This window comes from Numenius arquata, chromosome 3, assembly GCF_964106895.1.
Source record: "Numenius arquata chromosome 3, bNumArq3.hap1.1, whole genome shotgun sequence".
Lineage (NCBI taxonomy): Eukaryota > Metazoa > Chordata > Aves > Charadriiformes > Scolopacidae > Numenius > Numenius arquata.
Genome location: NC_133578.1, coordinates 75,786,391 through 75,855,547, shown reverse-complemented (window position 1 = coordinate 75,855,547; position 69,157 = coordinate 75,786,391). Strand labels below are relative to the sequence as shown.

Below are 69,157 nucleotides of genomic sequence, written 5' to 3'. Positions count from 1 at the left end.
AGTGGGGATGGGGTGAGAGGAGCTAAAGCCCAGCTGCAGTGTGCAGGGATGCTCTTGAGGTGGACCGATGCCTTTCCCTCCAGTGCAGACACCCCTCCCAGAAAAAGCATGCCCTGTTTTTCCAAAAATAATAATAATTAAAAAACAACAACAACAACAAAAAACCCCAAACCAAGCAAAAAACCAACCATCCAAAAAAAAACAAACACAGCCTTGAATTTTTGGCCAACCCTCCTGGGAAAATACCCTTCTGCTCTCCCTGAGAGGAATACGATTGTGTTCCCAGATATAGTCCTGTTTGTTTCTCTGCCCTGCTGAACACACCCGACGGGCTGGGATGGTTTCAGCCAGGATATTTCCTTGATCTGCAGCTCCTCCACCTCCTGTGGGCTCTCCTCCTCCAGAGACAGCCCTGGTCTCCTCACCCTCCTCGGCCGCAGTTGCGGAGGTTTCAGCATGGCTATTACCCGAGGTGTGACAAGTTTCTAGACGTAATGAGGGGTGGTCCAAGCTCTTCTTCTCATCATGCTACTGGAGTTTTGATACCGTACCTGGCTGGGTCAGCAGGAGTGTGTCAGGAGAGAAATCAGAGCATCCTGATCTTCCCACTCATGTGATGAGTTTTTCCACTCACAACTATCTTTCCTACTCCCAGTTGAGGTCCACCTGGAAAAAATCAGACCCAGAGCCCCTAAACCAAATTAAGAGTAGAGAGGTTGTCTATGGAACTTGTCACAACTTTCCCATAGACAGAGAGAAACGTGTTTTTCTCATTTCATTCTCAGCTTTCACTTCATTTTGGAAATTTCAGCTATTGGTTTTCAGAGCAGAGGATCACTTCCAGGCCTGAAATACCCATCACGCAAAAGATGAGTCAAGAACTTAAAGCATTTTTTTTTAAAAAACAAAGGAGCAATTTTGAAAATCGTGACTGTTTCCCTGCCTTCTGGAGTGGGGTGCGCCTGTCTACCCTTTATAACGGGTAGACATGGAAAAGTTTATTTCTTACAGAAGTAAAATAGACAACTAGACTAAGGTTTTCTTGGTGTCTCTGTGGGTGGCTGTGGAAGCTCTCACAAGGCCAGCTGCTACCACAGCTGTGTCCTAGATGAGTTTCTCTCACATATCACTGGTTTGGCAGGTTCAAATGACTGCTCTCTACGCCACCAGGTAACTCCAAGATCTTAAAGGTTCATTTAAAAAAACCCCACAAAACAAACACAACCCCCCCCCCCCCCCCGCAGTGATCACAAAGACAGTTGTGAAGACAAGCAAGAGAGCTGTCACCTACTTTTCTTCCTGAAGAGGCTTGCCAAAATCTTCTGTGGCCAAGCTTTTGATCGGCCTTTCATAAGCGTTTGCACTGGAATGGTTCAGATGCCTATCGCAGCCCAAGATTTCCAAAGAAAGACCAGAACCTCGCTTGTCAGGACCAGCATGAACATGTGGCAGAAGGGACAGTCTCATTTTAGTGCCTCTACGTTGACTGCTCATGTCATTAAAGTAGATCAGGAGGGCTGGGCCTTGGACGATGGGAAATTCCCAGTTGCGGTGAAAAAGCAATGACAGTTTTGGGAATTATCAACTGAGCTGTGTCACAAGTGCAAACTTAAATAAACCTATGAGGATAATTTCTCCCCAAACACAGCTGTGGCCAGTGGTGTCCTCCTTGGAGAAGACTGGCATTAACTCTTTTGGGAGAATCCCAAGAGGGTAATGGGTTTTTGCCTCTCTTTTTTGTCTCTTCTTCCTCCTCCCAACCATCCTTCACTGCCCTTTTTATTTCAGACCCTGCAGGTCTCCAGTAGCCACCCTCCTGGCTGCAGAGATGCCACCACAGAATAATAACCCTTGGCCCTGGATCCAAGAAAGATGATTCACATCCATAACTCTAATCCCTTTCCTCTACAAACAGGGTGGTTACAGCCCAATTGCTTGCGAGGAGCAGCCCCATGTCAGGGCACTGTTTGAGACAATGCTGGTTGGGGTGTGCCCAAGCCACGTTGATAGTCCAATGGCATGGATAGCGTTGGGGCTGGGCTTGTGCCCTGTTTGGTGAGCTAGTCTGGATTTGGCCCTTCAGCCAGGGCATTGGTGGAGGATGTGAATCATGGCAGTTGAATCCATACATGACGTGTTGTTTGATATCTCCCTGTGAGCCTCCAAGCTGATGGGGTTGAATGATCCTTGGAGGTTAAAGGATTGTGACAAAATGGCCTTGGTCCCTTGTTGGCTGGTAGCTGTGACCCCAAATGACTTGTGTTACTTAGCCATTGTAACCATGCAAGGATCTTCGTGACCATCACAGCTGTCATGCTGAGATGGAGTCTACCTGGATCACCTTGTATTTCAGCCAGACTCGGTGGATCTGGGATACCTCTCTCTTTCCTAGATGGAGGTTTGGTAGCTTCTGTCATCTGCCATGAGGCTGGCCTGAGGAGCTCTGTCCTGTTGTTTGGAGCCTACCAGGTAAGGTCCAGGTCCAGATGGGCTGCCTGCAACAGTCAGGCCTTAGGGTGAAAAGGCAAAATATCAAACACAGATCTTCCTTTTTTTCCTAGGGTTTCTGAATCTCATGATCTCCCCCCATCCAGTCTTTCACCTAACCCTGTTGCCATTGCACGGCCAGATGAAGCAACTTCACCTTCCCTGACCTCCCAAAGAAGGAGGAGAGGACACAACCAAACTATCCGGATGCTGTCTGGGACTGGGCTGGACCTCTTGCCCTGCATGCACCATCTGCGTGACTCAGACACACCAGGAGGACTACCCACAGCTGCCTTCTTCCCACCTTCTCCCATGCCATCTCCTTTATTCACTGAGGGTGCAATTTGCAACCCCGAGTTGAAGTGGAGATTTTCCTCCCTGCATCATGGAGGAGAACTGCACTTGGAGCCACCCACCAGAAAGAAACAGGGAGAAAGCGGGGGACAGTTGACATTAAAACACTCCTGGACCTGGCAGTTTGCTCCACCTTGCCACTCCATCATGGGTTGAAAACACGCTTTGTCTGCCTCCAGTTACACAAAAGGGACTGGCCTTGCACAACTCGCTCCCAAGGTCTGGCACAAACACGCGCTGCTGGCTGCCAAGTGCAAAGTGGGTTAAGGTTTCCTTCCTTAAAATTCCCAGGCTCTCTTAACTGTTTAATACCCTTCGTGACACCGTTGGGTTAACACCTACCAGTTTCTGCAGCAAGATTCAGCCTCCTGCCCTCCCCTCTTTTTTTTCTTTTTTTTTTTTTTATGTCCCTGGAAAAGCAATTTTAACACTTCCACGCTGTGTTCTCCTGACACCATCTGCACTTCTCACTACCCCGGTTGTCTTTGCCCTGGCTTTTCTTCCATTTCTTTTCTCCCCTTGCTTGGAAAAGTGGGCTGCTCTCTGCTTCAAAGGACACCCGTCCCCCACCCCACCGCTGTGGTGCTGGTTGGAGCCCAAAGCCCTTGCAGTGGCCCGGGGCGTGATTGCAATATCAATAGCACACAAGAACAGCATGGTTTTGGGACCTGGCCAGACCCTAGTCTGGGTCCCAAAGCTTTTGTATTCTTCTCCTTCAGGGACACAGGGACAGAGGCCAGGTGATGCCCCTGATGCTTTCTCCATCCAGGCCCCATAGGAGACCTCACATTTTAACTCCTCTGACTGGTTAAACTGGGATGTGGGGAGCTGTAGAAAATGCTCCTCAGACCCTGAAGGTCTATGGGTAATACCTGAACAGTGTCTGCACACAACAACATGTACATTTTACACAGTGCTAAGTAATGCCACCATAGGAGAAACAGTGAAGCATCAATACATCTCTCCCATCCCATCTTATTTCTTAACCTCACTTTGCCTGTCTTTAATTATTTCCCTCCAAGCTTTGTGTGTTTGCTTTGATTTATTTTGCTTTGCACTAATATTTCTCAGCTCCCCCCCTCTCTCTTTCCAGTTCTGGGTGAAATATTAATCTTGTTTATTATTATTAACCTTCCCTCTCTCTAATCTATTTAAATGCTTTCTCACATTTCCACTTCCTACAACCCATTTCTCACTTGCAGATTTTCTATTCAGCTGCAGTTCGCTTTAACAGTGTCATTTATTTACTGTTCATTTATTTGTTTTAATTTCAAGGCCTTTCTTCTTTCTTGTTGTGGGCTGCATTCACGCATTGCTCCCTTCCTCCTGCTGAGGCGCTGCATTTTTCTGCTCGGTTGACTCCAAGATGACCTGAATTCAGTGGGATAATTCAGTTTCGTTTCTTGATTTTTGGTGTGGATGGAAGGGAAGGAAGTTTTGTTTTCCATTTCTGCTGCTGGAGAGAAGCCTGGCTGTTATACATAAAACAAGCATGTAGACTAAAACCTACTATTTCCCTCCGTGCTCCAGCAGATCATGTTTCCTGCCTGACATTGTTCATGCATGGATTTATACAAAGTCTTGTTTGGAGAGTATGGCTTTTTCACAGTTTATTTCCAAAGCATAGTTCCTACATTAGCTGTCATGTGGGCCTTTTACATCCTTGCTCAAAGAGGAGACAATTAAAGATTTATGCTCAGGGTCAAGGCAAATGCAGAGAATGGAGTGGAAGACTTTGAAAGCCAGATGCTTATCCCCTCCATCCTGCTCTGGGCACAGGCAGAGACAGAAATTGTTTGGGGCTGAAGCTGCTGTAGAAAAGGAGGAACTGGGCAAAAGAAGAATAACTGGAAGCAAAAGACCTGTCACAGGGTTTGGGCATGGGGCCATCTGCCCAGGATCTCGCAGACAGGTGACCAAGATTACTCCTTGGGGAGTAATTCGGGAAAAACAAAGAGCAACTGTATGTTCTTTATTCTGTTTCCACACCATTTGTGACCTTATAAATCCTGACTCTGAGCTCCCCTTGGTCATTTCCTCTCTAAAGACGAAGGGTCCTGGTCAGCTGAGATGTCTTCTCGACCAGGACTTGTTTTATTTCTCAGTCATTTTCACTCCCATTCTCAGTTTAACTCCTGCAGCAATTTTCCATACACTTGGTGCCTCTACTGCATCCCGAGTCATTTGGCAAGAGGTGATGAGGTGGTTGCGGGGGCAGAAGGAGGGAGCTCAGAAAGATTGGAAAGGTCACGAGGGACTGGAAAAACCTGACAGAGTCCAAAGTTGGTCTACAGGTAGCAACAAACATTGTCACTTGGAAACCCTGGATGCTTCTGGAGGAGAGAGGAGCAGAGCAAAACAAAAGCATCGGACCCCATTCCTGCCTGGACCACAGGAGCCTCTGAGTGACAGTCTCCAGGCACAAATAGTGTCGTTGCATGAACGATACGCGCTGGTGTTCTGCTTTAAGCACTTTCCTTAGTACAAGCGAGATAATTGTGAATGACTGCGGACAACCCAGTGAAAAATCTTCCTTTTTTTGCCTCCTCTCCCACTTCCCACAGATATAAAGCTCTTATGGTTTGAGAAATCCACAATTTATTGTTGTTTAGACAACTGTTCTCTCAGCCAATGACCCCTCCCCACCTGGGAAAGGGAACAGGGAAAAACAAAGAAACATGAGGGTTGAAATATAAATAGATTTAATAGGATAAGACTAAATAATTAACATTAATAATACTAAAGAGCCAATATTGATCCTGATACCAATATAAAATACATGAGGATTATACTCAGCCCATTCCATCACAGGAAGCCGTGCACTCCTGGCATGGACAGCCAATGTGGGACCATGCGAGCGCTGCGGCTTCAGGAGGAAGGGAAGGGCTCAGGGCTCCTGCACCAGGGAAAGAAGTTCTCAGATCACAGGCATCAAGGGAGAGAGAGAACTTCTCAGCAAACTTTCTAATTTCTATTGAATGTGACGCTCATGGTATGAAATAACCCTGTTGGCATCTTGGGTCAGGTGCCCGGGTCTCTCTCCTCCTTGTCCCCGCACCTGGAGAGAGCAAAAACACTGAGCCTTGAAACCTGCACCCCAGAGCTGGCGATAAAGTAAATATTTTCACCAATTCAGATACTAGAGTCTTCTAAAACTGCAGTTCTCCCAAGCATTAGAAGAGAAATTAGTCCTGTGTTGCTCAAACCAGGACAGAAGCTCTCGTATCATGGCAGAGAGAAAGGATGGAGGATGCCAGGTGACGCCTACCATCCTGCAAACCATGAGCCACCCCAAACTGGTGCAGCTGCCTCTGCTTTGCTCCAGATTTCGTGGTTCAGCCCAATGGAGTAAGAAGGGACTCCCATGTTTGAATCAGATAAATTGCTCCCCAAATTAGCAATGCAGACATGGTCAGCAGGAGTAGACCTCGGAAAAAAAGATTGGATCTGGATGAGACGCAAAAAAAAAAAAAATGCTACCTGGAGCCTCATAATAGGTTCCTACGCACAAACACACCCACCCATCGCTGATCGCATCTTCTGTGCTGTCACTCCCCAAACGTCAAATTACTGTAATCAAAGGAAGTCAAAGTAAACGCGGTCCCAGTATAAAACCTTACCGTGGTGCACCATCCCACATTGTTCAGGCTCTGAGGGCACAGCGACCATGAAGGCTGTTCTGATTGCCCTGCTGGCAGCAGTCCTGTGTGCGAGGCAAGGTAAGGAGCTTCGGAGGCTGGGAGAGCCAGAAGGAGAGGATGAAAACACCAGAAGAGAAAATAGGGATAACGCAGGGACAAGAAGGTTTGACAGCTTTTATTGGAATTGGTGAGGTCTTGGAAGTGCAGTTTTTCTTTGCCATCAGCTGTGTCAAGCAATATTTAGTGTGGTTGAGTCTTAGCTTCTGCGTGAGTTCTGCTGAGGTACCCATAACCCAAAGAAGACGAGCTCACCACTCTGGTTTCTCACACCCTCAAGTATCAAGCTCTGACCACTCGCATCTGAAGATAGACATGTGAACTCAAAAATGCTAATAAGAATTAAGCTGGGTTCACAGCTTTGCCTCGGGTTTTATTTTGGTTCCTGAATGAAACTCGAGGAGCTGTCGATAAAGGCATTCCGGCCGGTACCGACACCGCATCTTCTGCCAAGATTTATTTCCCCCAAAGACATTGCAATTAAGAAAGTAGGTTGTTGGCAGATATTTGAAAGCCTAACAGCTCTTTGCTCATAGGTTTGAAGAGGTTTTTTTAAGTGTCTGTCTAGGAGTGAGTGTGTTTGTAATGGGATTCACAATGCTCTGTGCTTGTCCTCATTCAAAAGGAGGTGCAGATAGAACTAGATAATCGTGTAGAAATATCCAGTTGAGAAACATTGGCTCCGTGAGTGTATTTGCAGTCCCGAGGAGCACTGCAAGCCTTTTTGCACCGTTAAGGCTATTTCTGGCTGCATTTGCAACACTAGAGCTAATGGAGGGTGGAGGTCAGATGCAGGCAAGGCTTTATAACAGCCATAATGATTTAAGCGGTTATTGTTTCCTGACTGGGAGGGATTTTCCTTGCACCAGTCAGTCAACACGAGTGCATTTCAGTTGCTTTCACGCACATGCTGGGGTCTCGGCTCCATCTGCAGCAGGAAGCGGTTTGAACAACCCTGTGAGATTTGGCAGAAAAGCAGATCAGAGAGAGCTACAGGGACTGGAAAATGCAATAACACTTGGTAGGCAGCCTGTCTGGGATTGCTCTGGTGCGGTCTGCAAAAGGACAGTAGCCCACAGCTTGGGTTGGTGGGACCTCCAGGGGAGAGGTGAGAGGCTTAAATTATCCAAGTGATGGAGAAACAGCGAGTGCGGAAGAGTCAGTTAAAGAGAAGTTAAAACCAGCATGTAATAAGGATGATTTTATCTGCTGTTACGGAGAACACCTGCGCTTGCAACAACTGGCACTAGAAAAGAGCATCTGGGTGGGTTTCAGAGCAAGATGGTCGGTCATATGCTGACTTAAGCTGTACCCAAGGCACCTGAGCTCCCCACATCACAGATGGGAGGCCTTTTCTTCTCCTACTTGGGGTAGTTAAGGCCTGAAATGGCTTTTAATTCTCTTTTACAACTGCTTCTGGAATTGTCTAACCAAGAGTCATGGGTAGGTTCAACTTCAGAGATGAATTTGAATCAGCAGCAGCTGGGCTTTGGACAGTCCCTGGGAGGAGTTTCTTTGTTAAAAACAGGTTCAAATTCAATTGAAAGGAGCTCTTCTGTGCAGAAATAAGAGCCTTCCTGGGTTAAGAAAGCCAGGAGGAACTGAAACAGGGAAATTTCAGCCTAATGGAGGACCCTCCCCGGTTTGCAATTTGGTTGCCTTCAACCAAGAGCTCTCCACCACTGGTGACAATGGAGCAGGTTGTTCTGAGGGTGGCTGAACTGCCTCTGTCACCGCTCCTCAGAAATGAGGAGTGTTTCACGGGACTCTGAACAGGAAAGAAACAGATTCCACCAGCTGTGAATCCACCTCCAGGGAATGAGATGGCACGTGCCCGTGTTTTTAGCACGGCCAGCCTGGAAATTTTACTCAATTTGCTTGTTTTGTTCAGAAATAAGTATTCTACCTAATTCTGGCTTTGTAATGGACCTGGCTCAGCCACGCTAATAATATCACTGAGAACATGTTGTTCTAGGCGTTGGTAGAAATAATCTCTCTATTGTCCAGAGCAATCTCTCCCAGGGAACTCCCTCAATGTGGCTCCGTGCTCAGTAATTTAGCTCACAGGGGTGTCATAGGCCTTAATTAATTCATGTCTGTACAGTGTTTTGCAGCTGCAGCCTGAAAATACTAGCAACTCACCTGAGAGCAGTGCCAGTTCCTCCTCTCCTTGCCAGAGCCATACAAGACCCAGCTGGGCAGGTCGTGAGCTCGGCTTTTGCAGGTTGGCTGTCAACCAGGCCAACGCAGACCCAGGGGGAGAAAGAAAGGTCACCTGAGAACACTGCTCAGGCTGAGAAAAAAAACATGTGTTTTCAGGTTTAATCACGGAAAGTCTCAAGTAAAGAAAGAGAACTTGTTCTGTTCTGTTTGCTTTTTCATCTTCATTAATCAATACCAACATTCTTATTTCACTTGTCACGAAAACTTGTTCGTAACATACTTTTCACCTTGTGTTTTCCAAGAAGGACGTGGCTTTTGACACTTTCTTCCCAGGAGGGTATTGCTGGAAACTGCTAATTTGTGATATGTGCACTTTTTCCAGCTTCCTCGCTGTTTTGCTACACGTGTGACAATGAGCACTCCAACTGGAACTGTCTTAAAACCTACAAGTGTGAAGACCATGAGAAATACTGTACAACCACGTACAGCAGTTCTGGATTAGGTGAGTACCAGTGACACCTCAAGGCTTTATTTTTATTTTTTTTTCTTCCAGAGAAATTGATGGCAATAGTTGTTTTTTTTTAGGGGAGCAGTTGGTCTTGTTGGAAAGAATTGATCACGGAGGTTTACGGATCACAACACATAACCTGAGTGAATCCCTCAGGGGTGCTCTGTGATCCACCACCTGTGGTATGTTCCTCACCACCTTGTGGCAGGGCTGGTTGAAGCACACAGATTTTCATGAGCAGACCCTGTTGCTTGATCTGAGAGGTCACATACAGGCTTTGTGAGAGAGGATGGAAAGGGGTTGGACAGAAGTAATGCAGTTTTAGAAGCTGAAAATGCAGTTTTAGCAGTGATTGGCAGCCTGGAGAAAAGGAGGCTGAGGGGAGACCTTTTCAATCTCCACAACTATCTGAAAGTATATCTATCTATCTGTAGTGAAGTGGGGGTCAGTCTCTTCTCCCAAGTAACAGGCAAGAGGACAAGAAGAAACAGCCTCAAGTTGTGCCAGGGGAGATTTAGATTGGATGTTAGGAAAAATTTTTAAAATGAAAGGGTAAAAAATGGAAGAGGCTGCCCAGGCAAGTGGTGGAGTCACCATCCCTGGAGGTATTTAAAAGATGGGTAGACATAGGGCTTAGAGATATTGGTTTAGTGATGGTTTTGGTCAGTGTTAGGTTGATGGTTGGACTCGATGATCTGAAAAGTCCCTTCCAACCGAGACAATTCTATGATTCTGTGATTCTATGACTTTTTGCTGTCCTACGGGAAGCATGGTGTGGATTTCTATCAAGGACTTTCTAGTGTCATGCATTTGATCCAGGTTGTGGGGACACTCACCCAGCATTCATCATATATGCTGATAGCTGTTATTGCTGCATTGCAAATTAAGCATAGTGCAATATACCTCCTCCTATCGTCCTCTGGTCAGCTCTTGAAGAAGAATTTTAAATCACAGCTGTCCTTTCTTGTCTATTCTCCATCCAGGCAAGGACATGGGATACCGTATCACCAAGAAATGTTCTGCAGACTGTCCTGAGGCAAACCTGAACTTCGGTGTGGCGGCTTATTCCACCAAATGCTGCAAAACCTCCCTGTGCAATTTCAGTGGGGCCAACAGCATAAAAATCAGCTATGGCGTGATGCTCCTGGGAATTGTGGCCAGTATGATCTGTGTCATCAGGGCTGGATTGTGATGAGGGGTGGGCGAAGATATGACAACCCAAGAACCTACAAGGTATTCCCCAGCTGAGAAATGAATATCCTCTGTCAAATGTCCCCAACAGAGCCTATGCTACCCTGTTTTTTTCCAAGACGTTATTTCAGATCCCACCCACAAAATGGCACAGCAGCATAGCTCCTCTTTTTTTCCCCTGTATCATTTGTTGTTTTGTACTAATTTTCCCTGGGAAATCTCTTTTGATAGCATGTGTATGACAATTGCCAGGCAAAATAAAGATTTATGTTATTCTAGAGTGTGTTTGCTATATCCACACTAAGATCCAGCCTGAGAAAACAGCTCTGCCAGAAAGGGCTGTGGGCTGAATCTCTTACTTCACATTGAATTCCTCTTTTTAGCACCTGGGAGTCTTCTCCTGGCTGCCTTTCTCTGTTGACTCAGTTGCATCCAGCAACTCAAGACAGACAAAGCCAGATGCTCTGCCTGATCACTCAGCGCTAATGAATGAAGGTGTCAACCTGGAAAGGTCAAAGATGTTTGTGTTGTTCCCATCATAAGCAACAGCGAGAATTGGTTTGTAACAATTCTCAAGGGGGAATTAAGTGGGACTGGGGGGCTGCCAGGTATTGATTGTGATCCTGGTTGTGCTGCAAAGTTGTTGTGTGATCACCATAGGGTGGGTGGTTTCAGCTTTTAAAATAGGTAAAGGGACCACACCAAGATACTGGAGATGCCCAAGATGAGGACGGTGCTGCTGGAATCTGTCCTCATGGAAAGGTGACCTCCGTGCCTGCTTGGAGAAGATGCTGCTGAGTGATGGCTCATGATGACTTCTCCGCAGGGAAACAGGCAGAAAGAACCTGGCAGAGGCAATGGGTGTCTGATCTGGTGGGGAGGTCTCAGCTCCTTCCCTTTCCTCTGTTGCAGCTGTATTTCCAGGCTTGGAGATCGAGGAAATGGGGTGGAGATCCCCTGCAACTCTTGGAGAAGGGGAACTATAGCTAAGATGGCCAAAATACACGCACTCTTGGAGCTGGAAGGTGTGTAATTCCCAGCTGAGCAGTTTTAAGGGCAGTCCTGCTTTTTGAGAGGGCTTGTATAGAAGTGGCACCTGAAAAAAAGCCCTCACGTTTGCAGCCCAGCTGGATCTGAGGAGGGTACTGCTCCTCCAGCGTTGAAGGCAGGCTGCAAAGTGCACGGGTTTCTGTGCAACGGGGAGAAACCGCAGCACTGGCCGTAGGCTGTGAAGATGGGATTAGGTTTTGTCATCCTATAAAGATTTAATTTCTGGGCAAGGAGGGTGTCCTGGCATTTATTTAAATATGAGACTGGCTGACCGAAGAATGGTTAAGTGTTGCAGCGTTTCTGTGCTGAGGGACCAAGAGAAATTTGGGGGTTGCACTTCTTTTTAACCACTTTTCCCATTGCTTTTCCTATATATTAATGACAATAATTTCTGAAATGATTCTCAAAGCTTTTGGCCAACTTGAAAATCCAAACGTAGTAAAAACATCTGAATTTCACAGTTACTTTTCAATTTCAGCTTTTGTTTCATGAAAACTACATGTTTTTACCAAAATAAAGACATTGTTTGCCTTTCTCACATGTCAATTTCAACCAGGTTTAGAACAAGACGAGCAAAATACTCTCCTTCCGTCTCCACTCAGCGACTATGTCAAGGCAAATAAGTCTTTCCACCCCATCCTCCACCCCCAATTAAATCCCCTGTTACCCTTTCCAAAATCTTCTTGAGGTTCATAGCTTCCAAATACATGTAAACTGTGATATTATCTTCTTCTTTGCCTTGGCCTCTCTGGTGTCTTAATCATCTGTGTTCTTTCTACCCCTACCATGGGTTCTTCTCAATCTCTTTCACTTGGCACCGGTGAGGGATGAAGGTAACATTAGTATCAGGGAGCAGTTGGAAGAGTGCAGGACCATCTCATGGAAAATCTCGACTGTCAGAAATCCTGCAATAACTCCTTTAAGAAATACAGCCTTGCCATCTCAAAATCTCAGCAGCTTGCAGGAGACAAGAGATATTTTAGTTTTCGCTTGGATGAGATTACAAGGGAGGGGGGAGGAAAAAAAAAAAAGGTGCCTGGCTGAGATGCTATTTCTGTACCTGTTAATGGATGCTGTTGGCTGAAATAAATCTGAATGTGGGCTGCCTCTGCAGCACAACGCACAGGCTGTGGAATGGCATTGCCTTGTGCCTAGAGCCCCCTTTTCTGCTATTACCTCAAATAGTCAGCTATAAAAGTTGATTTACCAATAAAAGCTCATGAAATCCCTCCTGGACTGGGGAAAAGAAAGTATTGCACAAGGAAGAGAGGGTTGCAGTGCCTGGCATGGAGGGTGCCAGCTTCTGTTTTCCTCCTGCCTGATGCCTTACAAAGGCATTGGCCTTATGAAGCCAAACAACATGCCTCCTTTGAGCTTTCTTGGTTAATTGCCACCTCTGTTCCAACAGAGTTTCGTGCTCTACCTATTGAGAAAGCAGAAATTTCCTCACCTTAGTCACGCAGGTCTCCATACTAACAATATTTATACATCCAATTTAAAGGTGTTGGAAAGAGTTACATCACCTCCAGAACTGGGCATGCCTTTTCGGTGAGATAATGACTGTAGGTGGGTTATACTGGAAGCCCAAATATTTAATGGGAGGTGGAAATCTGAGCAAGTTTGAGACTAAGAAAAAAGGGGAAAAAAAACAAATGGAGAGCAGCAAGGGGCAGAGTCGCTGGCAGAGGCTTGGGGCAGGCAGGTTGCTCCTGCAGCTCTGAGTGTCATGTGAAAGGGATCCACCTGGACCATTTCTGGGACCGTGCCTCCGTCCCCAGGACTAGATGGCAAAAAGACAACGGTGGGAGGAAAAAGCAACATCAATAATAAGAAGACAGGAAAGATTGTGATTTTATACAGGGAGATAGGATGAAACACAATAAAAAAAGGGGGAATAAAGAGCACCGTATGGAAACTCAGTAGAGTAATCATATTTGGCATTTTACATAATTTTGGCTGGCTATTTTTTTTTTTTTCTGGAGACTTAATGAGTTGAGATACTTGTGCAGGCAATTCCTCATTCTCTGTGCTTTAACTGGTTTGGTTTTTTTCTCCCTGACATTTATTTTCTGTAAATTGTTAAAAAAAAAATCACAGATTGTTCAATGTGATGGGGGTGGATGTTATTTCTATTTTTTAATTTAAGTGGTCACTTTCATTGCCCGGTGGAATTTATTTTCTAATAAGAGAACATTTTCCCTCATATAAAATATTCAATTTTAGAAGAGAAACATTTATGATTTTGAACTGCAGTTTTAAAAACAGCCCACTGAAAATGATGTCTGGTCCCCCATGAAATGCAGCGGAAGGCTACTGCTCTTCTGATCTAGTTGCATTGACAATCCTGGGAGACATTCTGAAGGCGTTTCAATCCCAATTTCAATTTCAAATTCAATCAATTTCCATATTTTCACTAAAACACTAAAACAGTGTGTGAGGAAGATGGGATCCTCAAGGATGCAGCCTGCTCTGAGCAGCCAAGCTGGCCTGTAAAGGAAAACATCCCTCTTCTCACGTGAACACTGTTGTGGCTTTGTGTTTTGCTTTTCCTCCACTTACCCAGAATTAGAAACTGTTGCATACTCCACGTCAGATGAACAAGCTGCATTGTGAAACAACTGGGAAAAGAAGCAGCGGAGGGTGGGAGAATATAAGCCTGCTTAGATTTCCAACAAAGCATACTTTCACACGCAAGCACTGACTCGTTACTCCCAATTATCCATCATCTGACACAGCAACCCCATAGTTATTATCCTATCATCAAGCAAACACTGCAGAGGTATAAAACCTGCCCTGGGTGAGTCCTGCTTGTTTTGGAGGCTGCGAGAACCTATAAAGGATGAAGACTTCTCTTCTTGTCGTGCTTGTTATAGCCCTGTGCATGGAGAGTGGTGAGTCCCCAAAGGATTGCTTTGCGTTAGCAAGACCCCCCAGAGTTAGGGCATGTCTTTGATATTGCAGGATGCCAAGGGGATTTTGTAGCACGAATGGTAAATCTGAAGGGTCATTGGACTCTACAGAATATTCCACTCCTCGGGAGATGAAGCCAGGGGACGTATCCCCACCAGGAGATGGAAGGACATTGAGGAGCTGAAGTGGGGGATGAGATACCCACCTGTTCTGACTTGTGCAGTCCCAGCCAAACCCTTGGAGTGGCTCCATGTAGGCAGCTGAGAGCCCTTGTTGCAGCTCCGTAAGAAGAAGGGCTAGTTGAGGGATATACACAGATGGACAGGGAGAGGGCAATATTTGCAATAAAGCTGCAAATTTGGCATATAATTATCTACTGCCGGGTTATTATTTTTTTTTCACTTTCTTGTTTGTTGGTTGCAATTACAAACCATCATTACCTAAATTGCTAGAGATGGGCATGCCACAAGGAGATGCAGTTCTGGTTCCCAACTCTTTCTTGCAGCTTGTTGCTTTGAGGTGTAACTTTGCTGACGTTGATCCCAGGTCTGGGATGGAGACGCAGAGTCTCATTCTCATTCTGATAACTGGCTGGTTTGGGTTTTTTTGCGGGGGAAAGATGCACTGGGAACCTGCACTTTAACCCCATCTGGCTGGGCTCTGCCAAGGACCGCTGCCTGTGCCTCTGGAAGATGCCCTGTTTGCACTTGGGTGGGCTGTGGGTCAGGCAAGGAGCAGAGGGTGCAGCCCTGAATATCCCCCTGATTATTCCAGGGGAATAATTGATTTCCTCAGCTCGTGGGGGGGCTTTTGCCTTATTGCAAACTGAATTTTTCTCAGGCTCTGCTGTAGGGCTTTACTTGCAAATTACTGGCTATTCTGGTCCCAGTCTAGCAGAGCACTTAGGCTCACACTTAATTTGAGGCTGTAAATGTTCTTACTTCACTGACTTCACTGACTTTAAATTTGGCACGTGCTAAATCGTTGTGTTCAATGGGGTTGAGAAAGTTGAAGGCAATAAAAGGATTCTTTCTTGCAGCTTATCAGCTGTAATCACATTTTTTTTTAAAAAGATCACGTAGTGAGACAGCAAACTTACCAAAGAAGTCACTGAAAATTAGCACATACGCAGCACCCCTTTGCTGCGCAATCCAGCCAGAAGGCTGGTTGCTGTTCCAATTAATCCTGAACCTGACTGATTTTAATGGGATAAATCCTGCATCTGCCCACATTTGCACTTGCAAATTCTTTACACATGTAAGTTGTTTATCTAGGTGGCTTGAATTATTCACAGGAAAGTCTTCCTTGAGTAATATTCTTTTTCAGTTGGAGCAGAGGTTCTTGCTGGGTGCAGACAGGAGACCTGCAAAAGCAGCCTGGTTTAACCCCAGGTTTGCATCCTGAGCGGGGCAGGCTTCAAAAGAAATATTGTTCCCTTCCTTGTATCCCTGGCACAATAAAATCAGAAGTGTTTTTCAATAGTATGAGCAATTGTTGTACTTAGCAGGACAGAGGATCAAAATTGTCTTACCTGACTTCAGGGTCTTAACTGAGCTCCCAGGTTAGGAGCCCACATTCCTCCAGAGTCCTCTGATGTTGAGTGAGAGAGAAACCTCCTGAACACAGAGAGAGGTTGGCAAAAATCACCCCCTGAAGATGCCTCCCCCTCCCTTGACTAGAAGGGTCTCACAACAACTTTACTCTTAAATTAGCAGCTTTGTGAGGTTGGGTTGACACAGGACTGCAACAAGCTCCACTGCTTCTTGCGTAGATTCAGGAAGTTTTTCTTGGAATGGGCTGGATTAAAGGAGCTGCATTAATTAAGGAAGAAAACAAGTTACATTTCTGGAAAACCCAGTTGTGTCAATTAAGGAATAAAATGGGTTACATGGCTGGAAAACCCAGTTTGGGGACTCTGCTCTGGCGTATGGCTATTTTGGGAGGAAAGGGTGGTTCCTGGTGGGGTGGAGCAGGAATGTGCCCTTGTGCCTGGAGATGGAAATGACAACGACCAAGGTTGGAAGCAAATTGCAACAGTCTTGGAATCAAGTCAGAGTGAGCTGGGTGCCAGGTCTGGGGCTTTTCCAATTGTTTTGAGCCTGGGAACAGAGGGAGATGAGTTCTGAGTCACTGCAAGCCCAGTTGCCTGGCCTTTGAGTCTTCTGCTAGTGGTTCTTCAGCGAGAGACAACAGAGGGAGAGTAGGATCTCCAAAGACTACAGACTACGAGAGAGAAATTGATGGTCAGTGCTGGGTGGTCATCAAAAGGGCAAAGGGGCAAAGGGATTGGAGTGGGGAGAGAAGGAAAATATTATGTTGGAGGGCCATGGAAAAGGCAAAAGGACAAAGGGGCTGGACTGGGGAGAGAAGACAGTTTCTACAGAGACAAAGAAGAATGAACAGTGCTCTAAAAGGCATTTTTGTGGCTTCCTATGACACACAATGACCCTGGTCACCTTGGGGTCATGGTCTGAGCTGGGGCCACGTCTGTGGTAGTAGGACAATAGGGAGCAGAGAGCCTGTTTGGACCAGATGAACTTGTCTAAGGTCAGACAAGGGCAGCAACAAGGTTGGGACATTGCTGGCAATGGCACCAACAAGGGCAAAGAAACTTGGCAAGGGAGAAGAACAGTGAGGGAGATGAAGAACAAGGAAGGTAAAGGACAGGACTGGTACAAAAATAAGATGGGTATTAACTGGCCATAGATAGGGATAGCCTGAAAGTGAGAAGAATGAGCCTAATCCCCAGTGGGTGACATTAGTGCAGGAGCGTTTGCTCCAGATAAACAGATGAGTAGGAAATCCCTCTTATCATGCAAAGAAACCTTCCCCAAGGATCTCTTTGCTATGAATGACTGCTTTAGCCTACTTGAGCGCAAGCTGTTTTCATTCATTCACATTAGCACAGCGCTTTGCTGATGCAGAGTGTTACAGATGTGCACATTTTGTAGTGTTAGGCAGTCATCACTGGCTGTAAAAAGGAACCTGCTGCAGCCAAGGGGGTGGTTTGCCGAGCTCTGTCTTCTACGGGTCCAGGATTGGCCACCACAGGAGGGCTCTGAAAATGAAGCAACCAAATGCAAGCATCCGTCTTCCCAGCAAACACTGAGGTGCAGATCTAGGTCACTTGTCCCTAATTTGAGATATGTTGTGGCGGCATGCAGCAGCAGCAAAAAAAAAATAATCATACTCAGTATGGCCAAGGAGGTTAGTCTCGGCTGTGTCTCTCCCTTTTTATATTTGAAAAGATTTTTAAAATTATTCACTGTTGGTGTGTGTGGTCTGAGAAAGGATGTGTAGGCCAGGAATCTTCAGATGACTTAAAGAAGATGAGTGTGGACAGGAATCAGCTGGTCTTTTCCCATACAACAGCTAGTGGCCAGCAATCAGGGCTTGGAGGAGCTAGCTTGGAAAGAAACCACAAGAGCTTCATGCTGGAAGTGGTGGTAGACTGGGGAGCTCTTTCCAAAAGCACACTTTGGATGCCAGGTGTCTAAATGGATCCAAGGAAGTATCCAGAAGGAAGATCTTTTGAGGGTTCCTCAATGAGCAAAGCACATCAGTGTCCAGAATCTGAACTCAAAGTAATTTGGATCCAGGAAAGTTGCTGGGGCCAAGTTTCACACACCAAGGAGGATGTCTGCCTGTGGACACTGGGCTTGAAAGATCCTCCATCTGCACCAACACCACCAGCTTTGTGCTCCTACGGGTATTTCTAGAGGTGGTTGATGGATGTTGTGTGCTTCTTTTGCAGCTTTCTCCTTGACATGTTTCTCATGCAAAGATGCACCTTCCAACATACACTGTCTCGGTACGACCAAATGCTCCGACCATGAGAAGTACTGTCTCACGACCTACTCTACCACAGGAATGGGTAAGTGTGAAGCTTTTCTAAGGCTCTGATGACAAGAGGGGGTTCAGGTTGGGCTGACTGCAGAGTCTACTCCCACCATGGGTGTGGTGGAAGAATTAACGAGGATCATAGCACACAGACAGTAAATCTTGTGGCACGTAAGGACTCAGCATAGCCCATCCCTGTTGCAATATATCGTAACAATACCACACTGCTGATTAAACACACCCAGGAGAGGGAGACATTGGAAGAGAGAGGCTTTCTCTGCACAAACCCCTTGTCTCATCTCCAAGTTCATACATATGCTCATGAGGTGGTGGAATTGGAAAGGTCCAGTACTCTGGAAGGGGCAATATCAAGACACGGTGACAGTGACATCTTGCAATCCTGTATTGCACAAATGTGCTAGGCCTCCAAATTCCTGGAGAATTGCACTCCAATTTCCTGCGCTGAGTTGCACACAGCTGACCCTGGAAACAGCAGAGGAGCCTTAAGGCGTGGAGTTGGTCTCCATCGTGGAGATGGTCTCCATAGGTCACATATACACAGCTAATGATGCATTGTGCCAAAGCCCAGGGGAAAACCAACGGCATTAAGTACAAAACAACCTATTCCCCACTGGACATTGCACAGCCAGGCTATCACTGAAGTTTGTTAAAAAATACACAGGATGAAAAAACCTGACTTTTCTCCCTGTTTTCCCTCTCTCCCACTTCAGGCAATGACCGCAACCAGCGCATTACCAAGAAATGTTCTGCATTTTGCCCAACAATTGACCTGAATATTGGCATAGCCGGCGTTGCTACCAGTTGCTGTGAGACTTCCTTGTGCAACATCAGCGGTGCCAGTAGTGTGAAAACCAGCTACACTATGATAGCTCTGGGTGTCCTGGCCAGTCTCGCCTGCATCCTCCGTCTGGGTTTTTAAAGGGTCTGGGGGACAAAGGAGCTGCTTGGCCTTGCATTGCAAGGGATCAAACTCTCATCTGTACAGCGTGAACGCTGCCCTGTTTCGTAGAATCATAGAATGGTTTGTGTTGGAAGGGACCTTAAAAATCACCTGGTTCTAGCCCCCCTGCCATGGGAAGGAACACCTCCCTTTGACCCTTTGACACAACCCTTTGACCAGGCTGCTCAAAGCCCCATCCAGCCTGGCCTTGAACCCCTCCAGGGATGGGGCATCCAAGCTTCTCTGGGCAGCCTGTTCCAGTGTCTCACTACCCTCATAATTTCCCTATATACCCTCATATATAATTTCCATAATACCCTCACTACCCTCAAAAATTTCTTCCTGATATCTAATCTAAATCTCCCCTCTTTCAGTTTGAAGCCATTGACCCTCATCCTATCACTACATGTCCTTGTAAAAAGCCCCTCTCCAGCTTTCTTGTAGGTCCCCTTCAGATACTGGAAGGGGCTATAAGGTCCCCCCGGAGCTTTCTCTTCTACAGGCTGAACAACCCCAACTCTCTCAGCCCGTCTTCATAGGAGAGGTTTCTCCCACCTGGAAGGTCACATCCCATGAGCAAATATTTTTGCTCTTTCCGTGCTCTGATGTCAATGCAGAAGAGCACAACCCTACCTCAAAATGGTGTTTGGAAGAGAAAGGCATGACGTGGAGCCCTGCACATGCAGAAGGGCACCATGCAGCCACCATGTCTCCTACTATTGGCCTTTATAACTCCATGCATTTTTTTTGCCCTTTCATTTTGTCCCTGCCATTCTCTTGTGCCATTTTTCCCTTCATACCATTTTCTGCCCTGTATCATTTGGCTCTGAGGAAGCCTTTAATATTACAGTTGTTAAACAGAAGCTGGGCACAATAAAGTGTCATTTTATTCTATTGTGTGACTGCGTGGTACATTGGGCGTAGCGGCTGGATGCATCCATGTTAGCAGCGAGAAAAGCGGAGGCGTTAGCCTGCAAGTCGAATTGAAATAATGCTGAAATATATTGCAATTGCTTTGCAGTTGCTTCAGGAAGCCTCTCCCCAGATTTTCTTTTTTTTTTTTTTTTTTTTTTCCTGCACTGGCAGAAGTGTCATTTTGTGACTTCATTTCAGAGTAAACTGTATTCTATTTAACTCGCTTTCAAGTTCTCTTCTGGGTCAGCTGCCTGAAAGGAAATGGCTCTTGAGCTCTCCAGCAGGCAAACAGAGGGAACAAGGTGGGACTCAACACGAAGGAATCTTGAGCATTAAGTTTTCTTTAAACTGATTTAAGATCTTCCAGGGGAAATTGCTTTATAGGCATTACGGATTATTTTGAGAGGGGAGAAACGTATCTTGCATGGTGCTTAAAGGAAAATCATCAGAAAATACAGACAGTTTCTACTGTACATCTGCTGAAGTCTGGAAATTTCATCATCTATAACAAAATATTAACTTTGAATATAAATCTTTTATGTTTGTTAGTCGTTTCCTGTCGGAGTTAAAATTGAAGGAACGCATTCCCCTACACTGACCTTCCTTATGGATAATCTTAGCAAGGAATGAGAGATTTGCTCACTCATACCCTTCCAAAGTGAGTCACGGGAGGCTCAAATGCTTTCTCCTGAGCTGAAGAAGCTTTCCACTAGGATTACCCCAACCAGATCTCCTGGGGCAATTAGTTGGGTGCAGCTCACCCAGCCGGTTTTCTCTCTATAGACTCATTGCACAGGGAAAGAGCAGCTACACACTTTGCTCGCTCTGCGGGGTATTTGCCGAGAGCGGAGGAACAACACCACTCAGGAACAGCCAGATCTTTCTAACAGGTTTGCAAAGGAAATGTGGTCTCCTGGCTCCTGCTCACCCCAACCCGCTCCCATCCCTTCTTGCCTTCTCTTCCTCCCATCCACATCTGACTCCCAGTTTTCTCTCCCAGCCTTCCTCGTTGGCTTCTTCAGCCAGTCTCATTCTGGGCTTTACCTCCAACCTCAATTTTCTTGTTAGATCCTCATCTCTTTTTTATTCCTTGGTACAAATGCAAGGTTGGCCACAATACTCCATCTTTAGCCATAAGACTCTTGGTTGTCCCTATTGCACTGTCAACTCCCAGCTGAGCTGGCTCCAGTCTTTTGTCCAATCTTCTCTCCTCACCCTTCTTCCCCTCCTGACAGATTTAGAGATATTCAAGTGTCACACACATCAGAACAACTTGAACAAGCCAAGAACTGTTCTGTGGCCTTGGATGGTTGTACTCTGCCCCACACCCAGATGATCGGGTGGTAGCAACCAAGCCATTTTAAGTAGTCTCCAGCCTTTTCTATCCACAAGTTTAGAACTTCTTAGGGACAATGCTGGTTTGCACAGGCCAAGACCAAGCCGGCGCTGGTACTGTCCCAGGTCTTGACCCTCTGAGCTTGTTAATACAGAACCTCCTCTTGGCATATAGGTTTAAAATAAGGTCAAGTCTTGTCCTACCTGAACTTGGCAGGTGCCTCTGTTTTGGGTTGGGAGGGAACCTGGCACATGAAGGAAGGTATGAAAATGTGTGGGCAAAGGGGGTGAAGGCACATGGTAGAACCTGCTTCTGCCTTGGAGGGTTTCATGATCTGCTTATGGCTGTTGCACGGAGAAGTTTTGAACAGCACTGGGAAGCCAGGAGTCCGGCCCCTAAGGGAGCAGCTCCATCCATGGGTCCCAGTCTACTTCCCTCTCGCCTGGTTTCTACCTGACCCTATAGGTTTTGCATTCCCTCTTGCCCATGTATTAGGGTCAAAGCTTGGCCCACATCTCAAGTTACATAAAAGGGTCCTTATCTGGAGGTGGGACCAGCAATAGCCCTCAGGCATGGGAGGTCCTAAAACCATGAAAGCTCCCTTAGTGATCCCTTCCCTGGCAACGGGTGTTGTGTAAGAGGAGACTCCGCCAGCCTTCCTGAGAAATTCTGGTGTGACATCTCCCACGCAGATGCTGCTGCATAATTCCACATCCCTCCGCCCAGGGTTTCTTATTTGTTGGCTCCCATGGTTGCATACTCCTTAGATGAGTGTGGCGAGCTGCCCTGCAGAGACATCGGGGATGCCTCGAGGGCTGTCATGAAGAAGATGGGCGTCTTACTCAAACAGTTGGGATTGCTCCTGGGAGGTAGCTGGCTCTTTGTGTGGATTATCTAAGAGCTCAGCTTTCCGTGCTCTGAGTCACTGTACCAGGACCTGAATCGGCCAAAGGGGCCTTGTCCTGCCTAAATGACGCACCTGGAGGAGATGGTTTAACTTTGGCCCTTCTTCTACCTCACTTAGGGCTCTATCACCACTGATTCTGAAGGATCTATGCTGCTCTCCTCAAATAATTTCGCTCTCTTTTCCCTCACAACATGAAATTTCTTCCCTTTGTCTCTGCTTATTTGCCTAGCTCTGATCAACACCCAATGAATCAATGACAAAGAAAGGTCATAAGGATCAAAGCAAAGTCTTCACTAGGTCTAAGAAGCTTCTGGAAGCCATGGAAAATGACAAATGCATCCCTTTTCCAAAATTAACTGCTGCTGTCTTGTCATATAGCCAACTCATGGATTCATTTTAAGGTCCATTTTAGTTTTCCTGAATGGGTAGCGATGAGATTACTCTACAGAGGTGACTCAGCTTCCTTGGATTTTTTGCAGTTTTCCTCAATCTTACTTCTCACTTGGTGTCACTGCCTGACCTGCTTCAGGCCCTCCTCCAGGCTGAAGGCTGTGATGCCAAGCAGCAGGAGACACCCTTCCCACATTGGCTGCTTAAGTCTTGCCTCTGACTGCATTGTGTTTAGTAACCTGTCCCCTTGAGAACAAAAGAATCACTGCTATCCAGTCACTGTGCTGCAAAATTACCGCTCTCCAGACGCTGAGAAGAGGGCATTCTCTGGCACTGCAGGACACCTACGTACTAATGAAGATGTTAATGTCCTGGGGACAGCTCACAGATAACTGTTTGGCATAGAAGAGCTTGTTTCCTGCTCAGATTTCTCTCCTTAGTACACATTTGTTGGCAGTGCTGGAGATGTCTTAGCCTCACCACTTCTTTCAAAGCTGACTTGCACTGCACCAACAGCCTATTGCATGCAGGTTCATGTAGGAACAAATGGATGTTGGAAAAGTCAACATGATAGGGCACACAACAATAATTAGAGCACTCTTTCATTCATGGAGGAAGGGCAAAGGAACATACGTAATAGAAGTCTTTGGGATAATTAATAGGACAGAAAAAAGGAAAAAAAATGGTTGCTTCCTTTTACCATCATTGCAAAATACCAGCAAGAAGACACACCCACTAATTATGACGAACAACCTGTTTCTAACACACTTGGGCAGCAATCCAAATTGCCCTCTGCAAAGCAAAAGGTTTGATTTGATCATCATATCCCCTGCTGACCTCACACACCTCCAGAAACAAGAGCGGGGATGTCTATTTTGACATCGGGCTTGATCAACTCTGGAATTCACCACCTGATGATGTCATTCTAGGAGCAGTTTAGGAGAGCCTGAAAAAAGTATCAGAAACTCACATGGAGAAGGAAATCATCCAGTGTTGGAATGACTCATATTAGAAACAGACAAAAACCACGCTGCTGGTGGCTACTTCTAGGGAACTGCCTATTAAGTTATTCCATAATTGCCAAAAAAAGGGGGCGTTTGGCAATTTTTTCTTTTGCACATTCCACTAAATGCTGTCCAGGACTAAGCTCACTTTGGAAGAAGATCCACTGAGATGGCAGCTCAAGCTCTTCCAAGATGCGTCTTATATTAGGGTCTGTTTCCCAGAATGTCAAAAATAGATTTTAAGAAATTCAGAGGAAAACAATGCAGAGGAATAGAAGAAAAGGGATTGATTTAAGAGGAGAGATTGAAAAAGAGACAGTTTGAGAGACGGCTTTTTTCAAAGTATAGCAGCAATTCGAGGATGCCAATCTGTGGTATCATAAATGGAGGTCTGATTTCCAGAACCTGTTGGTTGTGGAGAAAAGCAGACCTTCTAAAGGACGCCTGAAATACAAGCAAAAAATTATTAAATAAAGTGTATAACGTATTTGAGAATTACAACCAAGAGAGGAGAAAGCAGAAGGATTAAATACAAGTAACGGAAAATTGATAAAGAAATTAAGACTGACATGAAAATTTGAGGAAAATCTTCTGTTTAACTAACCATTAGTTAATTTCATTTAGTGATTTTATTGGAGGTAAACTAGTGTAGGCCAGTTGAGAGTCTGAGCTTCTGGTACTGTGCAATAATTAAAGAAAGTGAGCAGTATGAACCCTGGTAGATCACGTGCCGACTATCCAAAGGGATTAGAAAAATGCACTGCCAGGACTATCTCCTCGTGGCTCCGGGCTCCGCTATTTCATCAGTGCATCTGCTGCTTCTGCTGGGAGGAAGGAAAGGCAGAATCTCGGAGGAGAAGAGGACAGATCCTCATTTCCCATCACTCACACAACCAGAAGAGTGAGAAATGTGTTGCTAAAAGGGCTTTTCCCCAAGGTGCCAGCCTCTTCCATGGGCTCCAGGATGGAGAACTCCCACATGCACATTACACACCCTTGGGTTGATTTCATGTCCACCCGTGAGCCATCTAGAACCAGTAAAACTGCTGCCGCCATTCAAGAGGTATATAACCTGCCCTCCAAACATCTTCCCAGTCCGGCTGAGAGGAACCAGTGGAGATGAAGACTACTCTTGTCACCTTGCTGGCTGCTGTCCTGTGTGTGGAGCAAGGTGAGCTTCTAATGCTGCTACTAGTTAAGATAAGGCTTACAGAGAAGATGGTGACAACTTTTCGTGTGGCAAAAATTTAGAGGGCTGTCACCAACTTTGCAGTATTGCGATGTTGCATCCATGCTGCCACCAAGTTCCTCTTGCTCCTTGATTAAGGATTTGCTGCAGAAATAAGTTCTTGATAAACTAATTCTTCTTTCCAGCAGGCAGCACTGAGTCATAGAGCTCTAAACGTATGGTGCTGGATGCCAGGCTATATCCATGCAGTGGTCCGTGGGATCTTCCCAAAAGATGCAAGTTGGAAGTGTCAGAAAGCATTAAAAAACATATTTTTTATCCATATTGGTTTTGATATGGATAAAAAGGCTTTTCTGTACTGCTGCTTCCTCCATTGTAGGGAGCCACATGGTTTGCCATGTGCTTTGCTCCCTAGAAACTGCACCAGTGAGAATGTTTATAGATTAAATCAGAGGCAGAGGTGAAAGAGATTTTTGGTGCCTATGTCACATTAAAGGCATCCTTCTCCCAAAGGGAAGTCTGACACTCAGAATGTGTGTCCTCCTTCTGGGACTGATACCCATGTGTTGCTACATCGCTACTTGCATGTAGGAATAATGACCAGATTGCCAGTATTTCCCCCACACCTGATGGTTTCCCAGAAACCATGATACGTATCTAGCAGGGGTTGAGAAAGAGGCGTCTAATTAATTCTTGCTCTCTGATGTATCAACCCCCTACTCCTACATTTTTTTGGACAGATGGTTTTGCAGCGGGCCTGGAAGATCAGAAGCTCTGGCTAGTTTTGGGGTGGAAAAAGGAGTATACCATTTAAAAAAAAAAAGAAAGGATTTTGTGTGTGTAACTTCTGAATACAGTGACACCACACGGACAGAGGAGAGTAATTATCAAAAGCAACATCCTCAGTGTTACCCAGGATGAAGTGGAAAGCTTATAGAGCTCCAAGACTGATAACACATATTCATGGTGGGATGCCTTATTTTATATTGACTTCAGCTCCCAAATGGACCTAAGGACAGTCTTTTATACAGTATTTTTCTGTAGCCCAGTCTAGATTGGAGGAAGCTGGTAATTTAATATGAAGGCTTTCACATTCAAGTGTAAGAGATCGCAGCTTTCTGGCCTAATACAGGGACAAAGGAAAACTTGGAGGTAACTGTTATTTGATCCTTCTCATGTATCTGGGGTCCTATTCAAGACTCTAATAAGCAACTTTTGATCAAAACTGTTGATCTCTCAGCCCACCAGAGATGGTCTGTTGCCATTTGCATCCATGAACTCACTGTTACAGATATATTATGTCCAAAAGAGATCTTACAAGGTCACGATCCTTTTCCCTGCTCCAATGCCGGACCAAGCCAGGTAGATGATTGTCTAATGTGTCCTTGAAAGTTTTCAACAAAGAAGATTCCACAACCTGGAATTGCTCAGACTCTAGTTCTTTTAGAAAGTTAGTCTTAATATCTCTTAACATGTCTTTTTGAAGAGTTCTCCTGTATTTTCACCATAGGATATGTAGAACAGTTTATTACTTTCTTCTTTCCAGCTTCTTTTTGCTTGCATGAAGGAGGTTACTGTGTCTTTCCTCAGCATTTTCTCATTTTTGATAAACTACCTAAATGCTTCCAACCTTTTCTACGAGGTCATGTTTTCAAGATCTCTGACCATTTCTCCTCCCTCTCCTCTGGTCTCTCTCCAAATGCTTTGCATATTTTTTGAAGTGTCACATACAGATTTGGTCACCGCTGTTTCCAGCTGAGGCTGTGCCAGAGTGGAAAGGCCACTTTGCATATCTTGCACATGACATTGTTGCCTGTGTTCCCTTGGGTGACGTTTGTTTTCATCACTGTAATGTGACACGGTTGACTCCTGCTGTTTACACTGCAGTCCTTAGTTGTAACTCAACCAGTTGTCCCTCATCCTACATTTAAGTGGCTAATTTTTATCTTAGTGTAATATATTTCTCTTTACTGAACTGCATTCTTTTATTACACCCACCAAAATCACTGAGAACTCTACTTACAGTATGTTTTCAGCTACTTTGACCTTGGCATCACCTGAAAATGTGATGTGTATCCTCTATCCCATTCCTACTGCCACTAGTGATGATACTGTATAGACCTGAGCCCACAGCAGAGCTCTGGAGGTCCTTATGAGTTGCATTGCTCCAACTGGTTTGATCAATAACCATCGTGAAGTGCCCCAGGAGAGTGTTTTCATGGCTGGCTTTTCACCCATTCTTTGCATTTTCACTGACTTGTGTTCCCTGGTCTTGTTCATAACAACATCATTCAAGATTGTGCCAAAATTTTTGATAGAACCTTCTTGCATCTCCTCTACCCTGTACATGAAGATTCAACTGTTTTGGTAATGAATGAAGCAATAAAGCTACATGGTGTTATGACCTTCTCAGCATCAACAGTTGATAATTTTTTCCCTTCCCTTCCCTTCCCTTCCCTTCCCTTCCCTTCCCTTCCCTTCCCTTCCCTTCCCTTCCCTTCCCTTCCCTTCCCTTCCCTTCCCTTCCCTTCCCTTTCCTTCCCTTCCCTTCCCTTCCCTTCCCTTCCCTTCCCTTCCCTTCCCTTCCCTTCCCTTCCCTTCCCTTCCCTTCCCTTCCCTTCCCTTCCCTTCCCTTCCCTTCCCTTCCCTATCCTATCAGGAACTTCTCATTTAATGGACTCTCTGACCTACACTGCCCTTCTACTTCATCTTGCTGCCAACTTCTTATCGGGCAAAACTGAGCTCACGGGAACATGTCCTCAAGTTGCTTTCTGCCCCTTCCATATTGACAGACTGTCCCCAGACTTATCAGGAACTTAGCAAGTATTCTGCGCTGTGTTTGCTTCCCCTTCCAGAAACGTCTGCATTTTTAAAGTAACTCATTCCCTCTTCCTGCACACAAAAACCCATTGTGCTGGGTGATTTCACAAGCTCAGAACCCAACCACCACCACAAAACCTATAAATCAATTAATCTGCCTAGTCAGGGAATGCTCTGCAGACACTTTGGTGTGGTTTCACATCCAGGGTGTGTTTTTGCTCTCCTTCCTTTTTCATCATTACTTTCCAGAGGCTTTCCAGAAGTCTGTCCTACCACCTTCTGGATTTGAGGACAAGTGGTACATTCTTGACAGACAAGACAGCTCATCGCCCTTCCTGCCAGTCATCTTCTATATCTGTATTGCAGATGTTTGAATTATCACACCAAATTCTGCGTTTACCAGTTAAACCATATTTTTGGTTAAGACTTCCCATTTATGCTCTATCTTACAGCAGTATGCAGAAGTTTGACAGAGCACCTGACTGTTCTCGCCAGACTTCCCAGGACTGAGGTTAGGCCAGTTCAGTGAGTGGTGTTCGACCACAAGAAAGGATACGTGACAGTAGTCTCTGAGCCAGATGAAAGAGAAGTAGGACACCGGGGATTGTTTGCCTCCTCGAAACACTCCAGGCATCCTCAAGTGCTCCCTGGCAAGCCCTGCCCAGGCTCGTCCAGGAGAAGCGACTGAACAGTAATTGGCAATTCACGTGGCGGAGTTCTCAGGACAGAGGAGCTATCGCTCAGCAATAATCTCCATCATAAAAGACCCCAAATCCTTGAATTCCACTCACATCTACTGTTGGCAGAGATTGCAAACAGATCGATAACGCTTCGCAGTCTGAGACGTATGAGACAGAGAGGGATTTAACATTGCTGCCACGGGTCAAGGGATAAAGAAAGTCACTGGTCATTCACACACTAGCATTCATCAGGCTATAACTAGGAAAATGGAGATATCTGGATTGTAGGTATTGTGATTCCTAAAGCATGTAATGTGCTTTTTTCTTTTTTCTTTTTTTTTTCTTTTTTTTTTTTTCCTGCCCAGCTTACCCATTTATGTGCTACGTGTGCCAAGAACAGGAGTCCAACAAGAACTGTTTGACCATTTCCATGTGTGCAGAGAAAGACAAATACTGCATGACTGTCCGTAACTACGTTGGAACAAGTACGTCTCTGAACAACACCTCGTTTGTGCTGTAGAAGAACAGCCCCAGGAATGGGCTTTACTCCCAGTCATGGCCACATATGGAAACAATAGGCCATGAAGAGGATCCAAGGGCTGGAGCACCTCTTCTATAAAGACAAGCTGAAAGAGTTAGGGTTGTTCAACCTGGAGAAGAGAAGGCTCCAGGGAGACATTATAGCAGTCTTTCAGTCCCCAAAGGGGGCCTACAGGAGAGGTGGGGAGGGACTCTTTATCAGGGAGTGGAGCGATAGGACGAGGGGTAGTGGTTTTAAATTGAAAGAGGGGAGATTTAGATTAGATATTAGGAAGAAATTCTTTCCTGTGAGGATGGTGAGACCCTGGCCCAGGTTGCCCAGAGAAGTTGTGGATGCCCCATCCCTGGAGGGGTTTAAGGCCAGGTTGGATGGGACTTTGAGCAACCTGGTCCAGTGGGAGGTGTCCCTGCCCATAGCAGGGCAGGGGGGTTGGAACTGGATGATCTTTAAGGTCCCTTCCAACTTGAACCATTCTATGATTCTATGAAACAAAAGCCCCCGATCACCAACTGTTAGGAAACACTGACCTTGTTGCTCGCTATTGCAGTCACTGCAGTGTCCTTATATACTTGATATTGTTACCTGGAGTTGGGGAAATGCTGAAGATACGTGTAGCAGCACCAGAGAGTGAACTCAAGCCTGGGGCTGTGTGCACTGCTTCATGGTTAGCTCCCCCCAGCATTCTGCTGACCGCTGCAGCCAGCTCTTGCTATGGCAATATTCACTCCCAGGGTTGTTTTCAAAGATGTTTGGGCAAAACTGCACCACTGCTGACTCCCTCTGCCATGCACAATCCTTCAGGTCTCTTCTTGGGGCTCTGCAGGCTCAAACACCTTTGTGTGCTCTCAGACCAAATCTCAGGTCATACGGTATACTCCTCCTGGGTTTATGCTGTAGGAAAACCATCTGAATGGGCAGCGACCCAGGCTGAGTGTTGCTTCAGGCAGGTTGAACTGAAACCCACCCACACACGTCCCACTTATAGGGACAGACGAAACAAGGAGCCCAGAGAAGACCAGCATCATGTTGCAGCAGCGTGGACATGGCCAGATTATTGCTAGACCTAAGCAGAGGACATATTTGCCTTGGGGATTAGTCCCTGGCTGCATTTTATTCACCAATGCAGATGTAGCCAGGGAAACATTTTAACGATGATTCTTACATTCTACTCTTTCTTTCCCCCTCCCCCCAACCTCCTTCTCTTTTGCATTAGAACCCAACAAGCCTAAATATGTCATCTCTAAGATGTGCTCTCCAACGTGTCCATCAAGAAGCCAGCAACAAAACCAAACCTACCAGAGGGTTTATTGCTGCGAGAAGCCATTGTGCAATGTGAATGGAGTCAGCAGCAAGCACAGCAGCTACGGAGTGATGTCCCTGGGTGTCCTAACCACTATCGCTTACATCCTTGCCTGTGGACTGTGATGGCTTAGGAAACGCTCCCCGTGATGGCGTGGTTGGCTGAAATAAAAGCGTGTTGCTCTGGGATAATTACTGCTCTCAGAGAGTTGTGCTTTGCAGCTGAGCTTCCCCTGGGATTTTCGAGAAAGTCTAAATAAGTTAGGAGCTGAACTCTCATTGATTTCCTAAGCCTACTTGAATCCTAAGTGTCCCCAGACATTCAGCTCACCTAAGAAAACACATAAAAGACAGCCCTTTTGACATGTTCGGGCTTCAAATCGTTACAGCTCTGAAGAGATCCTTGAAGACATATTTCCGTCTCTTTGAGTTTCAAAGTACTGCGAGGAATACCAGCCCATCCCGCCTTCTGTCAGTACAGAGGGGATGTTCAGTGTCTTCTCTTCACAGTAAGTTGGTTATCACACATCAGTCAAGCAGTTCATAAACAAGTAAGAAGAGGGAAAACTTATTTTTGGCAGTATTTTGGACATCCCTCCAGCCTCCACGGGAAACAATTTCTGGCTCCTCTGCCTCTTTGCTCTCGTAAGGGTATCATGTTTTGAAATGAGCATCCTTTATCACCCAGCTCCGATGTGTTGGCCAAGCTTGGGGAAAAGACAGAGAGGAGCAAACGTGGCTGAGAGAGAAGCAAACGTGGCTGAGAGAGGAGAGGCCATGGCAGGGTACCAACAGGGAGATGGGAGGGAGGAGGGAAGGTAGGGGGCAGCATGGTGAGCACTGAGCTGGGAATTGCTTGCACACTGCCTCCTCATGGACCTGGTCCAGCTGGAAAAGACGATGTCCCCATATCTATTTCCCTCTTTTTTTTTTTCTTGTGCAGGGTCAAACCAACCTGGCAGCTGTTGCCAACCCCAGTCATTTAGAGATCGTGCGTTGGTTTCTACAAAACTGTGTTCCTGGTGGAGAAATGATTGATTGTGCTGGGCTTTGTTTGGTTTTGTGCTCCAGGCTCTCTGCTCCCTCCTCTCCCTGCGAGCTGCAGCTGAGGGGAGACAGAAAAGCTCTGTAGGAGGCCTGGGGGTGTCTGCAGAGAGGAAGAAGGGCAGGCAGCCAGAGGCTAACACAAACAGTCCCGAGGTTCTTGGTCATAGCCCCTGTTGCAAGCTCAGTTTTCTGGAAAAGAAAAAAAAAAAAAAAGAAGAGTTGGCAGCATCGCTAGCTCAGCTGTGTTCTGGGGGAAACCAGAGCTCATCCAAACAATTCAAGGGCTTTTTTTTTTTTTTTTTTGGATGAGATGTTGTATTTGATGGCTAAATGAGATCTTTGGTTTGTCTGAAGCACTGCCTTGGAAGTCTGCTGTGTTTTGGTTGCACATTTTTTGAGATGTTTCACGCTGTCTGGATTACAAAGCAACTGGGTTCCCAAGAGGAACCAAAGATGCCCCATTGACCTCATGTTTTTTACTGTGAACTCTGAAGTCCTGTGCCTGGTTTTTATACATTTTGTTTAATGGACAGGAGGGAAACAAAGTGAATGAAGGAGGAGACACCACAGGGCTGGGCAGGGACAAGAAGATGCTGACGCCTGTTGGTCTGAGCATCCTGGTGAGCCGTATCCGGGGGTGACAGATGTCAAGAAGGCCAAATGTGAACTTGCCGTGCTGTTAATTTTCTCTCACCAAAGACAATCATAAAAGGGAGAAGGAAAGCTATGATGAAAAAGGGGAAGGGAAAGACTTCTTAAACCAAAAGGAAGGAAGAGACGTCCAGCTGCTAAGGGCAGGGGCTGGCAGTGCTGGTGGGGGCTGTGATGGCCGTGCTGCATCCCGATGCCATGAATACATGCTCCATGAGTGACCTGCACAGAAAGAAGACACTTCTTCCCTGCAATACATTGGGTGCTTTCAAAAATCTACAGGAACGTTGGGCTCCAGGCCAAAGCCATTACTGTCTTTACCACCAGGCAAGTTGGCACAGGAAAGAGGAAGCAGAAGGAGCAATTCATATCTCGACCAGTTTCACTGCACGTGAGAAGGCAAAGACCTGGTGGGTGAGGACAGCTGGTGGAGAGAAAACAAGCCAAAGGTTGAGACAAATCCACTGGGGCTGGTAATGTGTAGGGGATCAGGATGGGCAGAGCGAAGGAGGGACTGCAAACCTCATCCAGATCTTCTTTTAGAGCAGCAGAGCAGGAGATGTTGTGGGGCTTGGAGGGAGATGCGGTCCTCTCAGAGCCCAGCTGAGCCCAGCAACCACTGCTGAGGACTCCCTGAGGCCTTCCACTTCTGCACTGGCTTCCTCAGCACTTGGACACTCTTAAAAAGCTGCTTGGTTCTGCTTTCAGTGTCTTTCTCCTGCCAACAGACTTCTGCAAGAATTACTGCATGCCCCCTTGCAGGCCCCTATTGCCTTCCTAGCTCTTCCTCTCCTCTTCACCATGCTAGTTGAGGTGCTGCCTGCTGATAGCACCTGAGTGGATGTTGCCTTCAACAAGATAAAATGGACAGAGGGGTTCCTAGGTCTCCTTGTCTACAAACTTAGAGGAACCTATTCCTTTCTTGAAATTTCTGGATGCCAGAGCGCCTGATTGCACCAGGGTTACACTGACTGAAGTGCCTTAAGGTTTTCACTGTGGTTAAGAGGATTTTCTGGTTGCATTGACAGTCACACCAGCACCCACCTGGTTCCTGGACTGAAAGCCCACAGTCATGAACAAGGAGCTGAAGGTCTCTGAAAAGTGAGTATGTGGGTAGGATTTATGAAGGGACCTTGTCAGAGCTGATGCTCTGAGTGGGAAATCACTGAAACTCTTTTGAAGAAATAAAGAAGGAAGGAGGACACTTAAAAGCTGTCCTTGGTTGGGGGTGAGAATATGTTGTTGGTCTGGCTAATGAAAAGGTCACAGTTCTTTTTCCACACTGGTATCTGCCTTTCCTGGGCTGGAGAAAGGTGCGGGTAGAAGATTAGGGCTCCTGTGGCCCAGGAGTCTGGGCACAGACAGCCAAGTCTTCTCTTCCTCTACAGGAAGAATCAGTCACATTTGCCTTTTCAAATGAAGCTGCAGTGTGAGGTTTGGTTGGTGGTGCTCCTCAGGCTTCACTGTGCTTGCTGGGAGAAGACATCCAGGTGATGTTTGGAGGTGCCACTTCAATGTAGGATTTGTTTTGCAATCTTAAAACAACGTTGAGCTGCACACCCAGAGACAGGAGAGGTAGTTTTGCTTCTGATCTGCAGAACATGCAGAGTGAAAGGGAAGACGTGTGGAGATAGAACCACATCTAACACAAGAGTAACAGCGCCATTTTGCTGCTGCAGATGTTCATGAGGTTAACATGGATTAGCCAACATCAAAAGCGAGAACATTAAAATTAATCAGGGCACAGGTCTAAGCAAATAAAAGGTGGTGTTTTCAATATGAATATGCACATCAGCAAGGGATATCAGCCAAACTAAGTGGTGTCCAGGCACAGAGGGACTGGGCAAAGAAATCTTTGGCATCCATCACAGCTACCAAACCCTACCAAACCTGCTCCTGTTTCTTCACAACAGGGAAATCTGGGTATTCCAGAAGACTGGATACCACCAAATGCAGCATCCATCATTATAAAGGGGATGGGGGAGACTCTGGGGATATACAAAGCAGTCAACCCAGACCCCAGCCTTGGAAAATAGCCTGAAATAAATCATCAAACAATTTGCAATAGTGCAGAGGCTATCAAGAAGATGGGGATGAACAGCAAGAGCTTTGTGACAGACGGGTGTTATTCTCACCTGTGACAAGATGGCAAAAATCTGTAGTTAGGGTAAAAGTGATATGTCACATAGCTCACTGTTAATAAAGCTTTTGGCGCCGTATCACATGACAGTCTCATAAGCAAACTATGAGAACACAGCCTAGCTAAAATCATTAGCAAATAACTGTCAACAGTTTGCTATCAAACTGGAATGATCTATTAAACAGGGTCCTCTGTGGCTTGCCTTGGCTCCGGTATGATGCAATGTTTTAATTACCGGTTTGAATGACGGATTAGAGAATAAATTCATTGAGCTCGCAGGTGACAAATGGAGAGGATCTGCAAATCGGAGAATTCTGAGTGACTCCGATAAATCTAAGCGACAGTCTGAGAAAGGGGATGTAATTTAGGAAGGACAGGCACAAAGCTCTACAGTTAGTGTGGACCCGTCATCTGCACAAAGACAGGATGAGGAAATCTCCCTTGCAGCAATCTGGCAGAAAAAGAAGTTGCGGTGGCTGTTATAACAGATCACAAGTTTAACATGTGTCAAACAGGGAAAAAATTATGAAAAAGGAGGCGGCCTTGTTGGAACTCTGTAATCCAGGGAAAAGTCTTACACATTGGACTGGGAAGTGTAAACTGGTGTGTGACGGGATGAGATCCTTCCAGTCTCTTCTCCAAAGGGAAGGTCTGGGCAGCTCCATTCTCCCCACTTTTTACTTCAGGGTCCACAGAGAAGCAAAGGAACTTTTAGATAGGATCAGAAAGGTTTCCTAGCATCTAATGTATAGAGAAGAGCTGGAGAACTGCCTCCAGCATCAGCAGCATCGTTATCAAGATGCATCAAAGCATGATAGAAAAATGCTGTCCTCAGCATCTCATTGGTGTCTCCACTGGGGTTGGAGAATCAACTCAATCGCCTCTTCTGATTCTCTCTGTCTCCTTTCTGTCATTCCCATGTACCCATTGTGGGTGCTGGTTCCCCTCACAAGAGCAGAATTGTGGTGTTCAGGCTTGACTTTGCTTTATCATAGAATGGTTTGGGTTGGAAGGGACCTTAAAGATCATCTAGTTCGAGCCTCCCTGCCATGGTCAGGGACACCTTCCACTAGACCAGGTTGCTCAAAGCCAAATATATAGCAACATCCAGCAGCAAAGGTGACCCAAAGATGCTCTTCCACTGATATCATGTAGGAACTTTGCTCCAAAGGATGTTCAACCCTCAGAACACCTCCAGGGTTCCCAGGATCTCAGCCAACAGTAAAAACAATAGTAGTGCTGAGGCAGTGAGTGGAGAGACAGCTCTGCATAATGGTTTTCTCCTCCTTCAGCTGATTTCTCACCTTGGCAAATCCTTAAGCACCACACAAAGCATTGTCATCATGCATGGGGATGACAGGGGTTCAATCTTCCTTGGTCCACCAGGGCCAGGAAACAGGCTCTGGCTCTGTGCCCAAAGCTCACAACAGCTCATCCGGGACCTGCCTCCAGCTCCAGGGCCTGCTCCAGCATTAGATGTTAATCAGCAATTAGATAACGTGCAGACACTGCTCCTGGGAACAAGAAACTCCCTTCTGCAGTCTACAGGAAATTAGTGTAATAAAACTTACTGCAAGATGTTCCAGGAGAAGAAAGCGATTTTATCATACAAAATTGCAAACGAAGTTGATTTTGCCCTCTCACACTCGTCTTTATGGATTTAATTTGAGCCCTGTCTCACAAGCACCAACATGTGTGTGCCCAGATGATCTGGCCATTGTCAATTGTACACCACGGGTAGCCAAGAGATGACAACTATGCAGTTCTCATCATGCCTCCAAGGTTCTTGGCAGAGCACAACAAACTGGTTTTGAGCTTGCTTTTTACTGCCCTTAAAGAGAGGATGCTGTTTTGGCTCCTTTTCCTTTTATTTTGCCCCTCTTGAGTGAAATTCCTGAATCTCGCAGTTCTTTTGTTTTCTTTATCTTCGTGTTTTATGGCTCCCACCCTGTTTTTCATCCTCTGGAGACTCTTATTTGAGGTCAGTTTGTTCCTCCTCTTCATTTCAATGAAGTCAAACACAGGGTGCTTTACAGAAGTCAACACATGCCTTTCCTTTTAACCCTTGCTCTGCTGTTTCTTCTAGGTGCTTTCACACACTTGCACATTCCCACTCCTGTGTCTTTCATACCAAAATTAGCATTTCTACTACAAATCTCCACAAGCCCAGCACTTTGCCTACAGCTTCAGCATGGTTTGTGCAGCCTCCTTGGAGCCTGATGAATTCCTCCTTTACAGAGAGGCACATTTTTTGGTGGAAGGGATGGGGAACGGCCTGAAAAGACTCTTCCCTACCCAAAACAATCAGGCGATGAGGTCCCTGCTGTGGGAGAGGAGATGCCCCAGGCACAGGAGCCTTTGCAGGTCATTGCAGAACCTCATTGATGGTCCAAATGAGGCCAGGACTGGAAATAAGGCTACAGCATGGGTCCAAAGTTCACCCAGGAGAAGGAGACGGGACTGGAGATGGGTATACCTACTACATAGGTCAAAGACCATCCAGCAGACAGGGTTGGAGATATGGTCATAACCTGAGTCCAGTAGCTGTCATGAGGCCAGAAACAGTGATGGAGACAAACTACCTACAGCACAGGTCCAAGGTCCATCCAGGAGATGGCCGGAGATAGGCACACACAGCATAGTTCTGGTAAAAGGCCCAAGCTTGAGCTTCAATGTGGCTCCTGGACCCATGGGAACCACCTGAAGAGAGATCCCTGGTGAGACTGGTCAGGGCAACAAAGGCCTATGCATGCACTTAGGGCATGACAACACAAGCTCACTTGTGGAGGAGTCAGCTTATAATTCTGGAGCACTCCAGAGGAACCTTTCTTCTGTGGTACCCTGGTTGCTCCAAACATGGACACATCTTCCAGCACACTTCCAGCAGCCTGGAGAGATCTCAGCCACAGAGTTAAACTTTTTTTCCTGAGTAATGACCCCTGCCTAAAGCTTCACAATTATTTTCCTGTCAAGCCCAGAATGAACAAGCAAGGCAGAGGGTGAGTCATGCAGGCGCTGGAAGGAGGAGGTGTGAGAATACCGATTTCTCTGACACTGACTGAGCATGCACCAACCAGCGAACCACCTTCACCTTAACGGCTCTGGGAGGGAAGAAAAACAGAAAGGTTGACGTCAATCAGAAATGAAAGTTCATAAATCTGAGGGCCTGACTGCGACTGCAGGTTGTGGTTAAGCGGGCAGATGAAGGTTCTATTTCAGGACGACATACCTGGTGATGCACCCACATTTTCAGGAACCTCAGTAGCTCACTGAAAGCTATCTCAAGTCTGTCCCCATGGTCTGCAGTGGAGAATGGCCTGTCAAGGTGATAGAGGACATTGAGCTATTCGGCACCGTAGAAAGCAAGGAGGCTCAAAGAAGTAACTGTGGCTTGGTTTGCCCACACAAAAACCTGTGTTTGGGGCATCCTTGGATGATCCAAGAATGTTCCTGAGTGTCTTCTGGGTAACTCTGATCCAGAGCAACCAAAAGGGGCTTCAGGTGGAGAAACATCCAGGGGTGGGATGATGGGGAAGGGCTGGCATGTGAAGTCAGTCCTCTCGTTCAGCCAGGTGGGACAGGATGGTACGAATAGGAGTCTTGGAGATGGTGCATTATAGCTCCAGTTCTCTTTGCAGTGTAGGAGGCTGTGGCAGCACCTGGGGCTTGCTGCCTTTAAGTCATGGACCTTTATGCCATGACTACACTGTGGTAGACTGCCCTGGACAAAGAGACTTGTCTGTCTAAGGGGAAACATACCTCGTAGCAGGGATGGAGATCCTGGGCTCCTGTTCTTTCAGGCTAGAGAACAGATCATGTCCTCCCAGTCCTCTGCTCTGCCAAACTGATCCTCCACGTTTTACACTGAGATAGCTTTGGCAGGTGGGACAGGACTCATCCACTCATCCCTATATTCTCCAGCAGAAGAGAAGTCTGAACACTTCTCATTTCCAGAGAATGACATAACTATTGAAAAGAAAGGACTTTGTCCCCTTCCTGTGGCATCTATGCAAGGCGGTTCGGGCAGGTTTGCTCCACAAACCAACTCTGTTCCACCAACTGGGGAAACACCCCATTTGCAAATTTGACCCGGGTTTAGGTGCCTCACAGACGCCCACGTGCACAACCCCGGCCAGGCTCAGGAAGTCTCACCCAAGCCCTGAAACAAAACCGTGGCGGTGAAGGAAACCGTCCGCAGGCCACCTGGCTCCACAGAAGCTGAGCAAGCTTTTAGTGGGCCCACGTTTCAAGCTCTAACTCCCAACGTGTCAGTTCAGCCCCAAAGCCTTGCAGACCTAGTCATTCCAGTTCTAATTGCTGCACCCACCTCTTGACCCATGAAGGGAGCTGCCATAGTCTTAATTTCCTGATTTTAAGACCAGCCACTCCTCCCCAGCATGGAAGCAAACCTTAAACAGTTACTCCAGCATCAGTTTGCTTTATGATCCAGCTTCTTCCTTATCTCCTTTTCCCTTAAGGATGTTGTTGTCCCTGTGTCTACCTTTGCCCAGCACGGACCACATTCTTCCTGCTGGACTCTACCCCTGCTGCCTTTCTTATCACTTCCTTCTTGTGAAGAGGCATTTTTTTTTGCCTTGCATTCACAGTATGAAGCCAACGGTTCAACGAAGGCCTCCAACGACCTCCAAACTCACATGATGAGGCTGGAGCATTCAGCACCGTGTTTTGCTATGTGTTGGTCTAGAAATCCCTGCCATCGGAGATGCTGTGTTGAGCTTTGTGGTCTGCTGTCCCACACCATAGCCTTGGTAAGGAGGTGGGAGACCTGGGGTTAGACCAGCAAGCTTTCAGAAGGGCTTCCTTACCTGGTGCATTTTCCACCATAGCTCATTGGTCCACAGTTGCTCTGCCCGCCTCTCCCTTGCGCAGCATCCTGTAATTAATGTTGTCCTTGCCCAGCCATTTCAGTAGTATCGGTACAAATCCAGATGCTGTGGTGAGTTGTGTCCCATGTGACTCTTAGGTCCTCTCTCTTCCTTCCTGGCAGCAGAGTGAGCCTCTCCAGGAAAGACTGATCCCGATAATGTTAAATTTGTGTGTGGGAGAACAACAGAGAGCTGTAGGCCTTTGTACACTTCTCTGGAGGCCAGGGGAGTGTAAAGACACTGGAGGAACAGGAGAGCTGAAGGCATGCAATGCCTTCCTGATACTCAAAAAATAAATCTCAGGTTCTGCACCCCAAAGCAGAGATAAATGCCGTGAGATTGCTCACACATAGGCTACAAAAAGCCAAACTGACTCTTATGGGCACAACATGAACTTGGTCTGTTGACCAAGTTCACAGGGTTCTTGTGAGTGTATCTGAATTACAGTTGCTCAGGCTACCGCAAAGCTGAAACTTCCCAGTTTTTTAGTATTTGATTTCTAAACCAGCAAAGGAAACAGTCCCAGCAGCCCGTTCCAGTGGAAGATATGAGACCACAAAAACACACCACTCACAATCAGTTCCTGCTAGATTAACCGGCAATGACAGATGAAAATAAGCCATAGGAGAGACAAGGGAACTGGGGTTCTGCAGGCACAGGTTTGTTTTCCAAGTAGAGGATTCTGAATGCGCTCTGACAAGACAGAATCTGGAATTTCTCCTGACATGCAGTTGCTAGGAAATGCTGATTCTGCAGAATTAAACCCATCTGTGGCATACAGATTTTGTCAAACCTGCTTGTTTCTTGCTGGTTCAACAGCCGTCTCCTCCATTCCCAGGCTTTCTTGACAGCCAACTCCACAGGGTCCCTCCCCCAGTTCCCTGCCTACAGCTCATTTCTGTGGGACCTACTGAATCTGTGTGTGGTTTGGGCTATCTGGGCCACTCCTGCAAACCTTTCTGGTGGACCTCCCTATGCTCTGAAGAACAATCCTAGCAAGCAGCCCAGGCTGCCCCATGCCACCCCAGCTGCTGGGTCCTTGTATCTTCAAGCTTCCCAACCCTGTATGTCTATTCCCATTTAGACTCTGGTAAACACCTAGGGAAGTTTGTTCCCTACACGCTCGGGTCTTGCATGCAGGGGGCTTGTGCATGCACGGGGTCTTGCATGCAGGAGATCCATGCTTGAAAGGGGTCCCGCACCCAGGACTTTGCACATGCAGGGCATGTGTGCCTACAGGGTGGTTGTGAATGAATGGGGTGCGTGTAAGAAGGGAATCTATGAATGAAGACACTAGGGGGGGGGGGGGGGGGGGGGGCATGAACAGAGCAGATCTCGGGGGGCTGCACTTGAAGAGGGCTGTGCATGAGCGGGATTCGGCATGCAGGGACCCCTCCTGCTCCTGTCTCTTCCCTCAGAGAGAGGACCCGAAAGGGAGGTGGAAAAAAGCCTTTGGGGGGCCAGGGAAGAGCTGGTTCTGCCCCTGGGGGGCTCCCAGCCCCTCAGCAGGCCAAGCGTTGGCACTCCGAGTCGCCGCAGAGACTACCCCTTTCCCGGCCCCCGGTCTCCGGAGCGGGGAAACGAAACCCCGGATCGGCCGGGAAGGAGGTGGAGGGAGGTGGCGCAGGGCGCGGGGGCGGCCCGCGGGGCGGGGCGGCTGGCCTTTCCCCACCCCCGGCTCCCGGCCCTACTCGCCAGCCCTGCGCGTAACCAGCCGCCCTGCGCATCTCGCTGGCCCCGTCGCCCCACCATGAAGGCGCTCCTGCTTGCTGTGCTGGCTGCGGTGCTGTGCGTGGAAAGAGGTAAGGCGGGGGCGGGGGTGAGGATGCCCCCGGCCACCACCGCTTCTCTCCGAGATCCCCCGGTCCTTTCCCAGCCCTGGGTTTGGGAGCAAATTTGGGGGCGGGGGGGGAAGAGGGTGCTGCGTCTTGTAGAGTGGGCTCTGGAAGTAGGTGGTTTGCGGGGGGGTTGGTGAGGGTTGCAAAGGGGCCGGGGGGGGTAGAGCTGAGCCGCGCCGGCGTTTGGCGAGAGGGTGGAGGGGTGTCTTTCCAAGACCTCCCTCGCAGCAGTGTCCCTCTTGCAGCAGGAACTTCAGGGTTTCCTTGCCTGTTGTGTATAGGTGTGCGTCTCCAGCTGTGCATGTAGATATTTTGGAGCTTTGCCCAGTTACAGCTCGAACAAAGACCAGGGCCAGCTCCGCTCCTCCTTTTCGGCGCAACGAGCCGGGATAACGGCCCTGAAATGGGCTGAGATGCAGCCGAGGGGAAGGAGGGTTGGGAAGGGAGATGGAGCCCAGCCCCGGCAATGGCTGATGGAGCAAAGTCTGAGCAGAGCCACTCGTGATCCTGGCCCCTGCCGCCCCCCCCAGCATCTTTCGGGGCACGCTTCGGTGGCCAACGTGTGGGGAGGTGACCCCCCCCCCAAGGGACCGTGCCCTGTGGAGCACATCTTGGGGCTGCCACTGAAGCTGGGGAGACCGGGCTTCCTGTTGCTGGGCGTTAAACTGCGAGTTTTCCAAGTCTCAGGGTCCGCAATCCCCGCCTTTCCCGTCGACTCCATTTCTGACTATCCAAACTCCACGGGGCCGTGCAAAATCCCATATTGTTTCCATATGTCGAGGCTTGGAGAAGCCAAACAAAGAGCGAACAGGAGAGTTCTGGGCCCTCTGGGCCCCTGCTCAGGAAACACGGACCCTTCTTATGTCCTGAGGACACCGGTGAGAAGAAACTAATTGTTTGCTGCCCTTCCCGTTTCCCCCTCCCAGTGGGGTCCGGGAATTGACTGGCAATCCAAGCATTGGGTCTCCATCAGAGCCCAGCTGGCGTGCGTTCAGTTCCAGCTGGCAGGGTGGGCTGTCCAGACCAAGGCAGGAAGGGGTTTCACTCCCCCCCCCCCCCAAAAAAAAACCCCCACCCACCTTTCAGCTTTAAAGTAAGTTTTTAGCCAGGCAAAAGGGTTTATTGCAGATATCTTTATCCCTAAACACTTCCAGTACATCCAGAGGCTTTTGCAGAACAGCTTTACCTGCTGCTCAAAGTGCCCTGAAGATCTGATTTATGGTCTATAAGGATCCTGTCAAAGAGCGATGGAAAGGGAAAGAGCGTTCAGCGTAGAGACCGAATGGAAGAACTGCCGAAGGAACAGCATTTCCCCCCAGTGCTGCTGAGCTTCAGAATGGGCTTTTAAAGGCCTTTTTTTTTTTTTTTTTTTTTTTTTTTTTTCCCTTTTCTGCATTGCTCTTTGCAAGAATGGATTGAACCTCTTATCTGAGGAATTCCCCCAAATGAGCCGCTCTGTTTTGGAAGCTCTTTGTTCCTTGGAGGAGCTGAGCAGCAAACAAATAAACACATAAATTCTTCGCTGTATTTTCTACTTGGTGAAAACGAGGCTTCCCTTTTGCATTGTTCAGTCTTGGGCTTTTTTTTTTTTGGCTTTTTTTGTTTTCCCCTTTTTTGTAGCCTTGAGCTCCGACTCTTCGCTCTGTCTCCACCTGCCTCAAATAATTCTGTCCCCCCTCTTGTGCCTTTTGTCTAAAACACTCAGCCCGCGTCCCCTCTTCACTCTGCAGTGGGTTATTTAGTTATCCCTTTTGCTGGGGCAGAAAGTGGCACTGGTTATGGCGGCGTATTTCCTCTCTTAAACTATGTTGAAAGACTTGCCTCTCCTGGAAAGATTCTGTCCGTATTAAGACAAGGGGTAATAGGTAGGTGTGACAAAGGAGAAACACGGGGACAGGTAGGAGGTGCTGTTGTAGGAGTGTTGATTTAGTCAAGGGGCAGAGAATTCCATGCCCAAAGGTGCTTTTATGTGCATGTACAAATATTTCTGATGTGTTCATACCTGGAAGCTCTAATGAATAGCCCTGCACTACTCGACTCCTATGTTCAGCATAGGGAGCAAATGCATATGGGGATGTATGTCCTGCCATAATGCCCACAGGAAGCCTCTAATCCACTTCATTCCTGGTTGCAGACGGGTCTTTTGAAATGGGATGAATCAGTTTGCCTCCTCAGTTTGCCCTCAGGGTGGTTGTAAGGAGAAAGGTTCCAGACAGGTCACCTGAGACTTGAGAGCAGAAGCATGGTGGGGATAAGGGAGCAGGAGAGAGCTGGGCTTTACTCTGAGGTCCCAGATGGCCCAGTTTTTGGTCAATGAGGTCAAAAATGCCACCCATGGAAATGCTCTGAGGGCTCAGCAAGGGACAATGGCAGCCTGTAGGCTCAATGTCTGGCTCTGTCCTCCCCCTGCTCTCCTAGATCCCAAGGCGAGGTCTCCTGACGAATCTCTTCTGGAGCTTTTGACTCAGCGGGTGGCCCTGTAATCCTGGGTGCTCTGTGTAGGTTGTGGCTGCTGTGTTGGCTTGCTCAGGTAACTCCATGGGTCGTTGGAAGATTGATGATTGTTGGAGGATGTATGAGACAGTGCAGGAAGTTCTTGCTTAGGGCCTTGTGGGGTTGGCTTTGTCTCCAAAGCAGAATCATCTGGCTGCCCTGATGTGACATTCAGGATCTCCCACTAACCTGCTTTAATCCGTTTCCCTGAGATTATGGTTTTGTTTTCTTCCCCTGCCTTGGCCGTGGCTGCTCAAAAGTCATTCCTCAGAGCACAATTACTATTTTTTTTCTCAATTTTCCTGTAAAAAGCTTTTCTTGAGAGAAACAGGATTGAGAAGAGCCTCAAGGGGTCATAGTGGGACAGCTGCTGATCAATATTTGTCCAACTTGTTCTTCAAAATACTCCATGTCAGGGACCGTTGATCCTCCGCGAGCTCTCCCAGGGCTTCACTGACTTCACCTCCGTAGGATAATCTGTTTGTGGTGGGGCTGTAAGAGGTGGTAGGAGCAGGAATGATGCTGCCTTGCACTTCCCATCCTGAATCAGCCCATGCTCTGTTTTGCATCTTGTAAAGAAGAGAAAGGCAGTGCCTCATGGAAGGGCTCGCCAACTAAGTGCTCAAAAATCGGAGCCTGTGAAGTATTGGGATCAGACCTGATCTGTCTGCATATATAGGTCAACAATTGCAGCGTGGATGTGATGTTCTTGTATGTAAAATAGAGGGAGGATCATCCATCCACTGCAAAGTGCGTATGTCCCTGCCGAGACACCAGTACCGGCCATTTCTGCAACCACTTCCCACAACTGAATGCTATTTTCCGATCTTGCCATTTCTTGGGGAGACCTGAAGGGTGTGGGAGGGGAGCCAGCTGGTGCAGTTCATCCTGCTGCTGTAGGGTAGACCATTTTAGGGGACCTACCATGGAGGAAAGCATGGGTTTTTTGGCCATCCCCCTGCTCCAAATAAAAAAGCTTGGTTGCAGATTCTGCCTTCATAGGGCTAGGACTCCCCAGGTAGCAGGACAGTGCAAGTCAATGCAGGTCTTGCTGCAACGCTGGGATTTCTCGATCTGAGAAATCATTTCCACCACGTGCACTAGCTCAAGCGTAGCCAGAGCTTTGTGCCCTGCCACCATAGGCAGGTCACGGAAAGCCTGAACCCATGGTCACGCCTGGAGCAATTCCTATCAGCGTCCACGGTAGCTGAGCAGAATAAGCCCAAATCTCAGGCTCCAAGTTGCAGGCCTGAACTTGCCTCTGTTCACAGAATCACAGAATTGTAGGGGTTGGAAGAGGCCTTCAGAGATAATCTAGCCCAAACCCCTGCCAAAGCAGGGTCACCCAGTGCAGGTTGGACAGGAACGCATCCAGGTGGGTTTTGAAGATCTCCAGAGACGGGGATTCCATACCCTCTCTGGGCAGCCTGTTCCAGGGCTCTGGCACCCTCAAAGGAAAGAAAATTTTCTTCATGTTCAGACAGAATTCCCCATGTTCCAATTTGTGTCTGCTACCCCTTGTCCTGTCACCAGGCACCACTGGGAAGAGTCTGGCCCCATCCTCTTGTCACCCACCCTTTAGCTATTGCTCAGCATTGATGAGATCCCCTCTCAGTCTTCTCTTCTCCAGGCTGAACAGCCCCAGGTCCCTCAGCCTTTCCTCATCAGAGAGATGCTCCGGTCCCTTCATCACCTTTGTAGCCCTTTGCTGGACTATTTCCAGTAGTTCCCTGTCCTTCTTGAACTGGGGGGCCCATAATTGGACACAATACTCCAACTTGTTTAGTTTCAAGTTGGCAGCTGTAGCTTGAACCTGCTCTTGGTGCAAACAGGACTGTGCCATAAAGTACCAGGACCAGGCTGACCTGTGGCGGTATTGAGGCTTTAGCTGACAGTTGGTTCTGCCAGGAGCTTGAAATATATCCCTTATGCTCAAACCCTTCACTTGTCCAAGTTTTGGGGGAAAAAAACCTATTGTAGATTGATACAGCTGGAATACCAAGTGTGGCCATGGCCAGGTGTGCGTGTCATGTGTTAGAGGTGGAGATCATCAAATGAGGAGGTCTTCCTACCAGCCCTTAACCAAACTCTTCCTTTCCCTTGCAGCCCACACGCTCGTCTGCTTTTCATGCTCGGATGCATCTTCCAACTGGGCCTGCCTGACACCTGTCAGGTGCGGGGAGAATGAAAACCACTGCGTGACAACGTATGTCGGAGTGGGACTCGGTGAGTGGTGACAGGACCTTCTCCTCCCCTTCTTGGCTGCTCTCCTGGGTCACCTGCCGAGCTGCAGGAAGGCTTTCCTTCCTTTGGCTGGGAAAAAAAGGGGAAAGTTCGGCTTAGCAGCTGAGTGTCAGACCATCCCAAGGGAATTTTTACAAGGGACGTGCTGCCAGATGGAGTCACATTGAAGCCCACGTGCCTGCACTGATGCCAGGAGTCCGAGGGGAATTTTGGGGTGGGGGCTGGGAGTTGCTGATGAATAAGTGAAAGGGTGGAGGATGCTGCAGGATGCTGCAGGCTTCCTTTGTAGGAAAGCTCCAGGGTTGCCCTTCCTGCTTTTGCCATTTGCTGGGATTGTCCATCCCCGAGTCTCACCTTGGCTTCTTTGCTCTCTGTGGATGAGGTGGGGTTGGGGGGAAGGGAGATTTGCAGGTTTCCTCCCTAAGTGCCAGGACAGATCTGGGGGAGGTCTGTGCTTCCCGGCTGCTGCTCCCGGGCTGCTCTGGCAGATCTCCTGGCTCCATTGCAGGGACCAGAGCCCAGCCTGGGTTGTCTCACCTCTCCCTTGCAGGAGGGAAGGGTGTTGCACGCCTGAATTGCACAGTCTGCAACGTGGGTGGGCACAAATGGAGGCCGGAAGCTTTTATAAACCTGTTGTTTTAGCTCTCTGCTGCTGGTTTCCTCTTTCCTGCTGCTAAATGTGTGCTGCACCTCTCTCGAGTGCTCTGTGTGTCCCGTGCTCCCCGTCTCACTCGAGGAGTCCCTGGGGTCAAGCTCGAGTGGGATTGTTGAGATTCTTCACCAGAGCTGTAGAGGCCAAACATTGGCCCACGGCCTGGAAGAGAGGTGTCCCTGGGGTGTTGCATGGACGGTCTCTAGAGTCCGTGTGGGAGGTTGTCGTGGCTGTTCCTTGAGATGTGTGGGCTGGCTGAGATTGCTGTCGTAGCCTGACACCGAGAAGCACTTCAGCCTCTCCATGATACCTGTGTCTCTTCAGCTATTTCAGTGCTGTTACTTCCTTTGCAGAGCAGGTGGAAAGCCGAGAAACGTTATAAACCCCATTCCTTTGTGTTTTTCTTCTTTTCCTCCTGCCCCAACCTAAATCCAGGCAGCAAGTCTGGCCAGTCCATCTCCAAAGGATGCTCTCCCATTTGCCCCAGCGCTGGGATTAACCTGGGCATAGCGGCTGCCTCCGTTTACTGCTGTGACTCCTTCCTCTGCAACATCAGCGGTTCCAGCAGCGTGAAAGCCAGCTACGCGGTCCTGGCCTTGGGGGTCCTCGTTAGCTTCATCTACGTCCTCAGGGCTCGCGAGTGATGGGGCTGGCCGAGGAAGAGCTGTCTTCCACGGGGTGTCGCGGGTCTCATTAGCCAATATCTTCTCTGTCGCTGTCTGCAAGGAGATCCTCTACTTCTCAGCAGGTTTCCAAGGTGGTTGTTTCCCAGACTTTATGCTCTTCCAGCATTGGAGACCTGGGTGGTTTGGCCAAGCTGTTCTCCTGTGGACATAACCCCACTGCACTCTCACACCTCCTTGGCAAAGGTGGATCGTTTTGAAAGGGTTTCTGCTTTTATACCTAATACTCCCCCCCTCAACCCTCTCGTTTCTAAGGTTGGTTAAAACAAGGCTGGGACTCGCCGAGAACCGATTAACCCCAGATACCACCCGGTCAAGTGTTCAGACGTTCCTGCCTCTCGCCTCTGTGGAGGTGCCTGGCACTGGCGTGCCCCCAGCACATGGATGGTCCGGGCACCGGGAATGCATGACCCGAAGGGAGACACATTCCTGGCCCCTTCAGCTGCAGCCTCTTTTTATAAAATCGTTGCGTTTCTTCCGATCCTGGGCTAACTTTTCTGGAAAACAAATGACGTGTACGTTGTCCCTCCAAGCTCTGTAAGTGCCAGACCTGAATAAACATGCTCCTGTTGTTTCCTGAGGTGGGACGTGTGCTGTGTGTATTTCCTTGCTCCAGACTGAGAGATTAGGAATGCTCTTAGAAGAAACCCAGATATTATGCCTGGCACGAGGGCTTCTTACCCTGTCAAGCAGCTTTTCAGTGCTTCATCTCAGCATTCCTTCCAGTTCACCTCTGAGCAGCAAGTCCACCTCCCTGTCCCTGTCCTTTCTGATAAATACACCTGGGCCAGCTTGTTTCACCTCTCCTGAGAATCGCCTTTTCCAGGTGCATTTTAGTGAAAATTGCCAGTTATTGGGGTCTGAGTCCACCCCATTACTCCTAACGGAGCAAGCATGCTGGGAACAGGACCTCTAAAAATTAGTCTGCATGTTACAAAGACTTGGTGCCTCGATTTCCCCACTTTGGACTTGTGATGGTGATAGACAGTAACATCGATACGTACATGGTCAAGGGCAACAGGTCTGGACTTGCAAAATTTAGTGAAGTCAGAGGCAAAGATACCGATACTCAGATCTTTAAGTTCAACTTGCAATCCCCGGCTGATGGTGCACATGAACTGCAGAAGGTGACTCCACCACCAAACCTGCCACTCCTGCTGTCCCTCAGATCCCAGGATCTTCCCAGCTCTTTGGGCAGCGTTGCTCCTGGAAGTTCTCGGCCATCCCCTGGGAGATATATCCTTCTGCCATCTCTTCATCGTGCTGGTTCCCTACCTGATATGCCTACCTGTGGACCTGCTAGACACAAGCCAAAATTGACCCTTAAGATGGCAGCTGAAACCTTGCTGTCACTTCTGCTGATTGATCAGAGGTGCACTGGGCTCTTTTTTTTTCTCAAAAATGAGGTGTAGCTTTGGCACTCTTTAGCCGTACCCTCGTTGAATGCGGTTTTCCTATTTTGTCTCAAAAAACAAGCCAAAAGCCTCTCAAGCTGCACACACTGTTCAATTATACCTCTGTCCCCACTTAAATGAGTGAAAAACAGCCTATTTTGAAAGATGTGTGCAGACGTATAGAAATATTTGCAACAAAAGTGGTTGCATTTTTTTTTTTTCCTTCCTTCTCCCTGTCTTTTAATTAAAATGACACGGATGCTAGTGACAGCCTTTACAACAGGAGGGACTGGTCAGCGTGACGTGGCCCGCAATTAGATGAGGAGTTTGGTAAGAATGCATTCCTTGTCTCGGTCCTCAGATGTGCCTTCCTCTGGTTAATGCATCCTCCCTCACCTGCTGGGACCACAGGGCTTGAGATGTGCCACAGACCTCTGCTATGCATGTACAGCACAGGGAAAATTGGGGAAAAAAGTACTAGAAATGGGGTAAATATTCCCTAGTTTCCCTGTGTCTTCCTCCCAAAAGGGTTAGAAACCTCATTTGCAGGGTTAATTTCTTCCTCCCTACTCTGAGTAGATGCTATAGTGAGACCAAGGCAGCACCAGAGTCCTCTGCCTTGCAAGTAATGGGGCTGTAACTCTTTTTCTAACCACCTGGTAAAAGGTATCTTGGTTTTGGACTCAGTTCCCCTCACAACACCTCTACTGTGAGCCAAGAGCTAAACTTAAAAGCCATCAGTGTAGCTGTGTCCTAATGCCTGTACACGCCTTGACGAGGTCAAACTGGACAACCCCATGGGCTAAAGCTACGAGCAGGGTTATGAGACCTGGTTGCCTCATCCAATGGCCAACTCCTTCCTATCTCGGCGTTTTGGAGTTTCATCATACCAAGGACTTAGTTATGCAAGGGAGAGAGGGCTGACGGGAAGAGCATTCAGCAGGCTACTTACCCTATACAAATAACAAGTTATATTAATGGTATTGCCAGGGGACAGATCTGAAGGTCAGTTCACACGTGTTCTTGAGCCTATAGATGATGGATAAATTGCATATGGAGATTTATTTTTTTCCTCTTCACTCTTTTTGTCTTTCCTCCTCACGTGCTGTATTTCCGTACGCTTAGTATATGGAAGGGGAGATATTTCCAGTTTCTCCTTTCAAATACATGTAGCAAAGATCTCTGATAGATATATATATGTATTTGGGGGAGAGGGAGGGTACGACACCTTGTCAAATGCAAGAGATGTTATTCAACAGTTTAATCCCAGGCATCGTATGATCAGTTCTGCCAACTCTCACAATTTCTGGTTCTGCTATAGATTTTTTTTTTGGGGGCCCCAGATCCCCAGCACCAGAAATCATGTGAGAGGCTTGGCTGTTGTAAAGCCCAGGAGTGAAAGGCCTGAAAATGTGCAGCCATAGTAATTAAAAACATAAATAATAATAAGAAAATAAATATCAAGAACCCAGCATTTACAGAGCGTTAAAACTGGTGGCTTGTTAAACCAAACGTCTGATTTGGACCTTGAGGGCCATGGTGGGACACCCCTGAAGTGCTTTGAATGTGTTTACATGGATTGTGGAATTAAGAGGTTGAAATCTCAGCAGAAAACTCAGATCTTCACCTTTTCTGACAAGACAGGCAGTTACAAGGGGAGGCAGCTTTGCTCCGTACAGGTGTGAAACATCCCGGAGCAGTTTTCACTGGGAAATGAGAACGGCTCAAGTCAAAACCCTGCCCATTTTGGAGCACGCTGGTGAGAAAATGGTTTCTGTGCTTCTGTCCTGAAAATGGCTGTATTTCAACGGCAGCTGCTGCCGTCTACCACCACGCCAATGTCGCAAGGGCTCTCATTTTTTGTGTATTGTTTGTACATGCTCAAAGCTTACTGCGGCACCAGCCCTTTCCAATCGAGTTTGCTGGGTTTGCTCTTTGGAAGCAAAGGAGGACTTAAAAATGAAAAAAGTTCTTCCAACTGTTTTTGAGATATTTTTTATTTTTTTTTTTTGTCAAAAGGGCAAAATTTCTTCTTTTGGACAACACAAACCTGATGTGACTTCCTTGCACAAGGAAGAACAAATAAGGCCAGTTGCTTAGTCATTACTCAAAGGATCTACATTGTTACTCGAAGAATGCCCTCTCTTGGTATTAATTTACTCAAGTTAATGGATTATTTGGAATGACTCGCCTCCCAGGGACCTTATTTGCCATGAAGGAGGCTGTGGTCCCACCATGCCTGCAGGAAGCCTGGTAGCTCTGGTGTGGGTGGCTGTGTCTCCCTGCTGGAATGAAGTATAGGCATCCATGCTCATCTGTCTCTGGGAAAGGCAGATGTGATGCACATCTGGGTGCTTGGAGGTTTATCACAAGCCCTTCCTGTGATCCCAGTGCTTTTGCACCCTTAAGCTGGGCTGTGCTTTCCCTGTCCTCCTCAGTGGTAAGGCATTGCAGGTCTCGGCTGTTCGGGATGAAGGTGGCTCTGAATCCTTCCTTGATCCTGGAGGAGTTATTTCGCCCCTGGAAAGCTGCTCTCTGAGGCTATCGAGCTGGAATGGTGATAGACACACCCGAATTTGCATCTTGGGAGCGACAATGGTGCCCAGGGAAGCAAAGCCCTGGGTCGGTCCTGCCATCTACTGGCTTTTGCTGGACTTGGTAGAGACGCTTTGAAGCCCAATATCTCACAAGTCAAGGAGGAACCGTTAACACATGAAATTGCGAGTAGGGAGCCAAGGGCGAGCTACCTTTAATCAGATAATTGCATGCAAAGCAGGGAACCAGGGGCATCAGGGACAGATTGAATGTTTTAATTTGGCCAGCTTTGCTCTGATAGTGTAAATTGAGGCTTCCCAGGTCCAGTGTTTTCCAAGGGATAACTTTTTCCAGCCCAAACCCTACTGTCTCATCAAAACTGAAACACTTCACGACAATGTAATAAAGTCCAATAAAGAGTTGCAGAAAAAACATATTGACAGGTTTTATTTCAGCTTTGTTGGATGATCTCATTTCACTGAGATGGTTACATTGAAACGTTGATTTTACTAATACATATATGTGAAATTTGTAATTGTGCATTAACTTTATAGTAACAGAATAATAAGAATAAACATTGATTCCTTTAAATCTATTAACATAAGTATGTGTAGTGTATGTTACATATTGTTTCTTATACTCTAATAATAAATACATGGAATTAATAAAAAAGGTACACTTGGAACAAAATTTTTGGATGCTTCTGCAGATATTGCAGATCTTACCTCTTTCTTTGCGTGAAAAGAAAGTGCTTGGGTTGGATTCAGAGCCCGGGGCTGGGGGTTGCAGGCCAGTCAAAAGGAGGACAGGCATGAGGCTGAGTCTGTAGACTATAGGGAGGGATAAATCCATACATGCCATCTCAAGGCCATGGGAATATCTTCCTGGTGATGGATAAAGAACAGGGATTGTCTTTGCCTTCAATAGCTGTGCTCATAAATATCGTTGACTTGCCCATGACCCGACTGGGAATGGAGATGGGATTTGTCCTTTGAACCTGTGCTCTTTCTTGTTGGAGAGGGTGGCTATTTTGGGCATATAATGGCCCCTGTGTGGGTGTCTGTGGGCAGCTGCTCCTCTTCCCGACCTCCCCAGGGCTGCCGTGTTGCAGGGGCCGCCCTGACCCCTCTCCTGCCTGTGGACAGATGCACACATGGACACACAGACATAGGGCTGGTTGCTCTGGAGACTCCCCCCTTGCTCTCCTGAACCGGGAAGCGTTCATGCTGCTTTGCAAAGATGTGTCATTCTAATTTTTGTTTAAAGCTTTATTATTTTTTGGGAGCCCAGTTGGATCCTGTGTGAGAAAGGGATTATGTTCCCTCAGGAATGTAAGATAAATGCAGAATAACAGCCATGGGCTCTCAGGAGTTTCTTAGGAACAGCCACAGGCTGCTTGAAACAAAGACATATGAATATCTTTCCTTTCCTCTGGATAACCCCAAACTGGACTATCTTCCTCCTGGGAACGGATCTTTTCCACTGCTTTCCCTTCTTGCAATCTGTATTTTTCAGCCTTGCTTGTAAGTGTTTTTGGGATGGGAGGCCTCAAGGTGGGGACAGGGAGTATTTTGGGGACTGGAGGGCATTGCACAGCATGTCGTGACAGAAGGAATTTGCCCCCAAGAGGCTACACCTTCCTCCTACCTGGTGTCCCCCCACGTCCCCACTCCTGCTGCTCTTTGGGGACCCGTCTGTCTCTCGACAGGCCCAGGATGGGCTCTCCCACATTTCAGGTGTTCAGAAAGTTCAGGGAAACGGTGTCATTTCACCAACTCTAAGAGAGGATTCCTTTAATATTTTCACTCAGAGGTAACAGCTTTTCAGTTCCTTAAGATACATATTTCCAGGTGAGCCTCGTGAAGAGATTTAGTGATGCAAAACACCTGAAGGTATTTCTGGAAACCAAACAACATGGGCTGTTGCCAGTGTTTCTGTTTCAGTTGGCTCTGCAGATGTTTTTCACTGGCATCCCAAGGTCTTGTTGATCAACTCAGGGTATGAGACACCACGTGCTAGCAAATGAGTCTGGAGTAGAAGAATTCCTGCCTCCCCATCCCTCACCTTTTCTGTCCCTCTGGACATATCTCCACTCTAGCCATGGCAAACACAGGTTTTGGAGGAAGAAACAGCTCTGGGGTTGGAGCGGAGTCTCCAGAAAATGGTTTCATTTGCTAGTTTTGATGTGGAGGAGTCAAGAAAAGTGTGTAGGTAGACAGCTAACAAGATAAAATTTGAGTGGTGCTAAAGGAAGAAAAAAAATTACTGAATCAAGAGCTCCACCTTCCTGCCAGTACTAACCTTCACTTTCTCCCCGTCTTGTTCCTTTTCTCCCCAGTTCATGGGTATTGAGGTCCCTCAATGGGGAGCAAGGGCACCTCCAGGTTGCAATGCTGACCGGAGCAGCAGCCAAGATGGGAGGAGGGCTGGAAAGATGGGAGGTGCTTTGCGTGGCTGTGGGAACATTCCAATCTTATTACTTATCATCTCTCAAGAAAAAAAGAGATTCCAAACAATGTGCAATGTACCTTGGTCTCCTTGGGTTTGGTGATCTTTGGCCCTTCTTGTAACACAGGGACATTTGGCCATTGGAGCCGCCATTCAATTAATAACTCCTGTCCTTTGTGTAGAAGGAGTTAAGATGGCACAACTGAAATATAACACATACAACATCAAACCCGTGGGGGATGAGGTGTGAGTAGCAGTGCCTTGCTCTCCTTCTCCGCGCCAATTAACACAAACAACGACTGGGTGTATTGTATTTCACACAGATTCTTGTCATGCCCATGTCACTGAGAGCAATGTCACGCTGTTGTCCCCAGGCACCAGGTGCTCCTGCTCTGATTTGGTCTCCTCATTGCTAAAATTGCAGGGATGCAGCCACCCGTTCTCGCACGAGACTCTCAGTTTCGTATGAGGACCCCTTCCCAAGCTCAGACCAGTTAAACCTGCTGGTTTCAGGAACGGCACCCATTTAGCATCACGGTGCAGACTATTAGAATTTCACTGAATTTCACTGAATTTTTTAGAGTTGGAAGGGACCATAAAGATCATCTAGTCCAACTCCCCTGCCGAAGCAGGATTGCCCAGAGCATGTCAGAGCAGAGAAGAAAGATGACAAAAACCAAATACAAGCACTCAATAGATGTGGGACTGTGGCACCTTGTATGTGACTGCTTTGCATGTTCTTTATAAGGGCAAGGTGTAGCTCCTCACGGTAGAATTCAACTCAGTTTGTTCAAGGCAATTTAGATAGACTGAGTTTTTTCTCCCTTTTTTATTTTCACATGCATGTGCCTCATCCTAAAGATGATTGGAGCCAAATGATTATGAAACCTGAATTTTAGAAACAGTGAAAATTAAAATCTAGCAAAATTATTCTAAAAATGCCTCCCTTCCTTCCTTGGGAAATGGGCTGGGACCACAGGCGTTTGCATTTTCTTCTCTTGTCGGAAGGTGGCAGTGGCAGGCCCTAGATCTGCCAGTGAGGTCTCGAGGATGTCCTGGGATGGGTGTATTGATCTATCAGGACCACAAGCTCCTTCTGCTAAATGACATGATGCAGGAAGCAGTTCATCTGGAGCCCGGTGATGAATAAGTGCCTTAGCTCAGCATGCCCTTCACCACATCTCAAGCATGGAGACACCACAGCTTTTCTGGTCTCCGGTTCCAATTTTTTAACACTCACATGGAGAAATAGTTTTCCTTATATCTGACAGAATTTTGCTCCTTGCAACTTGTGGTCAGTGGGCATCCTCAAGGACACCCTATTCCAGCCTTCCATTTGACCCTTTTTTCTGTCAGATACTGTTAGACCCCCTTGAGTCCTCTTTTCACTGGTGCTCAGTGCCAGGACAAGAAGCAATGGACACAAATTAGAACCCAGGAAATTGCATTTAAACATGAGAAAAACCCCTTTCTTTAAGTGTGGTTGAATGCTGGAAAAGGCTATCCAGAGAGGTGGTGGACTTTCCACCTTCGATGAGATTCAAACCCAACTGGACACAAGCCCTGGGCAACCCATTGCAGTGACTCTACTTTGAGCAGAGGGGTTGGGCTAGACAATCTCCAGAGGTCCCTGCCAGGCTCAGTCATTTTGTGATCTATGTGAATTCTGCTGATGGTGTGGCTGGGGATGTTTATACTCCTCGGCAGGGGGTGTTTATGCTCCTCTGCTTTGTGACAAGTGCCCATGAACTGGTTTTCTCTCCCATGGACCCTTCTTTAAGAGGACCATCAGACAGGCTGAGCTACTCACCTTGCTGGAAAACATCGCAACCAGGCTGCTTTCCTCACCTTTACAAGGGACAAATGCTCCAGGACCCAAAAGCTTTTTGGTCAGAAGATTTTTCCTGAAATCCTCAAGCATCTGGAGGCCAAATCTGGGATGTTTCTTGCAGCTGGTGGGAGGTGGGTTGAGCCTATCACCTGGACAGTGGAAATATCTTCAAGACACTTACGTTTTCTACTGGTTTGAGCAGACTGAACCTGAGAACACACTCCTACCAGTCCAAAGACATGTGGGTATTTCCAGCTTCAATGCCAAACAATGTGGTATTCGAGGGAGATGAAAAGGGCCTGGAGCAAGTCTCCTTCCTTTCAGTCAGGTTATTTACTGTTTTACATGTGTTGTCCTTGTTCTTCCAGTTCGGGGTCAATGAGAAGTGACTCAGATAGGAACGTATCTCTTGTTCATTGGATTAAGTCTTGAAGGAACACAGGGGATAATTAAAGCAGGTGACAACTAAGCTGAGCAAGTGATTTACGTTCCGGCATCATTAACAATGCCTTGGAAAGCTGGATGGAGCAAATAATCTCAAAACAAGTGATTACTGCCTCAGTCAGTCAGGGTTGATGGGAAGGGAAAAAATACGAGCTTAGAAGCAAAAAAAATAAAAAAAAAAGGAAACTAGAAAAATTTGATAGGGAAGGAAGCCAAATTCCCACTAGTTATAAATATGTGATCAATCCTTTCTACACACATTATGAACAGAGAGGGAGAACACACTACATTTTAGTAGTTATTAACTCTTGTAAGATTCTCCCATGGGACCACTGTATCCATATTCTGGCCACTGGCAAGTGATAAATCTGAAGGTCCCACCCAGAAAGAGTTAATGTTAGTCTAAATAATAACCTAGAGATAAGAGGCACCTGCATTGAATTCAAAGGGAAAAAAAAAACAGGTCAGAAAAAAAAATAAGGCAAGTGAATCATTACATACGGAAACGGGACTCATTATAAAAATAAATTATTTTGTTCCCTACCTTCCTGTCCGGGTGAATATCCAAAGCATCGCTAATTCTCAGGCACAGCACAAAACATGTGACTGGGGTAGGGGGGCAGCTATAGTAAGGTCTGGTGGGAATATGGGAAGAGCAGCAGAGTTATAGAAACCCTTTGCATTTGTCATCTGGTCTGATCTGTCTGCCCCAGGTCCTGCACTAACTGGCATTCCTCGTGTCCCAGTCCACCGCCAAGGTGGAAACCAGTGTGGAGAGAGCTGCCAAGCTTTCTGTACCCATCTGCAGCTTCGATCTATAGCAGACTGACCTGCTACCAGGTGTGAAAGTCACAACTCTGCTCAGCAGGGTGCTTTGAGCTCACGGCTGGTCACCTTGAGGGGACACATGCCATTTCCCCAGAGGCACCTTCCAACCACTGAGTTCCAGGAATCACCCAACCTTTACACGCTCAATAGACTAGAGAGAGGGCTGAAGTGTCTTGCAAAGCTGTGTCAATATAATGGTTTTAAATCCAGGCAGAGACATGTTGGATCTTGGCCATACATTGTAGGGAATTGTAGTAAAATCAATTAGTAGGAATAAGGCTGCTGTGACTAATGAGCTAATGAGTGATGCCTGAGTGGAAATGGCTCTAAGAGAGCTGCAGGGTTGGATTCCTGATGCATTATTTATAGGGATACGCCAGGTTCTGGCTTGGCTCTGTTTATTTTTTACTTTGTTTTTCCAGGTTCCTCTAACTTTTAAAGACGTTCTCATCAATGGAGCAAATGGAGGAGGGAAAAGGTATCTGTTTAATTCCTCTCTTTCCAGTGCAAAGCGGCTCTCATCTCTGGAGAACTGTGGTTTCTACAAGAGATAGATGGGGGACACGATGCATCAGAAGTGAAGTTCATGGTAATTTAATCCCTGGCACTCTGCAGGTTTACTGATTAAACTAACCCATCCTTGCTGCTGGCTTCCTTAAATGTCTTTCATCATCGACACTATTTTGAAGCTACTAGGAGAAAACTGTGAATTTTTTGAATCCTCTTTAGCCTTTCTGCTTATATTGTAGCTTATATTGTAGTTATAATCAGCCCTACAACATGCACCAACTTTATATGTAGAAAGGGGAAACTGAGGTTAATTTTCCAGGGTCAGCCAGCAAATCCTTGACAGAGCTTAGAGTAAGTCTCTAAGGACGTGGCTTTCAGGCCAGCACTCACTCCTGTTGCTTCTAGCAACTCATGCACCTCCTCTCAGGGTTGCACAGAAATAGCAGACGAGGACTGATGAAAAAGAAGCATTAACTAGTGGTTAAACCATGTGGAATACAGTGCTGGCTCTGTTTATGGAGTAGTTACTACCTGGCTCCATGAGCCTCATTAACCTCTCTGTATCTCGGCTTCCTTATGTCTGATCTTGAGATAATATTTACTCATCTTACAGGAGGTTTTTTTTTTTGGTTTACCTTACTTGTAGGTGTGCAGCAAAAGCTCAGCACTCCATATGACAACTGCCATGTCAGCACCCCTCCACGTCTACCTTTGAATCTAATCACAGGTTTTGCTCCTATATCTGTCTGCTCTGGAAAGCTGTGGGATTCCTAGGAGATATATAAAGAGCTGATTAGAATCAAGAAAATGGAGTTTAAAATCATAGAATCATAGAATTGTCTAGGTTGGAAGGGGCCTCTCAGACCATCGAGTCCAACCATCAACCTAATGCTGCCAAAACCACCACTAGACCATGTCACTCAACCCCACGTCTACCCATCTTTTAAATACCTCCAATAATAAATGGTGACTCAACCATTTCCCTGGGCAGTCTCTTCCACCAGTGCTTGATAACCCTTTTGGTGAAGAAATTTTTCCTAGTATCCATCCTAAACCTCCCCTGGTGCAACTTGAGGCCATTTCCCCTTGTCCTATCACCTGTTACTTGGGAGAAGAGACCAGCCCCCACCTCTCTACAGCCTCCTTTCAGATAGTTGTAGAGAGTGATAAGGTCTCCCCTCAAATGATCGGGTCAAGAAGGCTCTCAATCAAAACCAGTGCCTGCACTTCTCTAAGCACGTGCGCCCACGATCCCTGAAGCTCTGCTTTGGGGGTGGATGGACATATCTTAGGATATGCCCAGTGGGACCTCCTCAGCCTGGTAATTAGGTAGTGAAGCAAGTCTATTGGGAGGTTACAGAATTTGGAGACTGTTTCCACCTTGGATGCAACTGTCGCAGGACTGTTCCCATCAGATGAAGATGCCTCCACCCAGAGCCTGTCTCAGCTGGCCAGGTAGGATAGGAAAGAGGTTTGGCACAGGTTTCTCAGGCTGGAAGTAAATATTTGCCCTGAACTTTTCCTTTTATTTATGATAACAAACTCCTCTGAAATGCAGAGAGTTCTTGTACTAGTTTGCTTTTGAACACATACACTAGAAAATGTCTTTTTTTTTTTTTTTTCTTTTCAAATCCATCTTGTAGGTTGTTAAGGCAGATTTATACAGCTTGTGTCTTTTTATTTTTTTTCCCAGTAGTTAATGGAAAACCCCCTCTTTGGTGATGTGCCAACACTGCAAAGCAATTGCACAGGGTGTGCATAAAAGAGGAAATCTTACGGGTGATGCTTAAAGACTCAGATAAGATCAACTGAAACTATAAACAAGGGAGGTATGTTGTCACTCCCCCTCCCCAAAACAACCCTCCAAACTGAAGGAGGGCACAGGTTTTAAGCAGGGTGTTGGCGTATATTCTTCCATCCAAAATCTTACAATGCAATGAAGATCACATTTCAGATGTGCATGTGAAACCAATCATCTGGCACACATTGTTTGAGGCCATTTAATACCAGAAACCACACCCTTTTCCATGTTTAGGTTTGGGGTTTTTTTCCTAAGAACAAAGCAAACACGATCAGCATATTTCCCCTTTCTTAAGAGGATTATAAAATTCTCTGCTGAACATGAAGAATGCCAAACCAGGAATACACCAAAAATGCCTTTCCCTAGACAATTTTGGGCTAGAAATAACTGCTAAGCTTTCATAATGAACAGAATGACTCTATTATGGAGGCCACATGAAAACAATGGGTCCGAATTCCTGAGGGTGTAGATCACCCAGAATTAGTGTGTGTAAGTGAGACATGACTTGCTAAAATGATGACACTGTCCCTGGAGCTTTTGATTTGGAGAGAGAAGGACTGGGTTGTTTACCTGGAAATACGAGAAGATCCTTTGCTTTGAACATTTCAATAATTCAAGTGACACTATACCTGAATAGTTCCTCTGATGGTGTGGTAGACAACAACGGTGGTGGGAACACCTTCAAGAACAGCTTTGTTTCAGCTCTCCCTCCTTTCTTTCTTTATTAAAAGTGTGTGTTGGAGTGGGGCACGGGGCGTAACTGCAGAAAGGGCTCTTCCTTACCAGTTTTTGCAATCCCCCAACCAAATGTGCCCGTCACACATTGTAGGAGGGTTTATTAGCACAGGGCTGGTCTGAGGCACAGGAAAAGCAGGCAGATGCCTGGTTCAGCAGGGCTTGGGGGTGGGAAAGCTGCGGTTTTTGGCAAGCAAAGATGATGTGGGCTGGCTGCCAGGCTTGGAGAGGGTTGGCTCAGACCAGAGTGGCTTCTCCATGTACATCCTCCCTGAACAGCTCAGGGGAGCGAGCCTGAGACACTCTCATGGCCCAGGCTTTCATGGCCTGGTCCTGTTTTCTTCCCAGTGCTCCTGTCGTTGAAAGAAAAGGGTTAACAGTCACAAAAAAAATCAGGTTTCAAAACAAGGTGGGTTTGTGTAGTTGGCGAATGGAGGGATGGGAAGAGAAGGCCCCAAGGCATCAGACCTTGGCAATGCCAAAATAATGGCAAATAAAGACAATAGGAGTCTCAAGATAAAAGAATGGTAAATTTCTGCTTTCGTATGTAGAGTTAGGACTGAAAAATGACTGACCAATCATTTACTTTACCGTAGTTTCTTCTTTGTTGTTATTCGGTATATAAGAACCTGATTATTTCTCAAAGAGTGTGCCAGCTTTGCAACTTATTGCCCAGCACCCTTTTATGCATGGAACTGGGATAAAACAAATATCTCTGCTCTACGTGTCGATTGGTTTTTGCACACCAGGTAAAGAACCCGGATTTGGGACAACGGTCCCACCACCTGTGTCTTGTAGAGGACATGGAAAGGAGAGAGGGAGATGTCATGCTTCCAGCCACAGCCCCTTGAAACAGCTTGGGGAGAGGTTTTACAATACAAAAACCCCAACCATGCTATTTCCAGTGAGAAAGGCATTGCAAGGCATTTTTCCACTTCTCCTCCTGGTGATAAACTCCGGCCCCCATTGAGGGTAAAAACACAGAGGAGAAAAGTACATGGGGTTTAATGCCTTGCTATGAACAGCTACAGACTCTTTCCCCCCCCAGGGTTCCTGGAAATCACCCAGGTCTCTCTAACCACTACAAAAAAAAGGAGAAATATCAACAAGCTGCAGGGCAAGGCATAGACGCTGGGATTATTTAATACCCCTGGGTTTAGACGTCATGCCGAGACACAAAGCACCCAGCTTAAACAAGCTCAGCTATTGTCCACCATGCAAACCCTCATTTTCTTCTCCAAGGAACATGAAAAGAGATGACGGTATGGCAGGAGGTGGGGCCCACTCTGTAGCTCATTCAATTCATTTATAGCTCGATCAGACTCGTTTTTCCAGTAGAATTGGATCTTGGGTCGGAATCAGTACATGGCAAGCCACCAGGAGGTGTCCCATTAAAGCCGGTGGCGAAGAGCGGTGGCAGCTGAGTGACCTGGTGACGAGAGTTCATGCAAGATGAAGGTGTTTCTGTCTCTTCTGTTGGTTGCCGTTGCTTGCATGGAGTTTGGTAAGTTCTTGCTCTGCCTTATCCAGACTCCTGCAGGAGATACAGCATGACAGGATGGGGTGCATCCCGATCCCTCTGAAGTCCATGCCTCCCACTTTGGGAAGTTTTCAGTAAGAAATCTGTCTTTGGAATATTTCCAGCCTGTTACTTGTTCAGGATCATTATGGTCTCATTGGGATTGTTAGTTCAGGCTCTTTAGGAAGTGTTACAAGACAAAGTGTGTTTATATTGTGTCATTTCTTTAATGCGATTTCCAGCTCTCCCTTTTTACTGTTCTTGTTCAATCTGACTCTCATCTTCTAGGTTTTTTTGTTGGTTTTTTGTTTGGTTTTGTTGGTTTTTTTGTAATATTTCTGTTCCTCTTTTGACATTTAACCCTGAAGCCAGATAGACAGTTTAATGCAGTGTGTGTAGCGGCTTTCTCTAATTATAAGTTGCATGTGTGGTTTATTAACTTTCAGCCACTAGAAGTGGGAAAGATGTGCTGGGACACTAAGCTGGTGGCCCAGATACTGCAGAGCTGATGTTTGTAGCTCTGTTTAGTAACACACTGTGGTTTGCATGAAGTCAAAGACAATTTTGGCAGGCCACTTTGGAAAACAAACAAGTGTGAAGTGTTTGGGGGATTTTCTGCATTTGAAGGAGGATTTGAGAGTTTGTCACCACAGGGAGTGATCCCCCACCATCCTCCCTCCCTCCTTTCTGTCCCCATGAGGCTGTCCGTCACCTCCCTGGAGGTGGTAGGCTTGAAGAACACAGTGAAGGTGGGCAGCCAACAGCAGCCTGATATTGGGGTTGACCCATCTGGGATGTGGAGGTACAGAACATGCCCCATGAGTCCAGTCTCTAGAGGGATGCCGTGCAAACCTTAGCCTTCCCTTTCTATCAGTGGAATTCAGTTGCTTCTCCTCCGTCACCAACTCCACAGAGCCAAACATGGAGGGATATTTGGGACATGAGTGTTTTCATTCCCTAGGATGTAGAGATTCCCCTCATCACAGGCAGTCCTACGTGAGTGGTGATGCCATAACCTCTAATGGTGATTCCATAACCTCTAATGGTGGAAGGTGACTGCATACTGGACAGAACACCCTGGCATAGACTTCCCATCCCCTGATGATGCCACCAGAGTAACATCTTGCATAAAAGCCTTATTTTTATACTGACGTTCCCAAGCTCAGAGTTGGTGTTAGCCTGGATGGCCAAGGTAAGTCCTACGCAGGGTCAGTGCAGGAGCTGTGATTGTAAATTGGGATGTTTGCATGCTCTGCACATCTCTTCCAGATCCAGGCAGTGTAGGGTCTGATTTTATCTGTGCCTGGCTGGAAGGTGGAGCTATGGTAAGATTTTTTCCTTTGCATTTATTTTCTTCTTATGTAAGGACTTTTTTCCTCCACCATCTCCTCCATCCGTCTGCAAAGCAGATTCTGCAGGGGAGGAAAAAGTGGGTGGAGAAAGAAGAGGAGTTTGGAGGATTTTTTGGGAGAACACAGCTACTGTTTGGAGAGGCAGACCCAGAGCTGGAACAGTAGCCCTCTTTTTGTGTAATGTACTGACTGTGCTGTTATCTTGTTCCTGGCTCTGGTCACTGGTAGTTCAAAACCTTAGGGTGCTTGTGCTGTGTCAAGATCAATGGGAGCTTCATATGCTTACCACAGCTGCTACAGTAGAGATCAGTCATCACTGGTCTCCAGAGCAGGAGATCTTTCCTTTCATCATTATACCCTGTTCATTCTGGGGATTCATGTCTGCTTGTCAATGGAGAGACAGCAGTTCAGAGAGGAACATCATTATTTAATAGAGTAGAGAAGGGGACTCTATAGTCAAATCTCCTTAAGGGATGGCCAGGAATCTAAAAGGCAGAATGGAGCAGGAAAGCAATGGGGTGGGATACAAATTTGGCCTAGGATTGAGTTACCAACCTAATTTTGCCATCCTACTTTATAAGGCTGTCAAGAGTTGGGTAGCTGGGGAGAAGCAGCTCCTGCTGTGACCCAGTGCAGCCACATTTCTCCCTTTTGGTCCTTCCCCACTTCCCTGTCCCATTCTGGTAAGTATAGTCAGGATGGATGCTTTCATTTGGTGGGCAAACATTGGCAGATTTTTGGAAACTTCACAGTGGATTTGGCAAGCAGAATTTTCTTCCTCACACTCTCTCCTCTGCAAAGCTGACCATAAACCATGACATAACTGTAGCTCCTCCAAGCTTTCTTCTGAGCACGAGTGGAATCTGTGTAATTTTGGCATGTCCTGGAAAGACAGTCAGAGTTGAAGGATGGATAATCTGCCAATATCCAAGTGGAGCTAGTAAAATCTTTTCTAAGAAATTCCAAGATCTGCTTTTTTATCTCCTCTTTTGCTTTCAGCACTCTAAAAAGAATGTGCATAACTGCATTGAAATAAACACCTCTTATTTTAAAGAAGGCTTCTAAAGTGTCTCTATTCCTGTTTATAGTGTAATTTCATTTTTAAGCTACTGCATGTCTACTTATCTATGTCATGTATATGTTCATAAGCTGTTAAAACAAAAAGGGACCACTACAGTTTTGTTGTCTGCACAAATCTCTACCTTTCATAAATAGACCAGACAGATATTCCAAAGCTTGCTTAAAATGGAGCTTTTAGACCACAGGTCTTTAAGTCTCCGAGTCATGGTGTTTCATCCCTGCTCTGTGAGGTGCCAACTGACTATTGCTGCTGAGGAGCTGCCTCATTTGCAAAAGTAAAGTTGTTTTATTCCAGCTTTTGGTTATTTTCCTGTGTTAAGCACTTCCTGATCTGCTGTCTTTTCCATCTCAAAAACCCCCAGCCCAAATCAGAGCTATAGCTGCTATTTAACATATTTAGCTGTGTTTGAACCTGTTAGTCTCAGTAAGGCTAATGAAAATACTGGGTTTGCACAAGTTGGGGACAATGTTTTCTTAATTTAATGTCATTGTGCTTATCTTTTGTTTGGAAATCTTTTTTTCTGAAGAGGAACACAAATCCTCTGGCTTTGACTTGTCCAGTGATGAGTATCATGAAATCTGGGAATAACGATGAAGCTTCCTCCCTAAAGATGCATTTGACAGCTGTCAGACGTAGAATTAATGCAAACAAAACATCGGTCCACAATGGGAAAACCAGAATAATAACGTTTGCTTTGAATACAAGAAAGATAATTGCTGTGTCTGTTTATAAAAGGGCTCTTTCTGCCTTACTGGTTAGGGTGAAGTTGCATTATCTATTTTCATAAGGTGGTTTGCTTGCCTGAGCCTGCTGTTATGACACCCCATTTTAGGCATGCGGAGATGAGCTGAATTGTTTTTCCATTTCAATGGGGTTTAAAGGGATTTCATCAAGGCTGTCACACAGATGGGGTAAGAGCTGCTTTCCAGATCAAGGAGGGTCTATGATGGTACCAAAAATGCATTGCTATGACTGTAAAGCACACGCATTCAGGTGTCTGCTGGATGGTGCAAGTGTTGGGTTCCTCAGAAAGACCTGCAGGGATTAAAGTGCCCTGAAAAGCTTGTCCGAAAATGGCTTATTTGGAGATAGGAAATACCAGACACAATTTTGGCTTGATATCTTTAGCTTGGAGTGCTCTGGAAATACTACATCACTACAATCTGGGCTCTTCAGTGTCTCTCTCTCTAAAACCTCTTCACCTCAAAAGACTTCAGGTACTGAAGGACTTGGACTGTGGTTTTTCTGCATGTCTAGGAGCTAATTGGCACCTGTACGCTTGCAAGGGCTTTTGCAGCTCAACAGGGAGGTGATGAAGAGCACCTAGGAATTGGTGAGTGATGAGGCAAGGTGAGCTACCTCAGACTGGATTTGGGGACTTGGGTTACCAAAGTCCATTTTTATGGTTTGTGTCTAGAGTGGCACATGCCTACGGAGTCTATTATTATGGTCACTGTCATCTTTTTAAAATAACTTTTTACACATTTTTCTCATGAAACCAGAATCTCAGCACAGGGGAAGTGTTGTGCTTAATTTGTTCTCATGGCTCAGTAAATTTGATGGAGACAGTTCCTTCTCTCTTGGACTCTCTCCTATCCAAGAGCTCCTAGTCTATGGATAGAGCTGACAGTGGGAAGCACCAGATGAGATTCTCTCTGTTGCAACTCACATTCAAGTCTGGATTCTCTGTGTATCCAGATCCTTCACCAAGGGGAAGTCGTGCTTGACCAACTTGATAAACTACCATAATGAGATGATTGGCCTGGTAGATGAGTGGAGAGCAGTGGATATTGTCAACTTGGACTTCAAAGGAAGGTCTTTGACACTGTGTCCCATAAGATCCTTACAGACAAGCTGTTGAAGTACAAACTGGATGAGCAACCAGTGAGGTGGAGTGAAAACTGGCTGAATGGTCGAGCCCAGGGGGTGGAGATCACTGGCACAGTCTGCTTGAAGGCTAATAACTTAAAGTGTACCCCAGAGGTCAATATTGGGTCCAATTCTTCTTAACATTGTCATTAATGATCTTGATGATGGGGCAAAGTGCATCCTTAGCAAGTTTGCAGATGACAGAAAACTGGGAGGAGTGGCTGGTATACCAGAGGGTTGTGCTGCCATCCAGAGGGACCTTGCCAGGGTGGAGATATCAGCTGATAGGAACCTCAGGCAATTCAACAAGCGGAAGAGCAAAGTCATGCACATGGGGAGGAACCACCCCATGCACCTATATGTGCTGGGGTCCCTCCACCTGGAAAGCAGCTTCGCTGAAAAGGACCTGAGGATCCTGGTGGACCCCAGGTTGAAGATGAGCCAGCAATGTGCCCTTGCTGCAAAGAAGGCTAATGGTATCCTGGGTTGCATTAGATGAAGTATTGCCTGCAGGTCAAGGGAGGTGATCATCCCCTCTACTCAACATTGATGAGGCCACACCTGGAGTCCTATGTCCAGTTCTAAACACCTCAGTACAAGAGAGACATGGACATACTGGAGAGAGTCCAACAAAGGGCCACAAAGATGATGGAGGGCCTGGTGCATCTATGCTTTGAGGAAAAGCTGGGAGAGCTGGGACTGTTCAGCCTGGAGAAGAGAAGGCTCAGGGGGATCTCATCAATGTCTATAAATACCTGAAGGGAGGGTGCAAAGAAGATGGAGCCAGGCTCTTTTCAGTGGTGCCCAGTGGCAGGACAAGAGGCCATGGGCACAAACTGAAATGCAGGAAGTTCTCTCTGAACATCAGGAAACGTATTTTTACTGTGAGGGTGACTAAGGACTGGCACAGATTGCTCAGGGAGGTCATGGAGCCTCTATCCTTGGAGATATTAAAAGCCCAGCTGGACAATGTCCTGGTCAACTGGATCTAGGTAGTCCTGTTTGAGCAGGGGTATTGGACTAGATGACCTCCAGAGGTCCCTTCCAACCTCCACCATTCTGTGATTCTGTGAATTCGTGAGTCTGTGATCTCTTTCCGAGGCTCTGCTGATGCAAAGTCAAGGAGAAAAGCAGATGCAAAGTAAGAACAGGGTTGAGGTAAACCCGCTACTACAAGTGTGTTTACTCTCCTGTGGGAATAACAGAGATTAAAGGAAATTGGGGATGTGGTTGGCTGGCAAGCAGAACAATTAGATACTTGTCATAAACATCTGAAGCAGGGCCTATTGACTAATTGTGATAATGATTAAAACACAAACATCTCACTAATTGCACTGTTGAAGTATTGGGCTTCTCCTGGGTCCCTGCATGGGGTCACTGCTTGTCTGAGGTCGCTGCTGGCAGCTGGGGCAAGATCGTCTAGGAATTCAAGCACTGACATATCACATTTTGCAAAATCTGTCTGCTGGCATCCAGCCACCACCGAACAGTCAGCCCTGTCTTAGGCAACCCAATTACCCCCACAGCGATAAGGCAGAAGCAGGTGGGCCAAACAGCTCCTCCTTTCTATTTTCATTAATTTACTGAAAATAATTCTTTTTTCTCTCTTTTTTTTTTTTTTTTTATCACCCTCATCATTTTTGTTGATTTTTCGATGTCCCAGCACTTTCAGCCCGTATTTACTACATGTTCTAGGGTGCAGATCCAAAAATTAAGTAATATTACCTTTAAACTCTCTTGTGGACTACTTAAGACCCATCTGCAAAAAAAACCCCAACTTACCAAACCCCCAATAACAAAGCAAGAGCAGAAGGATCATCTTTGTGCTTCAAACATTCAGCCACTTGGCATTGATAGGACTTTCCTGTATCGTGGGGTCTTCTGTGTGTGTGGCTCTGTCTTCCTTGGCTTGTAACAAGGGGTCTGAACCCACATCTGAGGCTGTGCTTTCACCACCAAACTCCTGTATTTCTCATTCCCATCAGTACAAACACCTTTTACTGTTCCATTCCTGTTCTCAGTATGAGTACTTTGGGAAGATACCTTCTCCAGAGGTTCCTGGAGAGGCACAGACAGAATATGGTGGTTCCCACTAAGGCCAACCTCATGTTTTTCCTCCTTGCAGCGCAAACCTTGCAATGTTACACTTGCCATGAACCTACTGCTGCCGAAAAGTGCCTGAAGATCCAGAATTGCACAAAAAATGAAACTATGTGCAAGACAACCATGTACTCCCTGGAGGATGGTAAGGGCACTTACTTCTTTATCCATATTTTTAACACAAGTCAGTGTTTCTACAATGAAGACTGCTGGTGTGGGGAGCAGTACCTTTTCTCACTTCAGGACAGGTTGAGAGAGTTGAGGGGGTTCAGCCTGGAGAAGAGAAGGCTCTGGGTAGACTTTAGAGACCCTTCCAATACCTAAAGGGGCTCCAGGAAAGCTGGGGAGGGACTCTTAATCAGGGAGTGGAGCGATAAGACGAAGGGTAATGATTTTAAACTGAAAGAGGGGAGATTTAGATTAGATATTAGGAAGAAATTCTTTCCTGTGAGGATGGTGAGACACTGGAACAGGTTCCCCAGAGAAGCTGTGGATGCCCCATCCCTGGAGGGGTTCAAGGCCAGGTTGGAGGGGGCTTGGAGCAACCTGGTCTGGTGGGAGGTGTCCCTGCCCATGGCAAGGGGGTGGGAACTCGATGATCTTTAAGGTCCCTTCCAACCTGAACCATTCTTTGATTCTAAATATATAAGCATGGAAGAGAACTCATGTGACTGAATGCTTAGTGAATGCAAGCTCATAGTTAATGCTCAGAGCATGGTTAGAAATAACATGTTGCCTTGAACTTGAGGCATGGAGCTAAAGAGTTCTGGGTCTCCAGAGCATTTGCATGACTTGCATAATGGGTGTGTGCTAAACAGTGGTCTCTTGACCCCAGAACTGTTTATGAAAGCTGGGTAGAGTAGACAAGCCAGTACAGATGAACCAAGTTCAGTAAGGTGTGAGTAGCAACTTCTGGTCATCTGGAGGCAAAGTAGAAGTGCTCTTGAGTTCTCTGGAGCTCTCAGGAAGGCATCTTCAGTCTGACTGGTGACCCTACAGGTCATAAGCTGTCCAAATAAAGAAATCCACTGCAGAGGTCCTCTCTTTCATGTGGTCCTGCTGATAAGGCTCTGGTTGTACCTGGGAGAGGCAGGAGACAGTGAGTAGAGTCAAAATAGAGGCAGAAAAAGTGTTTAATTGATCTTCTTCAGTGTAAAACTGATGTAGACAGGACACAGAGGGTACAAGGTGCTGTTCAGCTTGTGGCCACTCAGTGGGAACTGTTTCTATATTCCTGGTAGGAAACAGACCTATTGCGTTTGAACTGGAGCTAAGACTTTTGTGGTGAAGGCAGCTAAAGTTTCACTAAGGACAAGGAGAGTTCTCCTCCATTCCTCCCATTCCTAACTGTTCCTTCTTTCTTTCTTTGCTGTAGTTTATCCCTTCATGGGCGTCTCAACTGTCACCAAGATGTGCTCTTCTGTCTGCATCCCATCCGATGTGGATGGGATTGGCATGACGCGCCCCGTCTCCTGCTGTTACTCTGACTTGTGCAACACTGATAGTGCAGCTGGTTTAAGGAGCAGCTTTTTGCCAGTTGGGTTGCTAGCAAGTTCCCTCTGTGCCCTCTTCTGGACTAGGCTGTGAGGAGCTGATGGGGAGGTCTTTCATGCTGAAGAACCCAGTGAAGAAGACAATAAACCCCTGCCAGCCCAGCTTTCTCTTCGGATGCCTCATGGACAACCCTCAGCATCTCCTAGAAATTGTTTTTTTTTTTAGTATCCGCCCTTTTCCCACACCCAAGAGAGAAGCAAAACTCAGGAAATCCCGACAAAAATTTTTTAATTGATTCTTCAGCAGCTCCCACAAAAATAACTATGGAGTTCCTTTGCT

The 69,157-nt window shown here is 46.7% G+C and overlaps 5 protein-coding genes across 5 annotated transcripts; all 5 read left to right on the top strand.

Moving 5' to 3' along the window:
• The first annotated feature begins 6,508 nt into the window (after positions 1 to 6,508).
• On the top strand, positions 6,509 to 10,402 carry LOC141463366 (lymphocyte antigen 6E-like). Its single transcript, XM_074145719.1, has 3 exons — positions 6,509 to 6,560; positions 9,085 to 9,204; positions 10,194 to 10,402. The coding sequence occupies exons 1-3, from the start codon at positions 6,509 to 6,511 to the stop codon at positions 10,400 to 10,402; spliced, it is 381 nt and encodes a 126-aa protein (XP_074001820.1).
• Positions 10,403 to 14,042: 3,640 nt separating this feature from the next.
• LOC141463351 (lymphocyte antigen 6E-like) lies at positions 14,043 to 20,055 on the top strand. The gene is made up of 3 exons (XM_074145701.1): positions 14,043 to 14,342; positions 18,116 to 18,235; positions 18,933 to 20,055. Exons 1-3 carry the CDS (start codon positions 14,291 to 14,293, stop codon positions 19,139 to 19,141), a joined length of 381 nt encoding a protein of 126 aa, XP_074001802.1. The 5' UTR covers positions 14,043 to 14,290; the 3' UTR covers positions 19,142 to 20,055.
• Positions 20,056 to 24,833: 4,778 nt separating this feature from the next.
• On the top strand, positions 24,834 to 30,369 carry LOC141463495 (lymphocyte antigen 6E-like). The gene is made up of 3 exons (XM_074145936.1): positions 24,834 to 24,885; positions 28,769 to 28,888; positions 30,158 to 30,369. The coding sequence occupies exons 1-3, from the start codon at positions 24,834 to 24,836 to the stop codon at positions 30,367 to 30,369; spliced, it is 384 nt and encodes a 127-aa protein (XP_074002037.1).
• A 10,297-nt stretch (positions 30,370 to 40,666) lies between these two features.
• Positions 40,667 to 51,401, top strand: LOC141463079 (lymphocyte antigen 6E). Its single transcript, XM_074145322.1, has 3 exons — positions 40,667 to 40,769; positions 45,405 to 45,524; positions 46,630 to 51,401. The coding sequence occupies exons 1-3, from the start codon at positions 40,718 to 40,720 to the stop codon at positions 46,836 to 46,838; spliced, it is 381 nt and encodes a 126-aa protein (XP_074001423.1). The 5' UTR covers positions 40,667 to 40,717; the 3' UTR covers positions 46,839 to 51,401.
• Positions 51,402 to 60,855: 9,454 nt separating this feature from the next.
• Positions 60,856 to 68,911, top strand: LOC141463394 (ly6/PLAUR domain-containing protein 2-like). The gene is made up of 3 exons (XM_074145758.1): positions 60,856 to 60,907; positions 67,350 to 67,469; positions 68,700 to 68,911. The coding sequence occupies exons 1-3, from the start codon at positions 60,856 to 60,858 to the stop codon at positions 68,909 to 68,911; spliced, it is 384 nt and encodes a 127-aa protein (XP_074001859.1).
• The last annotated feature ends 246 nt before the right edge of the window (positions 68,912 to 69,157 follow it).

Excerpts from the sequence above, each read along its gene's own strand:
- LOC141463394 (XM_074145758.1), top strand. The coding sequence starts at position 60,856 with ATGAAGGTGTTTCTGTCTCTTCTGTTGGTTGCCGTTGCTTGCATGGAG. Across the intron at positions 60,908-67,349 it reads CGTTGCTTGCATGGAGTTTG|CGCAAACCTTGCAATGTTAC; the intron begins GTAAGTTCTTGC and ends TCCTCCTTGCAG. Across the intron at positions 67,470-68,699 it reads CATGTACTCCCTGGAGGATG|TTTATCCCTTCATGGGCGTC; the intron begins GTAAGGGCACTT and ends TCTTTGCTGTAG.
- LOC141463495 (XM_074145936.1), top strand. The coding sequence starts at position 24,834 with ATGAAGACTACTCTTGTCACCTTGCTGGCTGCTGTCCTGTGTGTGGAG. Across the intron at positions 24,886-28,768 it reads TGTCCTGTGTGTGGAGCAAG|CTTACCCATTTATGTGCTAC; the intron begins GTGAGCTTCTAA and ends TTTCCTGCCCAG. Across the intron at positions 28,889-30,157 it reads CCGTAACTACGTTGGAACAA|AACCCAACAAGCCTAAATAT; the intron begins GTACGTCTCTGA and ends CTTTTGCATTAG.
- LOC141463079 (XM_074145322.1), top strand. The coding sequence starts at position 40,718 with ATGAAGGCGCTCCTGCTTGCTGTGCTGGCTGCGGTGCTGTGCGTGGAA. Across the intron at positions 40,770-45,404 it reads GGTGCTGTGCGTGGAAAGAG|CCCACACGCTCGTCTGCTTT; the intron begins GTAAGGCGGGGG and ends TTTCCCTTGCAG. Across the intron at positions 45,525-46,629 it reads GTATGTCGGAGTGGGACTCG|GCAGCAAGTCTGGCCAGTCC; the intron begins GTGAGTGGTGAC and ends ACCTAAATCCAG.
- LOC141463366 (XM_074145719.1), top strand. The coding sequence starts at position 6,509 with ATGAAGGCTGTTCTGATTGCCCTGCTGGCAGCAGTCCTGTGTGCGAGG. Across the intron at positions 6,561-9,084 it reads AGTCCTGTGTGCGAGGCAAG|CTTCCTCGCTGTTTTGCTAC; the intron begins GTAAGGAGCTTC and ends CACTTTTTCCAG. Across the intron at positions 9,205-10,193 it reads GTACAGCAGTTCTGGATTAG|GCAAGGACATGGGATACCGT; the intron begins GTGAGTACCAGT and ends TTCTCCATCCAG.
- LOC141463351 (XM_074145701.1), top strand. The coding sequence starts at position 14,291 with ATGAAGACTTCTCTTCTTGTCGTGCTTGTTATAGCCCTGTGCATGGAG. Across the intron at positions 14,343-18,115 it reads AGCCCTGTGCATGGAGAGTG|CTTTCTCCTTGACATGTTTC; the intron begins GTGAGTCCCCAA and ends CTTCTTTTGCAG. Across the intron at positions 18,236-18,932 it reads CTACTCTACCACAGGAATGG|GCAATGACCGCAACCAGCGC; the intron begins GTAAGTGTGAAG and ends CTCCCACTTCAG.